General features: G+C 39.4%; 1 pseudogene; it reads right to left on the bottom strand.

Moving 5' to 3' along the window:
• Positions 1–55,225: 55,225 nt before the first annotated feature.
• LOC132530651 (large ribosomal subunit protein eL21-like) lies at positions 55,226–55,767 on the bottom strand (annotated as a pseudogene).
• Between the last annotated feature and the right edge of the window lie 16,322 nt (positions 55,768–72,089).

The raw sequence follows: 72,089 nt of genomic DNA, 5'->3' as shown, positions 1-72,089 counted from the left end.
ATTGCAGAAATTACATTCCTGCCTCATCTGAGCTCCCCAGGCATCCACAAGCAGTGACTTAAACTCCCTAGGCTTCCTCTGACTTAGACCTCACTTTTCCAAGAGTCCCTGGAAACAATGTCGAATTATAAGAATTTGCACTCCTAGTCAGCTCAAAATACCTGCTATGCCTACTTCTCAAAGTGAGTCATCACTGTTATAAAATGAATTGGTCTTATATAAATGTCAATTCTGGGTTATTATATTTGTTAAGAAACTCAACCTGTTTCTAGTAGCTTGTTTGAAATCAGAGGATGGATGAGCTTCTGTCATATGGTATGACGCGGGATAAATTTATCGAGCTTATTTTTTGCCCAACAGTAAAGGTGCCTTAGGAAGTTAATTACCAGCACTTTGTGCTAACTGACAAACAACTTCTTAACTGCACAAATGCTATCCCAAATAGTTAATCATGAAGCTAATACAGATAAGGTAGAAGTGTGCATACATCATCAGGACAAGCAAATTATAAAAAGAAAAAACAGGTCATTATGATTTCTGTAGCTAATGTTTAAGGTTACTCTTTAATGCTATTGCCAACTACCTTTTCAAAAATTTTCCCCAAGATTTTTTAACTGTTAAGGTATATTTTTATTAGCTCAATTCATTTCCTATTAGTCTTGGAATTTAGCAAGGCTTCATGGCAAAGCAGGTCTGGAAGAGATCTTATTAACTTTCCCTCAGAATAATAAGTCCCATATGGAATAAAGAAAGAAATCCAACTCCCAAAAGACACAAGTTGTTAGAGTCAATAGAGGGTTAATGTGATTTTTAATAGGCGGCCCATTACAATTCTCAGGACCCATAACGTTGGTACCACACTGGACATCTATTCAAACATAATCAGAGTGGTTCCTTTATTATCCGCCTCCAAAGAAAAAGTAACATTTTCTCCCTACAGTCTCAGATTTTTTAAAGGAATTATATAAGGCCAGTCATCCCTTTTCTTGTAAATAAACAAGACAATCATGATTGTCTTTCCTGGAAATTTTTCACTAGTTTTTTTTTAAAAAAATTCATTCAGTTGCTCATTAGAAAATGAATTTGAACTTGGAACTAAGACTAGTAGCTCCAGTGTGAAAAGTAGTAACATAAATTGATATTTTATGTGATTTTGTATCAGGGATACATGCCTGTAATATACAAAAATATTTTTCCACCATATGTATTGCTGAATATCCATACTTCATCTATAGCCTCCTCTGAAAAGCATCAAACCTAGGAAGAAAAAAATGACAACACAATTCAAATAATTAATTCAGAACACGAAGAATGATTTCCAATCTCCAACAGTGAAACTGGATGAGAAAATAAAGATTACCATTTGGGAGGGTCTCTGGAGGGTAAAAGTATAAGGAAAGAAAACTTGTATTTGGGACGATAGGACAAATGCTAGTATCAGATTCAGAAGACCTGGGCTTGGACCCCAGCTCTGACATTAACTAGTTGAGTGACTTTGTCCAAATCATTTCACTTCTAAGAACTTTCATTTCCTTGCCTTTAAAATGAAATGCCAGACATGATTAGGGACAACAAATAGATTTCACCTGAAGTCCCATAAATAGTCAACAAGTAGTAGCAGCCTGGAAGACAGATTGAATCCAGGTTCAGCAGGAGTGTTGTGTTCAATTAGTAATGTCTGCCATGGAAGGGGAAGGTGAGGGTATGTGGAGCACAAATTTACCATTACCAGATTAAATGGTTCTTGAAATTCTCTGTCAAGTCTAATATTCTGTGATTTTGTACACCTATAACATAGATTATTTTTCTTGTCCAGGATTTCTACTTGCCACAGATGATTAAATGTCCATTTCAATTCACAGCAGAACGATCCAAGCCACTAACTTTGTAAATATTGAATAGGATGATGCTCAGCTTGACAAGAGAGAGACTCAAAGAAAATGCATAAGGAAAGGTGGGCACAATAGGACTGAAGACTCCCTATGAGTCTGAGAAGTTTCTAGATGGAAAAGAGCCTGTTACCCCTACTTGCTCTCCCTCACAGACTAACAGGCAAACACCTAACTGACTCCACAGAACAGGAAAATTGTTTAAGTTGGTTAAGATTTCCCTGGAAATGATTCATTTTCCCCCAATCCAATGACACAACAATATTCATAGCCTATAATGAAGTACAAAGACTGGATAATGCAGATTAAAGTATCACCAACTTCAAGGTTTACCAATAAGCTGATTTGCAAGACAACAATATTTCATACCAGGTACTATATTATCAATGTTTAATAAGCACTTCATAAGTTTTGGCAAGCAAATGAGAAATGGATTACCAAAGAGAGGTGATGAAATATATATAAGTCACGACAGCTACTATTACACTGTAGCTGTTCAAAAAATCTTAACAGTAAATTGAATGGAAATATAATACTGTAATGGATGTGGAAGTGTTCAATCGGCCATTTGTAATGAAATATGAAAGTGTTTAAAGAGAGTAAATACATTTGTAATGGTTTTTGATTAGCTATAACTATATATGATTCAACCATCCATTATGAACAATGTGCAGATATTATGATGGCTTATAATATTTATGATAACGTGGCATCCTTGGAGAAGTTTTTCGGAATGCTTACATGTATTACTAACTTTCAATAATTAATTCTGTGTCACTACTTTGGAAAAACTTCTTCTTTTACTTATACTCTCCTAAGAATTTTAAATTGTTCACTACTTTGGAAAAACTTCTTCTTTTACTTATCATACTTTCCTAAGAATTTTAAATTGTATTTCTTTAATAAATTTAATAATAAATAAATTTCACCCTTATTTGTGATTAGTGGTACCGTTTTTCATTTTTTATAAATCATTAATTTGATCTGTTTTTGCACATATAAGACTTTCTATTTATAGCAAATGGGCCAAAAACTACAAAAAATTATATCATATATATATATATATTCTACCAGAAAAGAAACTATCCTCTAAAATTAAGACAAGTGTGTAGAATCATCAAAACCTCCAGTCTCCCTGTATTGTTTAGTACAGTTATCATATCTGTAACTCAAACGGCCCTTCATTCCTTCAACAAATACTTCCCACTTCTGCTTACCACCCTGCAGTGGCTTTCTGGTTGCCATGGGAAACAGACAACAGGCTCCACGGGCTCCACTGGGCCCACAGAGGGTGACAAAGCTCCTGCCCACCCCTGCAGCCTCATATCTCACCCCTCCATTCTGGCTCTCTAACCTCTGGCTGCCCCTGCCTTTTTTCAGGGCCTCAAAATAAGTCCGTCTTGCTGTTGCCTCAGGTGCTTCACATATATTCCCTCTGCCTGAAACACCCCTCCTGCCCCCCAGCCCCACTCTTTCTTTAGAGCTTAGCTCACCATCACTTCCGCACAGGGCACTGGTGGGGGGTCAGGCTCTCCCACGATAGGCTCCCACGGCACCCTCCCCCTCTGAGCAGCTGGCACAACGACAACTCAATAATTAAGGCTCTGGTCTATTTTCTGACTCTATTAATAACTAGAATTTCACTCTCTAAAAGTCAGTCCTCCTAGTACAATAGAAATATTCTTGTGCACTTTACCTCTGCTTTATAGCAGGCAAAGTGACAAACAAAAAAGCGGCACAAGGACAACAGAACTGTGTCAGTCAGGGATCCTCAGAGGAACACCACCAATAGATATAGCTACTTCTTTCTCTCTCCAAATATATATATATGCAATATCCAAATATGTATAGGTATACACATACATATTTTTTAATGGTTTTATTTTGTCAGCGGGCTGTGAAACAATCAGGATTCAGACACTGGAGGGTATGATCATTTTACAAACACCCAGCAGACCACTCCCATATCACAGCACCTGCACATGGGCAGACTGGCTCATTCTGGCTTCTCCAAGAAATAGATTGGATTGGTAGGAGGGGTCTGAGATGCAGCTTCTCCCCTCCTTTCCCACAGTGGAGCATCTCCTGCTTCACTTCCCAGGGTATTCCAGGCTGGTGTCCTGAAGTGATCAGATGACCTGCTCTGTGACCTCAGGCTTACCAGAGCCTGACATACACACATACACATACACATACCTAGACAGACTGACAGATTTAAAGGAATTGGCTCATTTGCTTTAAGAGGTCAGTTGGCCCCTGAGTTGTAGGGCCTGGCAAGTCCAGAATTCATAGGGCGGCTGGCAGGCTGGAAGCTTAGGCAGGGTTTCTACGTTATAGTCTTGAGACAAAATTCCCTCTCCTTCAGAAAACCTCAGTTTTTGCTCTAAGGCCTTCAACTGACTGGATGTTTGGATGCAGCCTTCTCATATTATGGAGTGTACTTAAAGTTAACTGAATCACTGTGCTGTACACCTGAAACTAACACAACATTGTAAATCAACTATACTCCAATATAAAATAAAAATTAAATTTTTAAAAATTAATTGTGCATTTAAATCTCACCTACAAGATAACCTTCACAGTAGCATCTAGACCAGCGTTTGACCAAATACCTGTGTAGCATAGCCTAGCCAAGTTGGCACATCAAATTAACCATCACGAAGACTCTGACAGATAGTATTCTTTTTTTTTTTTTTTTGCGGTACGCGGGCCTCTCACTGTCGTGGCCCCTCCCGTTGCGGAGCACAGGCTCCGGACGCGCAGGCTCAGCGGCCATGGCTCACGGGCCCAGCCGTTTCGCAGCATGTGGGATCTTCCCAGACCAGGGCACGAACCCGTGTCCCCTGCATCGGCAGGCAGACTCTCAACCACTGCACCACCAGGGAAGCCCCAGATGGTGTTCTTGGTTACAAAAATTCATTCCTTCCCGCCCCAGCGACAGGAATATATTTTCCTGCCCTATGAGTTGACTACATGACTTGCTTTAGCAAATGGGACATACGCTCTTTCTGCAACAAATACTGCAGTGTGATTTTGTGGTTTGATTTAACTCAGTTTGGCTGTTCCGCACTGTCATGAGAATGGGTTTGTTCCACAGAAAGGTTTCTCTTTTACTTTAGACCCCAGAATTAAGACAGCGTGTGGAGCAGACCAAAATTTAACCCCCAACCTGGATCAGAGATGAAGCATGAAGCAAAGCCACCATCGTTAACCCACAGCCACTGACATGTAAAATGAGGAAAATAAACCCTTATTTCTTTCATAAACTACTGAGATTTGAGGATTGCTTGTTACACAGAAAGATCACTAGCAAAGGCTGACTAATATAAGACATGTTTGTGAAGCCTGCCATATTTTGAAGCCTGCCATATTTTGATAGTCTATGGCACTGTATCCAATCCATTTATGCTACCAATGACAAATACACATTACCTGATTCTCACCTGGACAGATACACAGTCTGGCCTCTGATGTAGAGATTTTATCATTTACAAAACATAAGTAGAGCTACTTAAAATTTATTTAGGACTTAACTATGCTTCAGACAATCTTCTCAGCCCAGCATACACAAATGTGAATGTGACATAATTTCTCCCTTTGGAAGCCAATAGAGTAGTGAGGAAAACTGTACATGTTAATGTGTAGAATAAGGGGAGTTTGACATTAAATTCTATCTCATGAATTACGGCAATGCCTCAAGGCTAACCAAAGCCTTTCTTTCATGCCTCAGCACTTGACTTGTTACAACTTTCTTCTAGTGGCTCCTGAGAAAGAGTCACTCCCTTAAAACCAACATCCATTTTGCCATCTTTTACCTCACCAGAAGAATGGCTTTGTTAAGAGAACACAACTGAAGGACTATAATACAATCATGACTCAGAATCCCATCCTTCCTCCTAGTCTGTAAGTCCCTTATGAAATTCAAATCTGAATGGCTCTTCTCAACATTCAGAGGTGTCCATCACCTGCCCCCGTCAACCCCTACAGTCTTATCTCCTCCCACACCCAACAAGAGCATTCCACCCCAGTCAAGTTCCTCACTGCTGCCCTGCTGTGCTGAGTGAGCTGTTTATGAAGAAGCTTTTGTCCAGTTTTCCCAGCACCATTTACTGAAGAGGCTGTCCATTTTATATTCTTGGCCCCCTTGTCATAGATTAGGTGGCCATAGGTGCGTGGGTTTATCTCTGGGCTTTCTATCCTGTTCCATTGATCTATGTTTCTATTTTTGTGCCAGGACCATACTGTCTTGATTACTGTAGCTCTGAAGTCAGGGAGCCAGATTCCTCCAGCTCCGTTTTTATTTCTCAAGATTGCTTTGGCTATTCGGGGTCTTTTGTGTTTCCATACAAATTATAAAATTTTTTGTTCTAGTTCTGTGAAAAATGCCATTGGTGATTTGATAGGGGTTGCACTGAATGTGTAGATTGCTTTGGGTAGTATAGTCATTTTCATAATATTGATTCTTCCAAACCAAGAACATGGTATATCTCTCCATCTATTTGTGTCGTCTTTGATTTCTTTCATCAGTATCTTAGAGTTTTCTGCACACAGGTCGTTTGCCTCCTTAAGCAGGTTTATTCCTAGGTATTTTATTCTTTTTGTTGCAATGGTAAATAGGATTGTTTTCTTAATTTCTCTTTCTGATCTTTCGTTGTTAGTGTATAGTGGTGTTGGGAAAACTGGACAGCTACATGTAAACGAATTAAATTAGAAATCTCCCTAACACCGTACACAAAAATAAACTCAGAGTGGACTAAAGACCTAAATGTAAGGTCAGACACTATAAAACTCTTAGAGGAAAAAACATAGAAAGAACACACTTTGATATAAATCGCAGCAAGATCTTTTTTGACCCACCTCCTAGAGTAATGAAAATAAAAACACAAACACATGGGACCTAATTAAACTTAAAAGCTTTTGCACAGCAAAAGAAACCATAAACAAGACGAAAAGACAACCCTCAGAATGGGAGAAAATATTTGCAAATGAAGCAACTGACAAAGGCTTAATCTCCAAAATTTACAAGCAGCTCATGCATCTTAATATCAAAAACACAAACAACCCAATCAAAAAGTGGGCAGAAGACCTAAATAGACATTTCCCCAAACAAGACATACAGATGGCCAACAAACACATGAAAAAATGCTCAACATCACTAATTATTAGAGAAATGCAAATCAAAACTACGAGGTATCACCTCACACCGGTCAGAATGATCATCAACAAAAAATCTGAAAACAATAAATGATGGAGAGGATGTGGAGAAAAGGGAACCCTCATGCACTGTTGGTGGGAATGTAAATTGATACAGCCACTATGGACAACAGTATGGAGGTTCCTTAAAAAACTAAAAATGGAACTACCACATGACACAGCAATCCCACTACGGGGCTAATACCCTGAGAAAACCATAATTCAAAAAGACACACGAGGACTTCCCTGGTGCAGTGGTTAAGAATCCACCTGCCAATGCAGGGGACATGGGTTCGAGCCCTGGTCCAGGAAGATCCCACATGCCGCGGAGCAACTAAGCCCATGAACCACAACTGCTGAGCCTCTGCTCTAGAGACCGTGAGCCACAACTACTGAGCCCGTGTGCCACAACTACTGAAGCCCACATGCCTAGAGCCCGTGCTCCACAAGAGAAGCCACCACAATGAGAAGCCCGTGAACCACAACAAAGAGTAGCCCCTGCTCACCGCAACTAGAGAAAACCCACGCACAGCAACGAAGACCCAATGCAGCCAAAATAAATAAATAAATTTATTTTTTTTAAAAAAGACACATGCACCCCCATGTTCACTGCAGCACCATTTACAGTAGCCAGGACATGGAAGCAACTTAAATGTCCATCAACAGAGGAATGGATAAAGAAGATGTGGTACATATACAATGGAATATTACTCAGCCATAAAAAGGAACAAAATTGGGTCAATTGTAGAGGTGGATGAACCTAGAGAGTGTCATACAGAGTGAAGTAAGTCAGAAAGAGAAAAACAAATATTGTATATTAACGCATATATGTGGAATCTAGAAAAATGGTATAGATTATCTTATTTGCAAAGCAGAAACAGAGACACAGACATAGAGAACAAACGTATGGATAACAAGAGGGAAAGGGGGGTGGGAGGAATTGGGAGATTGGGGTTGACATATATACACTATTGATACTATGTATAAAATAGATAACTAATGAGAACATACTGTATAGCACAGGCAACTCTACTTAATGCTCTGTGGTGACCTAAATGGGAAGGAAATCCAAAAAAGAGGAGGTATATGTATAACTATTTCACTTTGCTGTATAGTGGAAACTAACACAACATTGTAAAGCAACTATACTCCAATAAAAATTAATTTTAAAAAATAAAAGGAAAGAAAAAATAAATATCCCCCCCCCCCAAAAAAAAAAGAAGCCTTTGCCTCTGAGCCTCTCACTCACCCTTCTCAACTTGGCCCGGTGGTGCTGGAACTGTGTTCTGCAAATCACATTTCTGTTTTGCCAGCTGGGCTCTGCCAATAAGGGGCATTAGGGGAAAGGACTGGGAGAGGAAAAGAATCTTGCTCTTTCCTATTTCTCCCTGCTTCTGTCAGCATCTGGAGGACTTCTTTACCCTGGAAGGATCAATTAATTGGTTCTAGTTGCAGTTGCAGTTCTAGTTTGCTGCTTTTTTTTTTTTAGACTCTCAGAGCCAACTCTAGCATTCTTCCTCAGAGATATCAGCACCAGTCCCTCTTCTGAGGTTTGAGTCCTACCTTCTGGGGGTCACTCCTCCAAACTTCTAATTTCTAATAATCCCAACTTTTTCTCTTTGTTCCACAACCCTAGAGGTGATGGCTGCTTCCTGCGGTTCCTGCCTCTGGGACACCTGTTCATTCTCTTTTGCCTTTTCAGTTCTCTAATACCTGGTTAGTAACTCTTTATAGCACGTTCTCCCTGCCAAATAGTGGTATGGTTCCTGTTACCTGACTGGACCCCACTGATACACCTTAATACAGCATATTTATTCTTCAGTCTTGATTTGGTTTGGGTTTTGCTTTTCTTCCATGTTTTCCCCTCAAGCCAAATGAGCAGTTACCCCTCCTCTCATCCTCCAGGACTCTACTCATGTGTCCCTGATGAAGACCTCAGCTCCAACCATTCTCTCCCTCTGAACTCCAACAGTATCACTACCACGAGAAACCACAACATAATGCACCTTGGCAAGGGCTCAGAAACCCTGGTTCAAGAATCAGCTCTGCTATTCACTGGGTCTTTCTGAGATTCAGATTTCTTACCTATATAACGACACTCTTTCATAACTCTGCGTCCTATGTTTCTCATTGGTAAATCCTGTCTTTCCAAGGAGATTATAACTCCTTTAGAGCCAAAAGCTTTGCCTGAAACCATCTTTAGTGCACTCCTTTATCTTTACTATGCCTGGCATCATTGTGCAGGCTAAGCACACAGTGAGGGCTCTTGAAATCCTTTCTAACTAAAACCTCAGAATTTGTGTGAACCAGATTTTTCAAATTGGTGGTCTGGGAACCAAATTCTATCCACAAATACGATTTGTTTGGGCTACAGTGAATTTTTGTTAACTAGTTGTCATCATTTGTCAACTGGGAGATTTTATATACAAATCCAAATTGCGTCCTTCAGATTTCACAGATGAGAAAATTTGTGATGAGGAGGTAAAGGAAATTGTGCAATGTCAAGGACTCCATCAAGAGTAAAATGGTCACTCAGGGCTTCCCTGGTGGCGCAGTGGTTGAGAGTCTGCCTGCCGATGCAGGGGACATGGGTTCGTGCCCCGGCCCGGGGAGATCCCACATGCCGCGGAGCGGCTGGGCCCGTGAGCCATGGCCGCTGAGCCTGCGCGTCCGGAGCCTGTGCTCCACAACGGGAGAGGCCACAGCAGTGAGAGGCCCGCGTACCGCAAAAAAAAAAAAAAAAAGTAAAATGGTCACTCAAATATGAATACCTCTTTTGATTTGGGGGTTCCTGAACCTCCTTGCTTCTGTAAAATGATATCATGAAGGGAGGGTGGGGGAAACAATGCCATAACAAACGAAAGTTTAAATCTTAAACTATACTTGTCTTTGTCACTTGCCAAATCCTCTCATTTATTATCGATGTACAGCAGGTTTTAATACTCTATGATAAGACTGCCTTAACACTTTTTCAGTGCAATGTTATTTTCAAGTAATTATAAATGATCACCATTTCATTTCACTTGTATTGGCATTCATAATTAACAGAATTCACTGTGATTGATTTTGAAGAAAACTGATACCAAGGTATTTGTTCTCTGTAATGTAAAATTAATAGCAGATGTATGATTGAGGGAAATTTTTTCCTGCTGTTTTCATAGCTATCAAAACTCTTGTGGACTGTTCAATAAATGGTGTTGAGACAACTGTATTCCTATAGAAAAAAAATTAAGTTTTTCTCTTACACAATACATGCATAGAAATATAACTGCATAAACAGTGAAGGGAAAATGTAATAAAACTTTTAAATATTTAAAAAAAAATTCCTGGACTCTACTCTCTGTGTTCCTATCCCACATGCTATGCTGTCTCCCTTACTATTCTAATTCCCTGCCGCATTTAAAAGTAATGGCTACTCTTTCTTAAAACTCTTTCACTGCTTAAAACTTCTTCATTGTAATAACAGCAGCCACCATTTACTGAGCACTTACTATATGCCACACAGTAGGTCAAGTGCTTGATAAATGTATCTTGATTAATACACAAGAGAAGCTTTGAAAGTACTATTATCCCCATTTTACAGAGAAAAACAGCATAGGCTCCGAGACGATAAACAGATTGCCATCAATGACACTGCCGATGGCTGGTGGTGCCAGTGTTCCTGACATAATACCCTCTCTCTCAGTGTTCTTCCTTCCTCTGTTTCCTCTACCTTTTGCCTCCTTCACAGGCCCCTCTTCTTCTGCTGGACCCCAATATAATGATGTTTTCCAGCCTTCCGTCTTCACCCATGTCACTGTGAGCCTAACATGCCAACTGTACATGTTCATTCCAACCTCTCTCTTCAGCTCCAGTCAGTACCTAGTTGTAGTGAAAAGTGGGATTTGGAGCCCAGTGATACTGGCTCAGCCCCTTCCCAGCTATATGACCTCAGACAAGGTACTGAATCTTTCCAGGCTTCATTTTCTCATCTAGAAATAGGATAATAGAGCTGATTCCCAGGGTTAAATGAGACAGTACAGTTAAAGCAATTGGCACTTAATACATATTCAGTAAATATTGGCTACTATTATTATTATTTCAAACTGTCTGGATCATCCCAACATAAGTATCCCAATACCCCTTCAAACTCAGCGTGTCTCTTTGAAGAACCTAGGGGTAAGACAGGAATAAAGACACAGACCTACTAGAGAATGGACTTGAGGATGTGGGGAGGGGGAAGGGTGAGCTGGGACAAAGTGAGAGAGTGGCATGGACATATATACACTACCAAACGTAAAATAGATGGCTAGTGGGAAGCAGCCGCATAGCACAGGGAGATCAGCTCGGTGCTTTGTGACCACCTAGAAGGGAGGGATAGGGAGGGTGGGAGGGAGGGAGACGCAAGAGGGAAGAGATATGGGAACATATGTATATGTATAACTGATTCACTTTGTTATAAAGCAGAAACTAACACACCATTGTAAAGCAATTATACTCCAATAAAGATGTTAAAAAAAACCTCAACGTGTCTGCAACAGAGGCTTCATTTCCTCTTACGAGCTGCCCCTCCCCTGCCTTCTCTTTTATGGTGAACGGTGCTGCCACTCTTCACCAATTCACTCAAATCAGAAGTCTAGGTAACTCCTGCACTCTCCTAGGAGTTAGAAGAAAAACTGCCCCAATTTTTAAATCTAACTCTAGAATCTATCATCCAAACTTGTATAAGAGGGGTATCTTTCTAAATGTCAAATCTGTTCACTTCCGCCTACCTCATTTAAACTCCCTCAGTGGATCACTACGATCTTTGGAATGAGGTGCAAATGTTTCAGCAGAGCACATACAACCTTTCAATATCCAGTCTCTGCTGATTCTCCAGCCTCACTCCCCACCCCCTCCATAACCCAAAGAGGCAAAACTGTCGCCCTGAACAGACACTTGTTTTTTATGCCTTAATATGCTGGCAAATGCAGTTTCCAGGAGTTAAAAGTGCCCTCCTGGCTGTTTCCTGCCCTTCTAAGTGCCACTCATACATGCTTCTTTCCACATTTTCAGCAGCTCCTGAAGTCTGTTTGGCGTCCTCCTCTGGGTGGCCCTCACAGCCTGCCCTCGCCTCTCCCTTAGCCCTTTCACAGAGGACCCTCACTGCAACCAGCATCAGGACAGTATCTGAGAAGCACTTGACAAGTGTAACTCTGTTAAGAAGCCACCTAAGTTCTGAGATGAAAAGTAGACATGTTGGTGGCACAATTACAAATGTCTGTGCAAACACAAAATTTGAGTGCTGAGGACAACTCTGCAAGTCTAATCAAATCCTTTTAATTGGCATATGAGAACTAGAGAATTTAGGAAGGTTACGTGACTTATTCAAGTTCCTACAGCTGTTCATACAGACCAGGTTCATCCCTGAACACCAGTCTGGGCAAGGTAAGTGATCCAAACCTATGCCTCCAACTAGAACACAATTGCCCTCCAAGCTTACATAAATAATTTATTTACTTCTAATTTGTCATGTTAAAGGAAAGCTCTTGGACAGTTTGGAGAAATACTTAAAAGGAATAAGACTTTCGTTTTCTTACAGCTAATGAAGGAATCCTCCAATGGTAGATGACAGAGATTGTGAGGTTGGGCGGTTGTATGAAAGCCGAGAAGAGACAGGCTAAAACGCCTAGAAAGATTAGTATTTAAAGGTCTGCTATTAGATCTGGTGCATTTTCTGGAAGTGAATTACAAATCTGCCTGCAAGCTACTTGGCAGCCAACACAGAAAGGTGTGTAGGATCTACTCTTCAATCACAATGTATGATAAACACAAACCAGTGGTTCAGGAGAAACATTCCCGATACTGAAATCTAAAAGGAATTTCTCCCATGGGCCTTTGTGAAGGAAAAAATATGTGAAACAGAGTAAACAATGTCTTTAAAATAATTCTGAGTTTCAGACTGTCATCTTGTATTATATTATTCAATGCAGGCCCAAAGCCTAAAAAAGTACAGTTCAGGAAAATTGTTGGGATTGGGTAGAGGGCAAAATGATATGGACAACATATACGTTTTGGCACAAAAGCGTCTGTGCGCTTCATGAGGGCAGGCAGCCCCTGTCTTGTTCATTGTTTTGCTCCTTGGAGCACCATCTACTATAGTGGAGAAGCTCAATGGTTCAAACGTCCAACAAAACACCAAATGAACAAATCTACATAAACAGTTCATACCTCAGTCAGTCAAGCAGGAAAAGTAAGATGTGAGAAGTTACAGCTTTTCAAGGCAGAACCAGGTTATTGACTGGGATCCCAGCAGACATCAGTTTCAGGCCCTACACTGGTATGCAAAGAATTTGAACAACAGTTTCAGAAGAAACATTTCAAGTTTGCAGTTAATACTAAATTGGAAGAGACAGCAAATAATGAGAAACAAAGCAGGCAGATAAAAGGGTTTTAGATATTTCAAGTACCTACCCAGCTAATAAATGCAAATGAAGTTCAGTGCAGATAAGCACAGAATTATGAGTCTGGAAGCAAAGAAGAAAAAGGAGGACTATCTGCTTAATGGAAATGAGCTGCACGGTGCTGACCAGGAATGAGATCTGGGGAATTATTACAGGAGAAATCCCTCAAGCTTTCAACCCACTTTGCCGCAATGGAAAAGAAACACGATGATGAGCTATATTAAACCACAATACACGACTATCAAGTCACGCTCCACATTGGGTGAAAATGAAACCAAAGCAAGGAAAGAATAAGGTTTTTTTTTTTTAATTTAAACTGTCATTCTGTTCAGGGCAGGACCATGATCTTTTTTTTAATCTCAACCTTCAGCTATTGTCCTCTGCACATTCACTGGAAGGTGTTTCTTTGTGGTTTGCTTGCATTCTCTGTCATTTTCTATGCTGTTCCACAGTTATTCAAGGGTCCGCAGAATACGGCCATCATACCTGAGAGCAGGAGGCATCACTGTGAAAACTCAGAAGACATGTGGATTACAAAGGTTGAGTGGCTCCTTCTGCCAAAGCCTTACATTTTCCTTTTTTTTTTAATTGTTTGGTCAAAACATGAATCATAGATTCACAGCTTTTAAAGCTAGAAGGCATTCTAAGTACACCTTTATGAGCCTCCTAATAGCCGCTATTACTAGCACCACGTTACACCTGAACGCCTCAGACTCAGGGGTCTAGTCATGTCAACCGACCACATTTCAGTCCACTCTAGAACTATTTGAGTCAAACAAACTCAACACAAGCTTGAAGGAGACAGGTGTGATGGACGGAATACCTAAAGGCTTCCCTCGGTGAAAACAGTTCTCCCTACTCTTGCTGTGGTTCCTGAAATCCCATATCATTCATTCAACAACTATTTCCTGGATCCTTCCTATGGGCTAAGTACCGTTCTAAGTAGTGATGATATAACAGTAAACAAAAGAGACAATACCCTTGTCTTCATTGAGCTTAAATTCTAGTGAAAGGAGAGAAGCAATAAACAAATAAACATGGAAATGAGGTGGACACTCTCAAGTAATGGGAAGTGCTAGGAAGGTATAAACTGGATGACATGGAAAAAAACCCAGAGAGGGGTAGGGGGACAAGTTAAGGAGGATTGTCAAGAAAGACCATTCCGAGGAGGTGACATCTAAGGACTGGAGGACTTGAAGAATGAGAAGCCCATAGGGAAACTCCATGACAAAATACAATTATGACTCGAAGAGGTTAAGGCATTGAAAAAACTTATTATTTGCTAAAATCTCATTCTGAATTAATTTGGCAGATTTTTTTAATCCAATCACCTTGTAAAACTGTTTAAGAAAAAGAAAAAAATGAGAATAGATTATATTTAATATGGGAGAAGGATACAATGGGTTAGGAACACAGGATTCAGATTAACGGGCAGGTCCTCAACCTTGGTGAAGGAGAAAACAAGGGGCAATGTTTACTGAAAGGGATAGAAAGCTTAAAAGATAGAAAGATTTCAAGCAATTATCAGAGCATGCTCCACTAGATTTAGCCACATTTTCCTCAATAACAATCTTACTTCAGAAATGGCATTTTCTTCATCTAATCAGTGGCTTCTACATAGTTTAACTTATATAAACTAACAGTGGTTCAATTTTCTTTTGAAATAGGAAAAGCTGCAGAACACCATGGGCACAGCCTCTAAGATGACCCTCATTGATCCCAGCCTCCTGATATTCGTGACTTTATGTAATCCTTTCTCCTGAGTATAGGTTGGACCTAGACACTCACTTCTGTAAACAGGAGGCAGAAAAAGGGGTAAGATGTCACTTCCAAGATTAAGTTGCAAAGAGACTGTGGCTCCCATGGTGCATGCCTTCTCTTACTCGCTCTGCCAGAAGTCAGACACCCTGATGTGAGCTGCCTTATGGAGATGTCCGTGGGGCAAGAAACTGAGGGAGGACTGAATCCTGCCAACAACCACATAAGCGAGTTTAGCAGATCCTCTCCCAGTTGAGCCTTCAGGTAACACTGCATTCCCAGACCGCACTTTAACTGCAGCCTTTTTAGAGAAGCTGAGGCAGAGGCTTCCAGCTAAGACATGTATGGATTCCTGCTCACAGAAACTGGGAGATAATAGATGTTTATTGTATTAGGCTGCTAAGTTTGGGGGTAATGTGTTACACAGCAATGGATAACTAACATGTATACCACGAAAACACTTTCAGATTGTGTTCTGTCTCCCTTTGACATTTTCTACTTTCACCCAACCCTACTTACACTGTAAAATTCTATCTTTCCCATGCCCCCTTGAGCATCTGCTGAGGATTGGGACTGGGGTGAGGCTGCATGCAAAGGTAGCAAGTTAAAGGACAATAAAAACAGTGGGCCATTAAATTCCATGTCATTCTTCATATAATCTCATAACATTGCATGGGATATTAACAAACCCTAGCAAAGTATCTGTTGTCTATAATTTAAGTTATTTGTTCAACTAGTCAGAACTTGATGATTTTCTTTCCTGGGGTTAGTTTGGGGCATCCCTAAGCTCAGGTAACCAAGGGATATGATACTCTCTCCACTTAAAGAGAAACACATCTGCAGCCCCCCCCACCGACTGAGGGTATTACAGCCAATCTCTCCTTTAGCAACGCTTTCCTGGTAGCCCCCTGAAGTTCCCAGCTTGACTCTGCCACACACAGAGACAAATAAAATGTGATAAACCCCCAGCTAACACCAGCAAAGAAAATTAAATCAATTAAGATTATTAAGAGTTTGTAATTTGAATCGAATTACTTTTGGATTAAATACCATCATTTCTCTTAATATAAACTCAAGTTTATTTGGGTGAACCAAAGAGAAGCTCTTATTATATCTAAGTGAATAACACCCTCCTTGCGTATCTTTGAAAAACTAAGGAATTTCTCTAGAACACTGTACGAGGTTGCTCCTATAATCCCAAAATAAATACAATACTGATTAAAAGAGACAGCCCCTATACAGTACTGCCACTGGCTATTAGCAACAAGGTGCTACATAGTAGGTCTTCTTGACCACAGCAACCACAGAGATATCAGGCTTTTCAAATTCAGAGAGAGAGTTCTGGATTACAGAGAACTTCCAAATATAAAGACAAAAAAATACACTTAAAAGACTTTGGAAAGCATTTCTCCCTTGCCCCATGGCCTCACCATGGGGGAAACCAGTCCAATAGGGGCAATCCAAAGGAGGAAAGCCTAAGAGAACACTCCTACTTCCACCTCTTTGTTTTAACCTTTCCACAACATTGGCCTACATAAAAATCAATACATGTGCCAACCTTTCAACTTGAACAGTTCTCTTAAATAGGCTTCCATTCTGGGAACAGCTATAGATTTAAGCCCAAACTCTCCGCTGCAGCACCACTGAGTGCCACGCAGGAATACCTAAATTAGAATTTGGCCCTAACAATACTGATCCTCTTCGTCACCACTTAAAATTTACCTTCATAAATGGAACCTAATGGGAAGCAATGGGAAAACGCTTTTCCTGTAAACCTCCCCTTGATATATTTCATTTATGAATGAAGAAATCTAATTTCAATTTTAAGGTTTCCTTTACCAGATTCAAAAGAAGTTCAGGCATATACTTTTTAATCTATGCCCCTTACATTTATATTGATAACCCTCATTCTCACCTTTCTAAGAATTCTTTCCAGCATTTAGATTTTAAATCTCTTTTTTAGTGAAAATCACAATATTATCTCCTGGGTTAAAGTTTGGGAACCACTTAAAAAATATATATATATACACACACACACACACACACACACACACACACACACACACACACACACATACAGTTACATTCCACTTTAACATCAATACTGCTAGACAGTATTTCCTTTGTTGAAAAAAGATGACAGCAAAGCCTCAAATTCTAGCTGAAGCCCCAGAGACTACCTTCTCCAATTCCCTAGTGTATTGAGTCATTAGGAGTTGTTTAAAGTTAGAATTTATCTTTTCTTTTATGTTTGAATGCTGCACATAGTTGCTTTTTGTTCTACTGAGCCTTAGTGCTCAGGTATTTATGAAAACAAAATGTTTGAGAAGTCAGTGATCCAAGGGATCATGCCTATACCAAGCACAAGGAGCACAAAAGGACAAAGTGAGACAGAGACAATGGTCTTCTCAAATGTATTAAAGTTGCTGAGCTATCAAATAAAATGAAAAAATAGGAGGGTTGATGTAATGTCTTTTTCTGAAGACAAAATTAATTATGCTATTTGCCTGTACACCTTTGTAGTACTTATCTTTTTATTCATCAGATTGTTGGTTGTGCCTTTTATGCACTCTAAAAATAAAAATTATTCCAGCTTTCATCAAAACTGGCAGTATTCTCCATAATGTGCAAAATTCTTTATCTTTACAGGGAAAAGCTTGTGAGAGAGTCACTGAATTTAAAGATTACAGGATGAAAGGAGAAATTGTTATAGAAATTTCCTTATATCCAGACTACTGACTTTTAAGAAAAGCAACAGTACATACATTTGAAAGAAATATCCATATAAATAATACTTTATTCATGATACAGAATAATGAACATGTTGGTCAGAATAATCAATTCTGATTTTGGTGTACCAAAATTAATGTTGGTGTACCAAATTAAGATGCTGAATGCTTTAATGTTTTCATCTTATAAAATTATTTACCATTCTTCATTAACCTTTCCTGAGAAGCTCCCAAAAATATATCTACATTAGACTGCCCAATCCCTTAAAGGTATAATTTCATTAAGTTTTCTATAAAATAATTCTAGACTCTATAAATAAAAATGATTTTAAAATCTGTCCTTCACAGGCGAAAGAATTTGTGAGATCCAAAAAATTCTGTAGTTTAATAGTATTCTACCAATGTTAATTTCTTAGTTTGATAAATGTACCATGGTTATATAAGATGTTACCATGGGGGGAAGCAGGGTGAAGGGTGTACAGAAACTCTCTGTACTATCTTTGCAAGTCTTCTGCAAATTTAAAATCCCTTAAAAATAAAAGTTTTTTAAGAAAAGCATCCTTTGAATTTCAATTTAAGATAGGCAATTGGAGAAGAGAAACTTCCAAGATTTTATTTGTAACCTATTCATAAACATGCAATTAACAAAGAACATGTGTTCTCAGTTGACTTCTGACATTAAGTCTATTTTATATAGTTCTAGAGACCACACTAAGGCAAAGGGGTCACCACTCCAACATGAGCACAACATATTTGTATTCTCACTCAGACCACAGCCTTTCAAACTCTCTGTAAATCAAAATCTATTTTCAATCACAGAAAAGTAAGAGAAGCAGTTATTTCCAGAATGAAATTATCCAAACCAGTAAAGTATTTTAAAAAGCACATATTATGAAAACTCTATATTCATGGAACAGAGCAGAATATTGAACTTACCTGTCTATGTTCATTACTTACATGGAAATGTTACATTCAAAACTAATATCTTAACTCATGAGAATTTTGAAGCCTTTGTGACTTGCCGACATGTTATGTGATCCCTTGGTAATAGTGAAATCTCATTAGACCAAAGTGTAATGGTGTCGACACATTGGCCCAATGAAGAAACGCATTGTCAGGTCAAACCCAATGTGGAAATCACTCTTCCTAGCGAAAAAAACGAAGGAACCCATAACCCTCCTCTCCACATTAGCACAGAGGTAAACAAGAAAATGACTCAGATGGAAATGGAAAAATGCATAACTGAGAAAATGGCGTTTTCTGTTATTATTATCTGATAATAACAGATACAAACATTTCACAGTGTATCAAAGAAAGCAAACCACAGAAGCAATACAGATGATGGAGGCACAAGAGATGAAATCTTTACTTTGAGTAACTGCAGATACAATGAAAATTCTCTGTAATTAATAAAAAAAAGTCTGATAACAGGAGGGTTCTGATCCCACCACAAATGAATAATGGGACAAGACAGAATAGCTCAGAGAGAAGAGGGCATGCAGAAACTGAACAACTAACAAACAGGAAAAATGGGAACCAGACCATAAGTGAAACAGTTTCCATGGTAATCAGAGATACAAATTAAGAGTCATCGATTCCTAGCAGGAGGGGCCAGAAATGAATCGCTGAGTGTCCTGGTATATCATTTGATATTTTTGTTTAATATACTTGCACTTAAACCAATACTATATAAGTGTATGCAACTGAGATTCCACAGTATATGTTCTATCATTCTCAGTAACTTTATTGTCTTAAACTTGACCTAAAGAAACTCTCCAGGTCTTTATAATCTTGCCTGGTTGCTGGACAGAGTGACCACACTGACAATGTGTTCACTCTGTGCCTGGAGGGGCCCAGGTGGGCAGGCAGGTAATAGGATGACCTGCCACTCACCCTCCAATATAGAATGCTACTCTAACAAGCCTTGTTTCTGGGTGCTACAAACCAAATGTCACTCATGTGGCTACGTTTTACTTTTAAAATGAAGTAACAGGGCTTCCCTGGTGGCGCAGTGGTTGAGAGTCCGCCTGCCAATGCAGGGGACACGGGTTCGTGCCCCGGTCCGGGAAGATCCCACATGCCGCGGAACAGCCGGGCCCGTGAGCCATGGCCGCTGAGCCTGCGTGTCCAGAGCCTGTGCTCCCCAACGGGAGAGGTCACAACAGTGAGAGGCCCGCGTACCGCAAAAATAAAATAAAATAAAATGAAGTAGCAATTGCCACCGGGCTCACAGGAGCATACTGAAGTGTTCATTTTTAAAGAGAACTTTTTGAGATTTATCCATGTTATGGATTGCTTGTCCATTATTATACTTAATAACATTGGATATATATTACAGATGTTATTTTGTATAAATATTTCAGAATTAAAAAGGACTCTAGTGAAAGTTCTAAAATGTCATTTATATATATATTTACATTTGTATGCATATATATACATATATACACATACAAAACAATATATATTAGCTTTCATATTTGCTCTTCCAAAATCATTTTTCAGAAAATATTTCCTTTAAACTCTGCAGTCCTTCAAAGAGGCAGCTAAAATGTACTGCATGTTATCTTAGTTTTAAGTACTCAATATAAAAATCACAAAGCTCTCTGCAGTTTCACACTGAATCAGTGAAAGAGAGAATAAAGAACAACTTTCGAAATATTGCAGTAATTCCACAGTTTATAAAAGTTGTATACTTTATTAAGATTTCAACATAAATCAATGTTAGTAAAGATAACTATTTTTTAAATCCAATCATAAATGTACTACATTTGTAGATTATAGTCCATTACACAGGTCCCCAGAAGCTCTGAGCACGCATTGAAATAAAATGAACACTCACATCATTTTCTTCTCACTTTCATGACTTGAGGTTAATTGTAAGCTTCTAAAAACAATCTAGGCTTCACTTGAACCAGCTTCAAATGAGAGGCCAGCAATAAAACAAGCAAGCATTTTTAGCTAGAGGTCTGATTTCAATGAACAAGTATAAAAACACTCATTCTTTCATTCCTTGAAGGATTTTTTTAAAACCAAATAATTTAGTAAAGGCATTTGGCCTGCTTTCCTAAAAGAAGTGTAGGTGCTCAGAAAATCAAGTCATAATGGAACTGGGGGATATTTTAGTGAATGTAAAATCATTAGACTAGTCCAGACTACAACTCACACTTGCCCAAAATATCTCCATATCTTCACAGTCCCCAGGAGGGAAGACCCTACCAGAAGGGGGAAGTAGAAGAACAAAAGAGGTCCAAATGGTGGACTCATGAACTTTCTGAGCACTCACCATTGTTCTTCAACAAATACTTGCTGAATGCATATGTGTTTGGCACTAGGCTACAAGGAAACAGTGATGAGCCAAACAATATACTAGTACCTTCCTCCTGGGGTTGACACCTAGTAGGAAAGGCAGAAAACAAACCAAATATTTGATTTACCTTTCTGATAATGGCTAGGAAGAAGAATTTGGGAAGGAATTTTTCGAGCCTGGACAGAAGGTTCAAATACATTTAGGGAGATGGGGCAAGTAAGGAGAGGAACATCCATCTCCTTAAATAGTAACAATGATATGAAACCAAAACAGGTTCTATTTGGAGAGATCATTCTGTGTTAGAAAGTATTTCAATGAGCATGATCCCATTTAATTGTCAGAGCTCTGCAGGGGAAGGGGAAGGTAGGTTTTATTGTCTCAGTTATTCAGACTAGGAAACTGAGGTTCAGAGAGTAAAAGGACTCCCTTAAGGTGTCACCAACTAAACCTCTATGGATGGTCTCCACTGTGCTGAACCCAATGTGGATCATACACCCTCACAACACAATGAGAGGAGTTTTCTGGGCCACTTGGATGACAGGGGTGCAGCTGAGGCCATTTCCAGGAAACTTCCTCAGGACGAGGACATCCCTCCTTCAATAACCTGGAAACTGTGAGAGTAGGCATCTCTTCCTTCTGAGGTCCAGAGAGGAAAATATCTCACTCCAGAGTCCTGGAGACCCAAGAAAAGCAGAAGAATCTCTTACAAATGTACTTTGTCAAAAAGAGACCAGGTAAAATTATTTCAAAATATGATGTAACTTCATGATAACATAAATAACTTAGAGAACAGAGCAGCGAGCACATTCTCCCTCTTTTATTGACTATTTTCTTCAAGGAAAATTAATCTGGCCAAAACAGCTTCCTGTATCTACCATTCCATACTGAAACGAGGACTTTTCCTTCTCCCACCACCATCTCCTCCAAAACTGGAGCACTGGATGAGACTGGCAGGTAAACGAATAACCTTTGGGGTTTTTTTCTTCTTATAAAACCATCCTGCTGCACACATCTCAGCAATGTGTCTGTCTTCTCTCTATCAAAAGCAGCTCTATAGGGACTTCCCTGGTGGCGCAGTGGTTAAGAATCCACCTGCCAATGCAGAGGACATGGGTTCGAGCCCTGCAGGAAGACCCCACATGCCGCAGAGCAACTAAGCCTGTGCGCCCACAACTACAGAGTCTGTGCTCTAGAGCCCACGAGCCACAACTACTGAGCTCGTGTGCCACAACTACTGAAGCCCACGTGCCTAGAGTCCGTGCTCCACAAGAGAAGCCACGGCAATGAGAAGCCTGCGCACCGCCATGAAGAGTAGCCCCCACTCGCCGCAACTAGAGAAAGCCCGTGAGCAGCAACGAAGACCCAATGCAGCCAAAAATAAATAAATAAATAATTTTTTTTAAAAAAAAAAAAGCAGCTCTATACAATCGAAATACACTGTAAAAGATGACCTCAAGCGAGGCTCTGTGGTTTGGCTATAAAAGAGGCGGTAGTGCTGGGCATGTAGTTCCACCCGCAACCCATGGTCCCAGCTCCCTGAGAGCTTTGCAGGACTGCAGTGCGGTAAAGAGTTAACAGTAAATGAAAGGAGATGGGAAAGGGGGAGAGGAAGAGAGTTAGGTTGCAATTTCCTTGTGTGCACTGAGCCTGAGCATTTTCCATTTCAACTGCATATGAAGAATCATGGCCTTGTTTTAAGGATTTAAGAAAAAGAAGACAGTTTAAAACCAAATGCCTGCTCTCTGCTATAGCAGTTCCACTGGCAGGCTGTAATTTGTCAGGGAGAGAAAATGGAAATGCAGTTATGTTTGTGAAATTCATGGGCTGTTTATCAGCTAGGTAAAGCCCAAAGATACAGGTAGCAGCAAATCTTTCTGTCTGGAAAAGTCTCTCAACACTGTGAAAGAAAAAGAGAAATTCCCACTATTTTAATATAAAATATAGTTGCATTTCATTTTTCTATAGGTTATTCTGAAGCAAAGGGAAGAGGTTAATGGAGGAAAAGAAAGAATCTATAGGACAATAGGCATGTTTCATAGCACATACAGAAGGAACATGAATGTGCATTTCTCAAAAAGAGACATTTCCGTTCATGCCCCGACATATGTCTAGCCCATAATTTGGAGGCAAACACCACAAATGACAGTTCTGAGCAAATCACTCCTTTGATACTAGGGTCGCATCAACCAAAAACCTTCTTGGGGGGTAAAAGGCACTGTAATCAACGCAAGCAATAATTTGTTACATTTGGGATTTTTCTTTTTTTCTTGTCATTCTTGGCTTTTCTGGAAGAATCGAGTTCTCAGTAAAACCTCACCCTTATCTGAAAGTATTAAATGAGCATTCACTAGTTTTGTAGCGAGAAATAATGTACGCAGATATAAATGTGATAGGCTCCTTAAAAGCCATGTAAAGCAAATTCTGAAAATTGCTTTTTATTCACAGATACTGGTATTTACTTCTGAGCTTCCAGTTTCTAAGCTGTATGTTTTACTCTGAGATACAGTCTTGCTTCATCTTTTCAATGTCAGTATGTCAGTCTTCAATTAAATCAATAATGATGAATATAGAGCTCATTTAGTAACAAACAGAAGGTACATGCACAGACTACAAAAACACCATGTAAATACATCTCAGAATACAGCAGCGCTAAATTTCCATTTCAGCGTATCTTGAAACCACACTGCATAACACTAAAGAGACTGGAGTGAAATGACATTTTCAGACCAGGGTTTCCCTGCATGGTTTCCAACCTGATCAGTGTCTGCACTGTTTAAATGAAAAGAGGAAAACACATAAATCATACGCTTTTTCCTCCAGCTTAAACATCCCTTATGGGTATTTCATTTTCTGCAACCTCAAGTGAGCTTCAAAAGCGCATCTAGCCATCAGCATCCAGCCACATGAATAACAGACCATGCTAACTTTCTATCTTCTGATTCTCTGGGGAAATGCTTGCTCCCTGGACTCACACAGTACAATTTTACCAAGCTCCTAAAAGGATTGGGGTGTTTCTTCTTCACAGGGTCCTTGTCAGGATTCAAGGCAGCAATTCCCTTAAAGAACATCACACAGCACCGCACACATAACAAGTACTCATTGAATCGTGTTTATTTTTGGTATTATCATAATTAGTGATTTTTCCAGTTATTTCCTCTAGATCAGAATTTCTCATTCAAAATGTTGTAACACACCCAGAGAAGGACTGCCACAAAGGAAACTGCAATGATTTTTAGCGGATTTGCGTTCAGATTTTGGCTTCACCATTTAACAAGCATATAACCTTGGTTAAGTTACTATAACTCACTGAGCTTCATTTTACTTATCTGTGCAACGGAGGTGGTAATACTTATTTCATGGGTTTGGTGCCAGGATTGGACAATAAAACTCCTCACCCCAAGAGGCAGTATAGCAGACAAATATAGAGCATGGAAACTGGGTACAAATGCTAGTGCTGCCAATTACTGTGTAAGCTTGAGCATTCTTTATCTATGACTCAGTTTCCTTACCTGTAAAATGGGCATAGTGGAGTGAATGTGCCTAATATGGCTGTTGTGAGTACTGGATGAGTTATAAATAACGTCCAGAAATGTGTCTGGAAGTTATAATGATAGCTGCCATTTTTTCATTTAGTAATGAGATATTTATGGAACAACTACTGTGTATCTGTCACTGTGCTAGTCACTGAGGACACAAAAAACTGACATGATCCCTGTGTCTATAAAATGTAAAGTCTAATGGGGAGATAAACACTATTCCAATAATCACATAGTTAAATGTTTACTTATGAACTGAGATATGTGTTTGGAAGAAAGCAAACAGTTTTATGAAAGCATAATAAACACGGGAGTCTTCACTGGGGAGAAGGCATTTGAGCCGAGAGCTGAAGGACGAGGAGTTAACTAGGCAAAGAGGACGGGGGACATGGATGCAGGGAAAAGGAGCTGTATGTGCCAAGGTCTTGTGGTGAGGGAGCATGTTGCACCAGAGAAAACGACTGGAGACCAGAGTTGAGGCCGGAAATGTATGCGGGGGCCACACCATGCAGGGCTTGGGGGCCTGGGTGAGGATTTGGGATTTTATCCTAAGAGATAAGGAAACTTTGCAGGAATTTAAGCATTGGAAGGCAAGGGGTTGTGACATGATGGGATTTGCATCTTAGGAAGATCTTGCTGACCGATAAACATTTGGACACAGGCGTAAGTATATTCAGGAGACCAGTTAGGAGGCTGTGGCAGGTGGGTCTAGAGCTGGTGGTAGAGATGGAATAAATGGGACCATTTAGTGAATTTACTCAGGGGTCTGTTAAGAGTGCACAGTGGCACTTAGCTCCCTTTCCTTTGTCTATCATTGCCTAGCACAGTTCTCCTGTACCTAAAACAAGGGCACAGATACAGACAGACATGTATAATTAGCTATGGAGTGGGACGTGACCTAAGGATGGTCTGGGTCTGAAAGAAAGAGTAGAATGACAGGAGCAAGCTACAGCAAGCACTCTCTTTTTTTTTTTTTTAACATCTTTATTGGAGTATAATTGCTTTACAACGGTGTGTTAGTTTCTGCTTTATAACAAAGTGGATCCGCTATACATATATATATATCCCCATATCTCCTCCCTCCTGCATCTCCCTCCCACCCTCCCTATCCCACCCCTCTAGGTGGTCACAAAGCACCGAGCTGATCTCCCTGTGCTTTGCAGCTGTTTCCACTAGCTATTTTACATTTGGTAGTGTATATATGCTCATGTCACTCTCTCACTTCATCCCAGCTTACCCTTCCCCCTCCCTGTGTCCTCAAGTCCATTCTCTATGTCTGCATCTTTATTCCTGTCCTGCCCCTAGGTTCTTTAGAACTTTTTTTTAGATTCCATAAATATGTGTTAGCATACAGTATTTGTTTTTCTCTTTCTGACTTACTTCACTCTGTATGACAGACTCTAGGTCCATCCACCTGACTACAAATAACTCAATTTCGTTTCATTTTATGGCTGAGTAATATTCCACTGTATATATGTGCCACATCTTCTTTATCCACTGATCTGTCGATGGACACTTAGGTTACTTCCATGTCCTGGCTATTGTAAATAGAGCTGCAATTAACATTGTGGTACATAACTCTTTTTAAATTATGGTTTCTCAGGGTATATGCGCAGTACTGGGATTGCTGGGTCATATGGTAGTTCTATTTTTACATTTTTTAAAGAAACTCCATACTGTTCTCCTTAGTGGCTGCATCAATTTACCCACCAACTGTGCATGAGGGTTCCCTTTTTCTCCACACCCTCTCCAGCATTTATTGTTTGTAAATTTTTTGAAGATAGCCGTTCTGACTGGTGTGAGGTGATACCTCATTATAGTTTTGATTTGCATTTCTCTAATGATTAGTGATGTTGAGCATTCTTTCATGTGCTTGTTGGCAATCTGTATATCTTCTTTGGAGAAATGTCTATTTAGGTCTTCTGCCCATTTCTGGATTGGGTTGTTTGTTTTTCTGATATTGAGTTGCATGAGCTGCTTGTAAATTTTGGAGATTAATGCTTTGCCAGTTGCTTCATTTGCAAATATTTTCTCCCATTCTGAGGGCTGTCTTTTTGTCTTTTTTTTTTTTTTTTTTTTTTGCGGTACACAGGCATCTCACTGTTGTGGCCCCTCCCATTGCGGAGCACAGGATCCGGACACGCAGGCTCAGCGGCCTTGGCTCACGGGCCTAGCCACTCCACGGCATGTGGGATCTTCACGGACCGGGGCATGAACCCGTGTCCCCTGCATCAGCAGGCGGACTCTCAACGACTGCACCCCCAGGGAAGCCCTCTTTTTGTCTTTTTTATGGTTTCCTTTGCTATGCAAAAGCTTTTAAGTTTCATTAGGTCCCATTTGTTTATTTTTGTTTTTATTTCCATTTCTCTAGGAGGTGGGTCAAAAAGGATCTTGCTGTGATTTATGTCAAAGAGTGTTCTTCCTACACCAGCCCAGCCAGAGCAGAGAGCCACCCTGTCACTCAGAAGTTCTGAGGACCCAGGGGACTCTAGAAATGGGACAAGGCCAAAGCTGTTCTTTTCCCACTGCTGCCTCTTTGCCACCTGCAAAAAAAATCAGCCCTGATCTACTTAAGATCCACTCCTAGGTCTATGTCAGAGATCAACTGAAAAGGCATCTATCAATCTTTTATGTTAATTATACCTACTTTTCACCAAAAATGCTGCATATCATAACTTGTAAATATTATCTGGTAGATCTTCTCGGTCATAGAGAATAGATCAAGTGTCTGTTTTAGTCTCTATAGATGCTGACATGTCCCGGCAGAATAATGTTTCTAAGCCTGACTCTGTAATGAGGTTTGTTTTCTTTTAAGCTGCTGCTGATGGGGGCAGTTGTCTATTGCTTAGCCTTGACTTTTATAAACACAGATTGTCACTCAACAAGAATCAAGCATTTATTGAGCATGTACTACCTACCATGCCTACATCAGCTGCTGGAGAATAAGTGGACCATCCCCAATGTCAACGATCAGCAGTCTAGTGGGGATGACAGATATAAACCGATTAATTACAACAGGATATGGAAGTGCTAAAATGAGGGCATGAATAAACTGTGGAAAGCAGAGCTGGGTAAAATTAATTGGTGTCCAGGGTAGTACCTAAAATCTCCACAGAATTTGTTGCAAAACGCAATAAAAGTTAGCCTTTCAATTAACAAATTCCTTCTGGCATTTTGTTCTTATCCATTAACCTCACTGAAATTGCCTCATAGTTCCTGCACTATATTATTAATGGAAATGTTTCCCCTCATTATCCAGCAACTTTGTTACATAGACAATTGTGTTCTGGAAGATGCATGAGAACTTCTTTAACTGATAAAAGAATTAACCTTTTAGACTAAGGCAGCCACTTACTGCTAGACACAGCACTCAGGAATTTTGATTACTTAGGAAATACAGAGCACCGATTTTGTATGAGTATGTACATAGCCTAGCAAATAACAATTCATAAGAATAAAATTTTATTATAGTTAAGGGATTAAAGAACAATAATCCTCATAATCATACTTCTAAACCAGTTGAATCTCAAGTTTTCTAGCTCCCAAAGGATAAAAATGTCACACAAAATCTTTGGGGCCCAGGGCCAGCTCTACAGGAACAGAAGAGGCAGTCATGTGCATGTGATGACTTGAGGATTGCGGGAAAACTATCTACCCTAAAAAATATCTTCCTCAGTGATTAAGCTACTTGGTTATTGGTGGGAATGTAAAAACGATGCCCTCTGACATCCTCTAACTAAGAAATGAATTAAATAAGAACACAGGAATTGGGGGATTTGTGGCATAAACAGATTGGTGACTCATACTGTGGCTTCTTTGGAAAGATGTCCTTCTTTCAACCTATCATGCCCTATAACCTACAGAAGAGAATCCAAGCATTCAAGGCCCTCTGTAATCTAAATGCCAACCTACATTCACCAACTTGTATCCCACCTTCCCCATAACAAAGCCTTCACTCCAACAAGATGAGCAGTCACTATCCTCGGTTGGTGCTTTCCTCTTTCCCTCCCAGCAGAGGTTGGAGCAGGCAGAAATTCTGATGGAGGTAGTGGCAGAATCAGTTCTGTTACTTGAGGGATTTTTCCAGCACCATACAGTGAGTTCCAAAGTCCCAAATTATATTATCAATAATCAAATTAGCAACTGAACAAAACAGTAATCTCAGAAATAAACATCTAGAAATAGACTCCTGAGTCGATGTAATGAGCTAAAACAACAGGTAGCCTTCCTGAGGGATCTAGATTCTATGCCCTCAAAGGCATTACAGAAGGGATCAGGCTTTACTGTGAAAATGGCATGTTAACCAAAGATCTGGTTAACAAAATCTTTGTTACCAAATGAGAGATGAGGGCATAATAACAACAATAATAATAGGTGACATTTATTCAGCACTTGCAGTGCACCAGGCACTATTCTAAATGCCTTACGTGTATTGATCCACTTAATCCTCACAAGGAGCCCTCTGAGGTAGGTAATGTTTATTATGCCCACATTATAGGTGAGAAAAATGAGGTCAAAGGTTGAATAATTTGCTCCAAACTGCACAATGCCTAAGTACTAGAATCAGAATTCGACTTCAGGATATATAATTTAAGAATCTACGCTCTTAACTCAGTAGCCAGGTAAGGAAACGTCACACTATAGGTAGGACTATGTATATGAAGTGGATCTTAATGCTTCAGGTTTTCTGGGATAAAATTATTTACTGATTAAAAGTGAAGAAAAGGGGGCTTCCCTGGTGGCGCAGTGGTTGAGAATCTGCCTGCCAATGCAGGGGACACGGGTTCAAGCCCTGGTCTGGGAGGATCCCACGTGCTGCGGAGCGACTAAGCCCGTGAGCCACAACTACTGAGCCTGCTTGTCTGGAGCTTGTGCTCCGCAACAAGAGAGGCCGCGACAGTGAGAGGCCCGCGCACCGCGACGAAGAGTGGCCCCCGCTCGCCGCAACTAGAGAAAGCCCACGCACAGAAATGAAGACCCAACACAGCCAAATAAATAAATAAATAAATAAAAATTTTTTTTAAAAAGTGAAGAAAAGGAATGTGCTTATTTTCTATAATTGCTGAATTATTTGCTTTATCCAACCAAAACGCAAAGAATAAAAAGCCTTCTTACCAAATACATCTTCAGACACAGGAAATATGAGGAAATGCTTTTTCCCAAATTACAGTAAAGTTTAAGGAATTGGATCAAAATTTTCTCCAAAAGTCTAGATAAAAGATACACAACCTGACCTACAAGGTTTACTGTGAATTTATCCCACTTGGCAAATGTCTTAACCTGAAGCAAGTTAATTGCTTTTTAGAAGAGTTTTCAAAGAAAATATTAAATCTTATTGCACCTTATATTTCCCTCAATAGTTCTAAACATGAGTCATAATAACTGATTTGCAACATGAATATTTCACTTGCTTGCTTCTAAGTTACACAATGGAATAATATGCATCTATTAAAATCAGCTTTATGAATAGTTTTTGGTTAAGAGATTAAAAGTCTTATACTATAGTTTTAATGAAAAATGACACAAAATTTTATATTTAGTATGAATACATGGCTGGGAATACGAATTCATAGGAAATAGGCTAGCAGAAAACGGTAATGTTAATAAAATAGTTGTCTTTGGTGGCATGTTGGGATTTTTTTTCTTTATGCTCTTATGTATTTCCATCTTTCTAGAATAAACATCTCTACATTTGTAAGAAAAGAAAGTAAAACTTTAAAGTATATATGAACAAGAAAGTCATTAGCAATCCAAGTTCTATTTCTACACTCAGCCCTTTCAAAGAACATTTTACCATCTAGCTAAGAAAATTCTCTTTGACCCATACACAACCTATAAGTTTACCTTTATGAGATCTTTCAGCATTTTATAGATAACCACCAATCCAGAATAATAAAGAAAATCAGGCATTTTTCTCTAGGGGGGAAGAAAACATTTTTTCTTTAATTGAGAAGAAATAAAATGGGCTTTGGACTGCATTTGAATCCTGGTTCAAATACTTCAGCAAATTAGTTAGGCTCTCCGAGCCATAGCTTTCCCATGTGTAAAAAAAAAAGTTGCTCTTAGAATTAAATTCAGTAGCACCAGTCAAGTGACTAGCTCAGATGACTGCTACCCCAGCTGACCTCTGCCTGCAACTGCAGTGCTAGTTTCCTTTTCTCTCTCTTAGTCCTTAAACCTAGTACAGTATCCAATATTGAAAGGAAACACTACTGAATTTCACGTAAGATCTGCATTTTAGATTCACCTAAAATACCAGGGGCTCCAAAGTGAGGGACAGAGAAAATTCAATACCATTTTCCAGTCAACAGGTTTATCTACCGTTCTTGTCAATATAGAATGATTCCAGTTCTTAAATGAGTATTTAACTTTCTGAAGGAGAACGAAAAATTAAGTTACTTAATTTTAAACATATTTTTCATAAAATAATGTGTGTTAAATTTACCCATTGAGCTTATTTTCTGTCTGATTTATCTTCTTTCTTTCTTTCCCTATATTATTTTCAACAAATGGAGAATGCAGTAGTTACTTTATTAAATACCCAAAATGCTTAGTATTTTCTTATAGCTAGATAATAAATCAGGCACAATTTTATCTAGTACGCTAAAATATGTTATAATTCACATATGTCAAGAAATATAAAGAGAAGTTTTCTTCCGCTTAGTGTAAATGATTAGTAGGACGGGCTAGAACCCTCATGAGATGCTTCAAACAGGCATTTTCTCCTGGAGAACCTTTACAATCTTTCTCAACTCCTGACCTTCAAAGTTTCCTTAATAGCATTCTATTCCTTCATAATATAGTTATTTTAACTGGTTTTACAGATCATACAGTCCTTCTTACCTAGTATCAGTGCTAGGACAAGTATGAAATAGGATTAGATGTGTATAACTGAGATTTTATCATAAGAATGTCATTTCTATAAGCATCCATTATTCTTATATTTGTGGAGTTAGTAACTCTTATCTCTGCCTTGCTAATTCCCACTTTTTTTTTTTAGATCTTTTATTAAATAATACCCACTGGGGAAGGCTTTTCTGAACATCTCCCTCTCCCACTCCTCTCCCCCAACTCACCACCTCAGATGAGGTTGGGGGCTGTAATTACATCTTTTCACTATACACTAGGTTTCTACTTTATACCACTGTCACAACAGTAACTAAATCATTACTATTTAATCTTCCACTTAATGTCCGTCCATCTGAATAAACTACGATTTCCATGGAACAAGGATGTACTTGTCTTACTGATCTTTGTACCCCAGGTCCCCCTGTGGTATCTGACCTATAAAAGATGCTCAATAAATAATTACTGAATAAATGAATGAATGAAGCCTTTGCTTGCTGCCAGTAGAAACATCCAGGTTTCTGCTTTCAGCTCAGGGTAAAACAGCCTGAATCTCAAGGGCCCATTTAGAATCAACTGTATTCACTGTGTAGTTTAGTAAAAATACATCAAGAAACCATTTTTCAGCTTCCAGTATAAATACCTACACCAAAATAAGCAAAGTTTGCCTGCCGTTCACACAAAGTATTTGTGTTACCAAAGATTATTTACAACTGCAGAGCTGACAGCAAAAGATGCTTTCTAAATCCAGATGTGTAAAGGCTACTGCTTTATCAATTGTTGTTGTTTTTTTCTTGAAGATTTACTATGAGAATTGATGGAAGGTCTACTTCCAGACATAACAAGGGCTATTTCTGATAGCTATCAGAAAGATAATATGCAACGAAGATGAAGTATATTATGAAGCATGAACAGAAGTAAAATCAGAAAGATTGAAGTTAGTGCGCTTAGAAAGAATGTAACATAGAAATTTCTCTGGTGAACTAGGGTCAGAGTTGCCCTAAACCCCACAACAATAAACAAGCCCAGAGAGCCAACAAGATCACTTTCATGGAGCAGAGAGAGTTTCTGAGCCGACAGAATGTTCACCGTGGAGTAGCCTCTAGGTTTACACATTACTTTAATAACAGGGTAATTCAGGTTACTCTACTTGCCTTCTGAAGTCATGGTAAACAGCTTCATTCTGGGACAGGAACCAGGCATGGTGTCAAGTGGGCTGCTTAAACTCCCGCCGTGTGCCAAAAAGGAAATAATGAGAACACAGGAGTGAACAGCAAAGCTTCAAACCCTCATTACAGCAGGCACCACACAGTTAACAAAAAGCTACACCAAAGGATTTGAGACAATAATATAGGCTTTTTCCTAACTTTGTTCAACGAATAATTATAGACTTCTTCATGCCAGGCACTGAGCATGGTTTTAGTGATAAAGACAGGCTCACGCCTTCACTGAATTTATTATACAAAATGCCTTCTGAAGTACAAAGTAGCAGCACTAGTTTCTAAAGAGCGTTGGTGAATGTTCTTCACTTGTTTATCATTAATGAATACTATAAATGACATACCAGGTGTCCCAGTCACTTAGAAACCTTTCCAAGAGTTGACAAATGAGTGACCCAAACGATAAATCTAAGAGAGTCTAAAACGGAGGCCACTGAGGTCGGCAGAGTGGGGACATTGCCATGTCAGACGTGGGACTTGAGCCGGGCTTTGAAAGAATGGACACCTGGAGAAGAGGGAATTGGACCTTGAGGCTGTGAGGAAAGGCACAGAGAAGAAGTGGAAGCAGGAGTGCTGATGGCATCAAGGAGAAAGTAGATGGGTTTGACTGACTCCTCAATTACCTTATACTTTACACTGTGAAGTCCTGAGTGTTCAGAAGAAAAGGTTGAAGAAGTCCCCGCATTAGAAAGACTAATCTGGTAGCAGTTTCTGAAATCTGGTTTGAAAAATGATGCCAGCTGGCTTAATTAGTATCTCCTGGGGCACTTTAGGAATAATACAGATCCCAGGTCCCAGACACCCTCATTCCTAGAAATAGAAACTGTACCTAAGAGAATGGATTTTTTTTTCAACTCGGACCTTAAGTGATTTTCTATGTGATTCTGAGGCACAGCCAGATGTGGAAGTTATAGAAGATGAAATGAAAGTCTCTGACTTCACTGGCTTAGGAAACGTGACCAGGGCCAGGCCTAGGGAGAGTTTAGCCTCCCTGAAAGACAGGCAGACTGCTCAGTCTAAGTCAAAACTATAAGGTCTACCTGACATCTGGAAATATTTGTAGGAACTTCTGACCCCCCAAAATACATTACTCTCACATTGCTGGGCTCCATGTTTAGAATAAAAGGATTATTATGCAAGGACTCTACATGAATCAAACAACTACATCTGCACATCTTGACTCCATCTGTTTTCTCCTACCCCCCATCCCATGAGGAGAAGGCAAGTTCCCTGAAGGCAGAGAACTCACTCCCTGCTTCATCTCAGCCCCTACAATGGTGTTAGCACAGACTACGCAAGCAATCATTTCTTTAAATAAATGCATAAATGAAGAAAAACCAGTCTTTTCGATCACTGGAAAAAGCAGCCGACATTCACAGATATTTGGGAACCATGTCTAAAATACCCATTTCCCAGGTAAAGACCGAAAAAATTAAATTATGTCCACCATGGATACTGAATGCTTTTGTATACTCTGGAGGGTTCCAAGATAGGGAGGTGACCTGGAAGAAACTTTAAAGAAAACAATGAGGCAAGGCAACGAGGCAGGAGGAGTATCAAAATCCTCATAGTGGGGTAATTTCAGTCTGATTATAAAGCATCTGTCATCTGCACACATTATGCCTTTCTGGATTATTTTTTCACCTCCTATTGTCTGCAACAGAATTTCTGGGTCTTAAAGGAATTTCTTCCCTTCCCATTTTAAGAGTTCTAGAAGTTTGAGAGAATATCTTTAAATGCCCAGAGTTTAGTATTTGAGAGTTGGTAAACCTTACATATTCATTTTTCTAAAAATGAGCAAGGCTGTGATGGCTATATAATCAATTATTAATCCTTTAATCCAGATTTTTAAAAACCATTTTAATTTGGCATACTTAGTTGAAATGACCATGTTGTTGAGTTATCTTCCTAGTTTCTTCATTCATGACTTTTAGGAGCATCAACCTGACTTTAAAAGAGGGAAACTGTGGCCTGGAGAGTTGACTCTGTGTCAGTTTCAGAGCCACCACTACAAGCAAGGGCTCTACATCAAGAGTAAAGTCTACAATATGATGCTTCCTCTCTTAAAACAAATAAAACCTAGGATTTAATGTACTTTAAGCCTAGCGCTTTTTCTTACATAGGCATTTTTTCTTTCAGTAATCAAGAAGAAGCAACTTAATGAGAAACTGGTTTTAAATGTTTGTGGATAAGATTCCTGATTTTAAATAATTCCATTTTACCAACTAAGAGGGATTAAATTGTCCTTAAGACAGATTAGGAGGGGAAAGCATAACATGTAAAACTAAAGTATGCTTAGTTTTTCCAACACAAGTTTTTAATATAGAGCATTAGTTAGGGGTGGCACCTGCCTCTGCAGATAGGAGTATTTTTATTACACTGTATTGTTTAAAATCACTGGAGCATGATAACAATGGAAAGCAGACCTATCTGGTTTTATTATTGTTTTTAAATTCTCTGCCGATAACTCTCCCCTGACTCACTGCATCTGAGGCGCACTTCGTAGGCCACTGCAGAGGGTCGAAGAGGAGGTGCACTAAGAGATAACCCAACGACACAAGTCACTGCCACAAGTATCGTCACCAGGGGTAGAAATAATATTGGAGGAACATCATAAAACATTTAAGATCTTAGTAAAGGGTATAAAAATAGGTAGCAGGGGCTTCCCTGGTGGCGCAGTGGTTAAGAATCTGCCTGCCAATGCAGTGGACACGGGTTCAAGCCCTGGTCTACAAAGATCCCACATGCTGCGGAGCAATTAAGCTCGCGTGCCACAACTACTGAAGCCCACGTGCCTAGAGCCCAAGCTCCACAACAAGAGAAGCCACTGCAATGAGAAGCTCGCGCACCGCAACGAAGAGTAGCCCCCCTGGAGCTTCCCTGGTGGCGCAGTGGTTGAGAATCTGCCTGCTAATGCAGGGGACACGGGTTCGAGCCCTGGTCTGGGAGGATCCCACATGCTGCGGAGCAACTAGGCCCGTGAGCCACAACTACTGAGCCTGCGCGTCTGGAGCCTGTGCTCCGCAACAAGAGAGGCCGCGATAGTGAGAGGCCCGCGCACCGCGATGAAGAGTGGCCCCTGCTTGCCACAACTAGAGAAAGCCCTCACACAGAAACAAAGACCCAACACAGCAAAAATAAATAAATTTTTTAAAGAAAAAGAGTAGCCCCCGCTCGCCACAACTAGAGAAAGCCTGCACGCAGCAATGAAGACCCAACGCAGCCAAAAATAAATAAATAAATTATTTTATTTTTTTTTAAAAAATGGGTAGCAGTGAACTAAAGGCAGTTCAAAGTGTATCTGGGTGACGCATTGGATGAGAAAGCTCTGAGTATAGGGCACATGAAAGTTCCACAAACTGAATGAAAGACTGTTCTAGGGGCAGCTCTTAAGCCTCCTCAGACCAAAGGAACTGGCCTTCAGTTTCTCCATTAGGATCAGGCCCTGCTTTGCCTCACCATCCATTTACTAATGTGTTAATTATTAATTGATAGGTTAATGTAAAAAAAGCAAAATAGTGAACACAGATATACAGAATGAATTCTATGAAGCTGAAGAACAGCTCAAAATGTGACATGGAGGAAGGGTCCCCATGTTTCTCACCCAGCGACTTGCATGCCTGACTTTGTGCTGCTCAAGATACCTGTCTTGGTCACCCATTCTTTCCAAAACCCATTCTGTGTGGTAGGGAAAACAATTTGGACTCCTGGGTAGGGGTCCCAGGACTTACATACTAGTCAGGTGTCACTTTCTTCACTCACAGTTCAGGGTGTAACCCTCCCTGAGGTATACAATGACAGTTACAAACAGGGAAACTGACTTTGGGCAACACATTTCTCCATCCTATGGTCAAGGTTTCTGCTGTCCAGGGTTTCATGGTCAAAAAATTAAGGTCAATGCTAAATACTATATCCTTCTCGCAGAGAGTCACGATACAGTTTAGTCATATCACAGGCTCTAAGAATGCTGAAGAAACATGTTTAACCAGGTGTTTCTGAAAAATCAGTAGAGCACAGAACCGTCTTTTTTTAATTGGGGTACAGTTGTTTTACAATGTTGTGTTAGTTTCTACTGTACAGTGAAGTGAATCAGTCATATGTATACATATATCCCCTCTTTTTTGGATTTTTCTTCCCATTTGGGTCACCACAGAGCACTAAGTAGAGTGCCCTGTGCTATACAGCAGGTTCTCGTTAGTTATCTATTTTATACATATTAGTGTACATATGTCAATCCCAATCTCCCAATTCATCCCACCCGCCCCCTTTCCCCCTTGGTGTCCATACATTTGTTCTCTACGTCTGTGGCTCTATTTCTGCCTTGCAAACAGGTTCATCTGTACCATTTTTCTAGATTCCACATATATGCGTTAATATACGATATTTGTTTTTCTCTTTCTGACTTACTTCACTCTGTACAACACTCTCTAGGTCCATCCACGTCTCTACAAACAACCAAATTTCGTTTTTATTGCTGAGTAGTATTCCACTGTGTATATGTACCACTTCTTCTTTATCCATTCCTCCATCAGTGGACATTTAGGTTGCTTCCGTGACCTGGCTATTGTAAATAGTGCTGCAATGAATATTGGGGTGCATGTGTCTTTTTTTTCTAACATCTTTATTGGAGTATAACTGATAATTACTTTAAAATGTTGTGTTAGTTTCTGCTGTATAACAAAGTGAATCAGCTATATGTATACATATATTACCATATCCCCTCCCTCTTGCGTCTCCCTCCCACCCTCCCTATCCCACCCCTCTAGGTGGTCACAATGCACCGAGCTGTGATATTATAGACCAATATCACTGATGAATATAGATGCAAAATTCCTCAACAACCAATATCACTGATGAATATAGATGCAAAATTCCTCAACAAAACACTAGCAAACAGAATCCAACAACACATTAAAAGGATCATACACCATGATCAAAAGGGATTTATCACAGGGGTGCAAGGATTCTTCAACATATGCAAATCAATCAATGTGATACACCACATTAACAAATTGAAGAATAAAAACCATATGATCATACCTATAGATGCAGAAAAAGCGTTTGACAAAATTCAACACCAATTTATGATAAGCACTCTCCAGTAAGTGGGCACAGAACGAACCTGCCTCAACATAATAAAGGCCATATATGACAAATCTACAGCAAATATCATTCTCAATGGTGAAAAACTGAAAGCATTTCCTCTAAGATCAGAAACAAGACAAGAATGTCCACTCTCACCACTATTATTCAACATAGTCTTGGAAGTCCTAGCCACAGCAATCAGAGAAGAAAAAGAAATAAAAGGAATACAAATTGGAAAAGAAGTAAAACTGTCACTCTTTGCAGGTGACATGATACTATACATAGAGAATCCTAAAGATGCCACCAGAAAACTACTAGAGCTAATCTATGAATGTGGTAAAGTTGCAGGATACAAAATTAATGCACAGAAATCTTGCATTCCTATACACTAATGATGAAAAAATCTGAAAGAGAAATTAAGGAAATACTCCCATTTCCCATTGCAACAAAAAGAATAAAATAACTAGGAATCAACCTACCTAGGGAGACAAAAGACCTGTATGCAGAAAACTATAAGATACTGATGAAAGAACTTAAAGATGATACCAACAGATGGAGAGATATACCATGTTCTTGGATTAGAAGAATCAATATCATGAAAATGACTGTACTACCCAAAGCAATCTACAGATTCAATGCAATCTGTATCAAATAACCAATGGCATTTTTTTACAGAACTAGAACAAACAATCTTAAAATTTTCATGGAGACACAAAAGACCCCAAATAACCAAAGCAGTCTTGAGGGAAGAAAATGGAGCTGGAGGAAGAGACTCCCTGACTTCAGACTATATTACAAAGCTACAGTAATCAAGACAATATGGTACTGGCACAAAAACAGAAATATAGATCAATGGAACAGGAGAGAAAGCCCAGAGATAAACCCACATGCCTATGGTCAACTAATCTATGACAAAGGAGGTAAGGATATACAATGGAGAAAAGACAGTCTCTTCAATAAGTGGTGCTGGGAAAACTGGACAGCTAGCTACATGTAAAAGAAAGAAATTAGAACACTCCCTAACACCATACACAAAAATAAACTCAAAATGGATTAGAGACCTAAATGTAAGACCGGACACTATAAAACTCTTAGAGGAAAACATAGGCAGAACACTCTTTGACATAAATCACGGCAAGCTCTTTGATCCACCTCCTAGAGTAATGGAAATAAAAACAAAAATAAACAAATGGGACCTAATGTAACTTAAAAGCTTTTGTACAGCAAAGGAAACCATAAACAAGACGAAAAGACACCCCTCAGAATGGGAGAAAATATTTGCAAACAAATCAACGGACAAAGGATTAATTTCCAAAATATATAAACAGCTCATGCAGCTCAATAGTAAAAAAAGAAACAACCCAATCCAAAAATGGACATAAGACCTAAACAGACATTTCTCCAAAGAAGACATAGAGGTGGCCAAGAAGCACATGAAAAGCTGCTCAACATCACTAATTATTAGAGAAATGATAATCAAATTTACAATGAGGTATCACCTTACACCAGTTAGAATGGGCATCATCAGAAAATCTCAAAACAACAAATGCTGGAGAGGGTGTGGAGAAAAGGGAACCCTCTTGCACTGTTGGTGGGAATGTAAATTGATATAGCCGCTATGGAGAACAGTATGGAGGTTCCTTAAAAAACTAAAAATAGAATTACCATACGACCCAGCAATCCCATTACTGGGCATATACCCAGAGAAAACCATAATTCAAAAAGACACATGCATCCCAATGTTCATTGCAGCACTATTTACAATAGCCAGGTCATGGAAGCAACCTAAATGCCCATTGACAGATGAATGGATAAAGAAGATGTGGTACATATATTCAATGGAATATTACTCAGCCATAAAAAGGAACGAAATTGGGTCACTTGTAGAGATGTGGATGAATTTAGAGACTGTCATATAGAGTGAAGTAAGCCAGAAAGAGAAAAACAAATATCGTATATTAACGCACATATGTGGAACCTAGAAAAATGGTACAGATGAACTGGTTTGCAGGGCAGAAATTGAGACACAGATGTAGAGAACAAATGTAGGGACACCAAGGGGGGAAAGGGGTGGGGGAGGGTGGTGGTGTGATGAATTGGGAGACTGGGATTGACATATATACACTAATATGTATAAAATGGATAACTAATAAGAACCTGCTGTATAAAAAAATAAAATTAAAAAAAAACAGCCACACGTTTCTTCAAATGTATGTGATCATTTAATAGGAAGTTTTAAAATTTTGAAAATGCATGGGTATCAATTCAATTAATGTGCTTTTTAACACATTTCTAGCCACCTGTTATTCTGACACTACATTTAGCAGATGTTGTCTCCAAGGCCAATTAGGTTTTTTCATCCAAGAAGGGTGTGGGAGGTGATAGATTCTTGCTGCCATGCAAGAGCAAAACTTCACATTAATTACTTTACATTCATTACTCTCGATTTACAGCCTATTTTTTCTGGCATGTCTAATTTTCTGTGTCATATTGTTTCCTTTACCCTTTATAACAACCTCTGTTAGTGGACTTTCTCTCTCTTTGGGGGCTGTTAGTTACAAGACGTCCTGAATCAGATGTCATTAGCTCATACGACATTCATCTTCTTTCAGGATTAGAAAAATCATGAAATAATGATTAGAGACAGGGTGTTTTGAAATATCCTAACCATATTTCTCAATTCAATATTGATTTAAGTGATTAATTTTTCTATGATGATACAGCATCCTGACCAATCAAATATAACGTTTACAAGGTGCATTAATCATAGTTTACAGTTTTCTTATAGGTATGATAGATAGTGAACATTTTATGAATCAATAAACTGACAAAAAGTATTCAGGACTAGAAATATGAAAGCATAGGACTTGCACAATTTTTATATGTTTTTAAAATTCCAGCAATCTCTCAAGTATAAACTCCATTTCAGTCTATATTTAAGGGTTTCTTTTATCAGCTTGTTTTCAACATTATGGAGCAACAGAAAACAAGTTCAAAACTTTAATAAAATGGAAAATGGAAAATAACAGCTAGTAGGGTGATTTATCCAGAGAAAACAATATTTTAAGTAGAACTGCATAAAATGATTTGTATATGTTTCAATTCCTTGGATAACAGTCAAGATTGAAAGATTAAACCTAAAGTATAGTGGACAGAAATGGATCAAGATTTTGCTAAGAGAACAGAGATATTGTGACAATGAAGGTTTCCTCTCAGAATTCTAATCATAATGTTTCTTTTTATTATTTTTTACTCTTTAGACTAATTCACACATTCATACCATTATCTTATGAATAATTGATTTTTTTTTTTTTAATTTTTGGCTGTTGGGTCTTCATTGCTGCACGAGGGCTTTCTCTGGTTGTGGCGAGCAGGGGCTACTCTTCATTGCGGTGCACGGGCTTCTCATTGCAGTGGCTTCTCTTGTTGTGGAGCATGGACTCTAGGCACACGGGCTTCAGTAGCTGTGGCATGCAGGCTCAGTAGTTGTGGCACACGGGCTCAGTAGTTGTGGCTCGCCGGCTGTAGAGCACAGGCTCAGTAGTTGTGGTGCACGGGCTTAGTTGCTCCGTGGCATGTGGGATCTTCCTGGACCAGGGCTCGAACCCATGTCCCCTGCATTGGCAGGCAGATTCCTAACCACTGTGCCACCAGGGAAGCCCCTTGATTGATTTTTTAATTTATTTTGATGTAATTTTGATTGTTGCCAATTTCATCTTGTATATTTTAGTTCCATATTTTATCCTTCTTATTGGAACCCAAGAATTACATACATTAAGCCCCAGAGGGCTTTCCACACTCTCAGCTTACCCTTGTTTCTAACATGAGGAAATTGCCTACATTGTTCCAATGGCTGCTCCTTCCCCGGAGCAAATTTTTCAAAGGCAGAATTTTGAGCAGCAGCTCTTTCATCTTGACATGTGCTGGAATGGAGCTTCTAAATATGTGGAGCTGAAAAGGGGATCTCTAGGTGAGAACAGGGTCATATCATTTGGTTTCCTGCACCTGTAGCCAGCTCTGCTACAGTAGAGCCTAATTATGTGAGAACGAATATCATGATAAAAGGGGATACATGACCAGTCTCATATTCACGACATGTGTAGCTCTTGAGTTCCCAGAGCCCAGGTTGATCTGCCCAGTGGGCAAGGAGGAAAACGGTGTCCACTGCCTGTGTGATGACAGTAGTCAAGGACTGACTCTCAGACAGCACGCTTGATCTTAGGAAATCGACCCTTGGAAATTCAACTGAATCCAAAATGTTACTTCTCTGAGTTTGGCATTTCATTGGTCTCTTCTGAGAGTTTTAACCAAGAGATGCTTCCATTTACTCATAAAACAGCCCAGTGCTTGAGAAAAAAGAAACTGAAAATTCTCTTATGCCCCCAATGATATCGCAAACACAGAATTCATTTATGAAAGCATCCTTTGGGGGTACAAGTTTAATATTAGAGAAGGCAGCTTGAAAACACTATTTTATGACACCAGCTTTTCACTGTGTCTTATTCATCCGACACTTATCCAAGACCTACTATGTAACAGGCATTTGCTTTACACCGAGAACTGAAAAAAAGGATAAGACAGTCCCTGCTCACAAGGGGAAGTAGGCAAGAAAACAAACACTTTGGAACAGAAGCAATAGTGCTGTGGCTCAAAAACAAATAAAAGAACTGTAAATGTTTAAGGTGTGAGCAACTATTCTGCCTAAGGAAGTCAGAGCAGACCATACAGAGAGTGAATTTGAACTGAGTGTTAAGGAATTAGTAAAAGTTTTCCAGGAGAAGAGGAAATATGTTCTTTTCTTTAAATATATACATCTTTATTGGAGTATAATTGCTTCGCAATGCTGTGTTAGTTTCTGTTACACAACAAAGTGAATCAGCCATATGCATACACATGTCCCCATATCCCCTCCCACCCTCCCTATCCCACCCCTCTAGGTCGTCGCAGAGCACCAAACTGATCTCCCTGTGCTATGCAGCTGCTTCCCTATTCTACATTTGGTGGTGTACATATGTCAATGCTACTCTTACACTGCCCCAGCTTCCCCTTCCCCACCCCCCGTGTCCTCAAGTACATTGTCTGTGTCTGCATCTTTATTCCTGCCCTGTCACTAGGTTCATCAGTACCATTTTTTTTTAGATTCCATATATATGTGTTAGCATACAGTATTTTTTTTTCTTTCTGAGTTACTTCACTCTGTATGACAGACTCTAGGTCCATCCACCTCACTACAAATAACTCAATTTCGTTTCTTTTTATGGCTGAGTAATATTCCATTGTATATAGGTACCACATCTTCTTTATCCATTCATCTGTCGATGGACACTTAGGTTGCTTCCATGTCCTGGCTATTGTAAACAGTGCTGCAATGAACACTGTGGCACATGTCTCTTTTGGACTTATGGTTTTCTCAGGGTAGGAAATATGTTCTCAGAAGAAGGAATAGCGTATACAAAAGCACAGTCACACTAGAACCTGGGATATCTTAGGAAAGACAAAAAGGTTTCTTAGACAACAGTGTGGGGTGTTTGAGGATTAAAACACAGGCAGGAGATGAAAGTGAAGCAGACAGATGTAAAGCCCCACACTGTAAACATCTGTTGTCTGCCTACTGTTGGTCTTTTGAGGAAGAGCTTCCCTACTACTCCTAGCCAGGGAGGCTGACAACACCTTGCTTTTGGCCCCAGCTGTGGACAAGTGAGCCAGGCTTGGCAAATCGGAGTGCTCCGTACACTAGACCAAGGGATAGGCTCAGGGATCCATACCTAACCCAGTTTGGGCCAATCAGAATCCTCGTCAGGGCTGTCAGCAGATCCAGCTTCAGGTGTGTGACCTGTCAGTCACAACAGCCCTGTGCCCAGCACAGGCCTGCACTTGGTTTAATGTTCTGTTGTTGCCATTTTGAAATTCTTAATAATTTTATCTTTGAACTTGTGTTTTGTAAGAGAAGTCCAATGGCACAATGGACGTGCACATGAGCAGAAGAAATACTCGCTCCATTTTCAGTATAGCATTTATGAAGCCTGTCAGCACAGCACTCCAGTGGACTTACTATGTGTGGCAATTCTGTGAGATTCAAAGTGAGTACAAGGTAAGTATATTTAAAACAGAATAAATGACAACCCCAAGGGACCATGCTTTCCATATGAACCAGAGCTTACTTCCAGTACAGAAGGAAATTAACAGCATTTTACGAAACAAGACCAAAGAACTTCATCATATCCTTTCTTACATGCGTTACTTCCCTCTATGAGACAAACTCACTGAAAATGATGATATAGAAGGAGAGGAACCTGTGGTTCTTTTTCCTTTCAGTTCTTCCTTACTCATCAGTAAGCTGAAGAGATTGGTAGAATGTAACCGTATCAAGAAGTGAAATGAAAACAGTTGAGTTCATTTTGTACAACATTTCCACTGATCTAGTAAAAACAAAACACATATGCATGTACGAAATAAAATTATGCACTTTTGGAGCTTCCATTTTGAGTTAAATGCATTGAAAACTGGCATTGCATAATATGAATGGTAAGAATTATATACATAATTTTTAGTTTTTCTTTACTTGGAAATACATTAAATAAGAAATCTTTTTAAAAACACCATGACAAAAAAAAAAAAAAAAACCACCATGACAAGTTGAGAGAGAATGTAGAAGAAAGGGAACACTTCTATATTTTAGTAACTTTAATGATACTTTTTCCTGGTTTTCGAACAAGAGGCCCCACAAATTACATAGCCACCCCTGGCTACCAGGAAAGATGCTTATTTCTTCCAAGATTCCAAGTTAGAAGAACAGTGTGAGCTTCATCTTCCCTGGCCAGGTGGATGAAGCCATCTGTACTAAGACAAACTGAAGCCAGAATGCAGACAAACAGAGCTGAGAGAGAAAGAGAAAAGAGAGAACCCACTATTGTTTGGATGTGGCCAGACCCAAAGTTAAGGGCACATTGTGACCGCCTGGAGGGGTGGGATAGGGAGGGTGGGAGGGAGGGAGAGGCAAGAGGGAAGAGATATGGGAACATATGTATATGTATAACTGATTCACTTTGTTATAAAGCAGAAACTAACACACCATTGTAAAGCAATTATACCCCAATAAAGATGTTAAAACAAACAAACAAAAAAAAAAACAACAAAGTTAAGGGCACAAATATCCTTCTTTGTTATGTAAGTCAACAAATTCTTTTTCTTTTGGATGGGGGTGGGGGGAGCTTAAATAATTTGAATTGGATTTCTGTCATAGTATTGACTAACACAGCCTTGTGTGCTAAGCATATATGAAGTTCCTAAATTCATACTCCTACAAGCTGATGAACAGAGGCCTCAGAGAGCCAAGAAGAAAAGTGATCTGGATTCTTTCTTAAATTAGTTTTATAATTTCAAATGATGAAATATTTATAAAAGGTATAAATGATATTGGTGAAAAGTAGAAAAATACCAATAAAAATGCATATGCTTGTACTTAACACGCAATTTTAAAATTTCTGCCAGTGCTTTTGATGGTATCGTAAGAACCCTCCCAACTCCACCCCTGACCACTCCAACTTACTCACCCCAAAGTATACACTATGAACTTTGTAATTAGCCTTCTCTTGCTTTTCCATATAATGTGGTAGCTTTTCCTGGTGAACTGTGGAAGAGGAATCGGTGGAGGCTAATCTGGAAGCCAAGAGACCAGGTAGGAGACAACATAAGTCTGAGCTCAGCTGAGCGTCATTTGTGAGTACTTGGTGTAGCCACCAGATCATGTTTTGTCAACTAAAATTTGGGCAAAATTTATAAAGTGACATTTTTTTTCACAAGTGAAAAAAGCATCTTTGCCTTTTTTTTTTTTATGGGCAACTATTTAATCAGGCAAGAGTAAAAGCCTCACTATGCCATGGCCCAGTTACTCAAGCACAGAAATGAGCTTTGGGCTTGGGCAAAAGGCACAGAGGGTGGTGGATTTGCTACCTGCCTTATCAGTGGCAGCCAGAAAAGGAAGTAGAGAAGAACAGGAGGAAGGAAGAGGGAAAAAGCATAAACAATTCCTTGTCTCATGCTACGTCACCCTCTCCCAACATGTTAAAAGCTACCTGACACAGAGTATGGTTCTTCTCATGACTTAAAATATGACTGTCCTTCTCTATCAAATTCATTTTAAATAAATCACAGGAATAAAAGAAGAAATAGCCCAGAGAAATAATCCCTAACTGTAAAACTCTGTGCAGTGTGGCACTTAGTTGGAGGTATTTTGAACGGAGTTTCCGAGTATGAGTAGAACCTTCCTTTCATGTCCTCACATTCTTGCTGACTCACAAAATAAGAACTTCTGCTCTAGCTATAGAAACTGTAGCTCTACCTGTAGAAACTGTAGCTATCTGGACCCTACTCACTGGCTTCTAGTAGAAGGAGCAATTTTTCTGTGCTTCATGCTGAGAGTCTGATGGCCTTTGTCCACCCTTCACCATTGGGTGGATCAGTGGGCTCAAGGCTGCTATACGTGAGTGGCCTCTCACTCAGTGTTAGTTGGGCCATAGTCTTTCAAGAAGATGGCAGAGAACTATCGCACTGTAGGCCCAACCCATCCACCACAAAGGTCTCAGTGGCTGTACTTGGAAGGGAGGGGAATAGCAAGCCCATTCTGGCCCCACATCTAAGCTACATTCTCCAGTTTTATTCATAATAAAATTCCTACGTCTACTTCTGTGTTCTAGTCTCGGAGTCCATTTCCCGGGTCTGTTTCCCAGTTGGTTCAAAACTCAGATGGGAGATGGAATGAACTGACTGGCCCCTTCAAATCCCGACACCCAACATCTCTCAAGTTACATAATTTAGTTAACTACTTAAGAGACTGCCTTGTAAAACACAGAAATTTTTCCCTCCTTGTGAAGAAAATTAAATGGTGCAAAAAGTTATGTAACACAATTCTGAGTACAAAAAAGATAGATATGTAAACTCTTAATATGAAAATTGATTTTCTGCCTAACTTATAAAGTCTTCAGTAAAACACTATGAATTTTTACCCTCCTGTTTTTCTATAAGCCATGACCTCCTCAAATACAAGCTCAGGATTTGTAATGCTCTCCAGACTCCATGCAACAATCTCCAAATACTTAAATCAGCAAAACAAATTTACCCATGAGTAACCTAGGAGCTGCCAGCATCAATTAAAAATAAGTGCTGGGCTTCCCTGGTGGCGCAGTGGTTGAGAGTCCACCTGCCGATGCAGGGGACGCGGGTTCGTGCCCCAGTCCGGGAGGATCCCACATGCCGCGGAGCGGCTGGGCCCGTGAGCCATGGCCGCTGAGCTTGCGCGTCCGGAGCCTGTGCTCCGCAACGGGAGAGGCCCGCGTACCGCAAAAAAAATAAAATAAAATAAGTGCTGTAAAACAAATTGATGAAGGATAATTTTGATGCAACACTATTTCGGCTTATATAATCCCTTCCATCTCTAAAAATAAGCAGACCTAAATAACAAAAAAAAAAATTTCCCTAAGAAACAAACATTTGTTCCATTCAATAAAAACAAATTGCTTTTATGTTATCTGAAAGGGTTCAGTCAAACAGAAATATTGTCGTTGAACCACACATTTGAATATTTTGGCAGAAGTGCTTTTAAACCATTCCTTTACATGATTTAATAAAAATGACGCTACCACTGGAAAAGTAACAGAATGGAAAACTTTGCAACGTACAATCGAGTTACCATAAAATGTAAATAAGCTTTATTATGCTAATGGTTCTATGGAACTTATCCCTTACTGCCCTTGAAATTATAAATTACAAAAAGATGAGTTTTAAAATAACATGACTCCAAAAGCTACAAAATATAATTTTCTATTTTAAAACGGTTGTCTCCAGATCAATAAGGAAAAGCTGTTTCTAAGTCAGTCATCAGAAATCCTTACGTACTGAGAGTACTTTTCGGGGCCAGTTTCCCACTCCCCACCCTGAGTTTAAGTTTCTTCTCATTATTCCTATTATGATTCCTCCAAATCTTCTCCATATTGCTTCGAGCCAATGCTGTGTCCTCCACCTAACTCACGGTGATGAGCTTATGATACTGAGACTAACAGGCTCTCCTCTTCTCTCCTCTCCTCCCCAAATTCTCTATCTTCACACATCCTCTTCTTCCCCCCCATTTCTGTGTTCTTACTATTCCAGACTAACACCAAGAAGCTCTTCCCTTATTCCACCTTCCCCTCTACCTGTTCCGATTCCCTGCTGCCCGCCCCGATGACAGCCTCAACACAGACTTCTCCCCCTCACCTAAACAGTCAACAAAGTAAATTTGAAGATCTAATTGGCTTTATTCAACCATTCATAAATTGGGAAGCATTCCATCTTGTAAACAGAAGAGCACTCTGAAAGGCTGTACGAAGGCAGGTTTTTATAGGCAGGGTGGTTGGGCAAGGAGGCTATTAGCGAAAGAAAAGAAAGGATTGTTTCAGGCCAGGTCACCTTCTTTTTGGGGAAAAGTGAAGGTCTATCATGTAGATGATCTCTTCTTCCTCTGGGGGGCAGGTGTGGGAAATGGAGAGGGCCCATGTGACAGATTACCTCGTTGGTGCTGACCAGAATATTCCAGACTGGCTGATTGATTTCTTTCCTGTGGAAGTTGAAACTGCCGGTAGGTCAGGTGCTAAATCTAGGTTTGGTATGGGCTTTAGCACAAGGGATACCATTTGGGGCTTTTGGTTTTCTCTTTAACACCTACAATGGTGCTCTGGGCTCCTCCTCTCCCTTTCAAACCACCTAACAGACACCTGCATTCCTACAAGTCTCAAATTCACTTCCCTACAGAGGCCAGGGAGGTCATGCAAATGAGAGAAATGAGCTGGGTGGAAAGGATAAGCATCGGGGACAGGACCATGTGGTGAACGGGAGAGCGTGGTATTTCTAAGGTGGACAAGCGATTGTTGCCAAGACGAAGTGAACCCGCAGGGTCAGGTCTCCCAGTTTTTCAACAGAAATCAAAAATTATGTTTCATATGAAACCTTCCAATTTATAAATGTTGAAAACTATTTTTTTAAGTCTCTGAATGCTATGGAGGACAACAGCATGAAGGCCAACCAAAGTACACTTGTGAGGCACGTGCACCACCACTTTGTTGCCTCTGTCTACACTCCTCCATGTCCGCAGGGGCCTACTCCTTACTTGTTTCACAGTCTGGTTTCCAAACACCATATGCTGAAACTCAGTGCAACACTCTGGCTTCTTCTAGGTCTCCACCATCCCTAAACTGCCATGGCATTTGACGCCAGTGACAGATACTGATGACCAACTCACACTTCTGAAGTTCCCTCTCTTGGTGACTTTGCCGTGGTGTTTTCCTGGCTCCTTTTCCCTCTCTGACTTCTTCCCCAGTCCCTCTTCTTACGCCTCACCTCCCACATCCTTCTATACTGCCTTGTAGTATAGCGTGGGGAGGTTCACTTGGACAGAATGCCTGAACCACAAACTCCACAAGGGCAGTTTTCTCTTTTTTTTTAATGTAAACTTATTTATTTATTATTTTTATTTTTGGCTGCGTTGGGTCTTCTTTGCTGCACACGGGCTTTCTCTAGTTGCAGCGAGCGGGGGGCTACTCTTTGTTGCGGTGCGCGCGCTTCTCATTGTGGTGGCTTCTCTTGTTGCAGAGCACGGGCTCTAGGCACACAGGCTTCAGTAGTTGTGGCATGCAGGCTCAGTAGTTGCGGCTCATAGTCTTTAGCGCGCAGACTCAGTAGTTGTGGCACACGGGCTTAGTTGCTCCGCAGCATGTGGGATCTTCCTGGACCAGGGCTTGAACCCGTGTCCCCTGCATAGGCAGGCAGATTCTTAACCACTGCGCCACCAGGGAAGTCCCACAGGGCAGTTTTCAACAGGACGACATTGTTTGAGGAGCAACAGTGCTTCCCACTCAGAGGGCATATTTATTTGGCTGTGTTTCTGATCCTTGAATGCGTATTAAAATCCCCTGGAGCAGAGGAATGTACTTCATCTGGGTTGTAGCCTGGCCTCAGGATATTTTAAAAGCTCAACAGGTGAGTCTTATGCACAGCAAAGTTGAGCACCACTGGTATACATGGTGACTAAGTAAGTGGGTCATTACTCAAAGTTGGTGGGTCTCACCTTGTGCATACTGCTGCTTCCGGGGTCTGACAGACATTGTGGCCCCACATAGGCATTCAACCATGATTTCTGACTGCCAAGGTGTGCCCTGCACCACGGGCCTAAAGGAAGGCTGAGCCAGCATGGGTGCCGAACATCCTCTCTCAGATCAGACCTTGTATGATCTGAGTAAACTCTTCTGTGAAAGTAAACTGTTTGTTTCACGGGAATATAATTTGTAGAACCTTCTAATACAGCAAGGCTTTTCCTTTGGCTTATAAATGGACACCTTCCAAATTTGTTCTCTATCGCTCTAATTCTGAATACCCTCCTAAATTCTGCATTTCCAACCGCCTGGTGGACATTGCCACTTCTCTTCTCCCCACTACCCGCATCTTCTCCTCCTGCCCATTTCCCATTATGATGTTTCCACGCTCCCACCCGCTGGAGTGTGAAATCTTGACATAGTCCTGGACTCCTCCCTCTAGCTTCTCCCTTCTAATATTCATTCTTCTAGGTCATCTAATATTGATTCTTCTCTCACACTGTTTCTGCCATCCGGCTATGCCTCTCCATTCCCACTACACCTTCCAACTTAAGACATGGCTACTCCATGCCTGGCCTATGGCAACGGTCCTCAGTGCTCTCCCTGCTCCCAGCCTCTTCCTTAACCAATCCATTGTACTCTACGATTGTGTTTCCTCCTTCTTACAAACCCTTGTTGCACTCTGCAGGAATAAACTAAGCCAGGCCTACAGCCTGGGTCTGCTGAGCTGTGTCACTCCACCACCCAGTCTCTTGAGTGAAGACTCAGAGATGTGCTGAGCTTGATTTGGAACAGTTTTGTGCCTGGTGAGTAGGCAGACCCAAGCCAGAGTCTACAGCACAGTCAGGCAGGTGGCCAGGAGGCTACAAGTCCTGCCAAGAACGCAAAGGTGAACCTCTCACTCCTGGCCAAATGGTCATCCACAGAAGTAGAGTCAGCAGCACAGTGCCCTCTACAGGAACTTTGGGAGACCTATGCCTCCACCTGGGACCATGCCAAACAGTCTCCTGCCTTATGTAGTTACTTCCAAGCAGGGATGTTTCTGGATCTTTTGCCACTGAAGAACTTTTCATCCTCTAATTGTCTACTGGTATCTTTCTATATTCCACGTCACCCTCCCAAAGTGACAGCCCCACAGATTTCCAATACTCAACAACTAAGATCCATTCTCCTTGGGGCCGGCATTCCATGCCCTTCCCAGTCCATCATCACCAGTCCTTCTGGCCTTGTCTCCCACTACACCTGGGCTCTGGTCCTATTAGGCTGCTGGCAACATTCATTAAAGCCTAGAAGTATGTGAATCATGAGATGCCCCACCCAAAAACCTATGGCCTTCCATATTTTCCATTAAACTAAGAAAACAACGTATCTGAAGCTAACACTCTAGCATAATGTGCAATGTTGGAAATTATAATGAAAACTAATCTTGTTGATTTTAATAAGTTCTGTCCATGTCTCGCTTTAACATTACGATTATAATTTTACATAACACGTGATAGCACTTGAAAAAGCACTTTGCTTACATTATCTCTTTAATCCTCACAACAATCCTGTGAATATTTACAGATGAGAAAACGGAGACACAGATATATTACTTTGATTTTTCCCAAGGTCACACAATTTCTGGGAGGCAGAGATGGTTTCCGATCCCACATCTCCTGATTTTAAAATCTCATTAACATTCTACTACCCAGTCTTGCTTTATTTACCAATGTAAATCTCCACAATGTTCACCTAAACTCACAGACAATGAAAATTAATAAAACAAACTACTTACCTTTGAGAATTTCAGAGCAAAAGCTATGTTTTCTTGACACTGTTCTGATTCTTTTAGTGCTATAATAAGGGGTATATGCCTCTCTGCAGATCAGTGTCATTAGAAACCCCAACCAAGACTGGCCACAGACAGAGAAATGAAAGCTTGTAAAAAGCACTGGAATTGAACAAAAATGATAGTAATGAAAAGGTAGGAAGACAAACAGCATTTCAGCAATTACACTGTTCTGCACAGAAAGCTGCCCAGCATCAAATACTGGCCTCTTTATGTTGTCATGCAAACATCTAGTTGCACCACTTACCATCTACAGTGCTGAAGAGAGACCAAACGAGCCAAATGCTATTTCTTTATTGTCATTTGCCATGGATTCTAACACTCAAAGAAAGGAGCAGAGATTATATAAAACTGCAAGAATCTACTCTGTTCTAATACTGGTGAAGATAAATATGCATCCCTGGAAAAACCCTTGGCACCCAGATGGAATGTGGGGTTGGGAATAGCAGAAGTGAGTGAAGGAGGCATGGGATGAACTCCCAGGGCCTGACTCATGGAAAATGCGGGGAAGACTCAAATGGCTCCATTTAAAAGTAATCAAATATGAATATTTTTCACAGTAAAAAATTTTACTCACTTTTAAAAAGAAATGCCTCCCATATCTTTGACTCAGCTATCCCACTTCTAGGAATTTACCTAAGAAGGAAACACACACACATACACACAAACACATACCCATATGTGATAATCTCAACACACATACGCACACACACGCACACACACCTATATGTGATAAAAGTCTTGGTTGAGATTGAGGAGGGTGTCAGAGGAAGACAAGGAAGGGTTGAAAGAGATTTAATTTTTACTATATCCTTTTGTACCTTTGGATTTTTGTCCAGTTGAACACCTATAACCTATATAAGAAATTAAATAATTAAACAAAAAAATTTTTAATCCATGCTTCAAATACACATACTCTGTAACCCAGAAATAACTCCTTTAAAAATATTTACAGAGCTTCCCTGGTGGCGCAGTGGTTGAGAGTCCACTTGCCGATGCAGGGGACACGGGTTCGTGCCCCGGTCCAGGAAGATCCCACATGCCGCAGAGCGGCTGGGCCCGTGAGCCATGGCCGCTGAGCCTGCGCGTCCGGAGCCTGTGCTCCACAACGGGAGAGGCCACAGCAGTGAGAGGCCCGTGTACCGCAAAAAAAATACAAAAAATATTTACAAATAAGCCCCAACAAGTCTATACAAGGATATTTGGTGCAGTAACATTTGTAATACAAAAGATTAGATGGAATCTAACTTCCTTTCCATCAATAGGAGAATGGTTCAATAAATTCCAGCACTTCTATTCAATGTAAAACTCTGCAGCCATGAAAAGTAATATATCCACATGCAAAATACTCTGCAAAATAAATTGTTTTTTTAAAGCAAAGTGAAGGACAACAGGTATAGCTTACTACCATTTTTTGTGAAAATAGAGAATATGTAAATATAAACATTCCTGTATATACTTTCTATATAGAAGGAGACTAAGGAAACTAGTAACAGTGGTTAACAGTTGGGAGGGTTTCTGAAAGGTTGATGATTTTCGGTGTATACCTTCTTTTTTGTTTTTAATTTTTAGTCTTGGTATGCATTAATTTTTCAATCAAAAAAGATCTTTTAAAAATCAGTGCCTCACCACAATGACACAAAGAAAACCCACAGCAGCTACCTTTATCAATGAACTTTGTTCTTTATTGACGAATCTGAGTAGACAAGCAAGCATTAACAGTATCTGAGGAACAGCAAGAATCCAAAAGAGAAGGACCAAGACGAGCAAAGAAAACAAAGAAAACAACTGACCTGATACAAAAGAAAGCTACTTAGTACTCCCAGAGATATTTGAGATGATATTATAACCTTCTCCCTGCAAAAAAGAAAGGAAATAGAAACCAAATTGTTCTTGGAAACTAAAAATATGACTGAGAAATATAAAAAGATCACACACATCATACAATCAAAAGAGAAGAGAAAATATGAAAGAAAAGTTGATACATAGAGGATAAACCCTCAAGAACACATATTTATCTCATAAAAGTTCCAGAAAGAAAAAAGAAATAGAGATAAAATAATGAAATATATGATTGAAAAAAATCTCCCAGAGCTGAAGACAGACATGAGTCTTCATATGGGCAGAAAGCCAGGCAGAAAACATGAACAAATCCTTGAGAAATTCAATAATCCCAAGGATAAAGAGAAGGTTCCAAAAGCCCTTCCTGAGGATGAAACAAACCAACTAAAGTTTCATACACAGGAATGAGAAACAGAATGGCATCAGATTTATCATCAGTCACACTAAATGTTAGAAGACAGCCGAACAATGGCCTCAAATTCAGAGGAAGTAATGTTGAATCTGAAATTCAATACCCAAGAATCCTATCAAATATGAGGGTAAGATAGATATAGTTTGAGACGTAAAAAAATGAGAAAGTTTATTTCCCTTGTAACCTAATATGGTATCCTTGCACCTAATATGGTTAATCTATATTAAAGAAAAATTACGGTCAAGCAGCTGGACAATCTTAAGATATGATGCTTTCTTGCATAAAAAAGAAAAATAAAGTGTCAGGAGAAACAAATATGGAAAAGAATGAGGTCTAAATAAACAGTGGCATGATCTTGAAAAATTGACAGTGTTAAAAAAAAAAAGTCCATCTGAGCTCTGTGCTTAGAACATTCTTTATGAACAACACTAGTTTTGTGACATTAAGATTATATCTTCTCCACAAGTCCAATCACACTATTTGGTTTTGCAAAGAAAATATTTATATAATCATAATATTATAAAAACTCTTTATTTATTTTCCATTTTCAGAATCGACCTACAGACCAACATGTAAGATATAAATATATATTACCAAACAGAATATAAATATATCTTGACAATGTAAAAGTAATATATGTGATGACAGTTGGGAGTTGGTTATATGGGAAGGGGAATTGGAAAGGACAGGAGTGCTACTTTCCTCATGTCAATCACAGGGAGCATGATTTTGTCTAAATCAGATCAAGAAATAGGGCTTAGGTGTATAATCTAAACTTATAAAAGTAATCAATAGAAAAACTAAAATGTAATTAACCCAAATGAAGTTAGTGTGGCGGAGGTAGAAAGAAAATGTGAAAACAGACCTACATTCACCAATTTTTATGGCATGGGGTCAACTGACACTGTTCAAAGTTGATACACCACCTTAATGAGTGTTTGGGAGACATTTTACATAAAAATTAATTTTTTTAATTTTTTTATTTTGTGTGTGTGTGTGCTTTAAATATGTGTTTGGGGGAGGGGAACACACACTTCTACTCAATTAAGAGAAACATTTATACCGTCCAGGTCTTTTATTTTCTTTACACCCATCATGCCATAAATTCATAGGGAATGGGCTCCAACAGTTCAGGCTCCTTTCCATTGGTTCTCATGAAGTGTGCTTCTCTGGGTGGAGCAGGCTGGTGCTTCAGCCGAACCCAAGTACCTTTCTCTTTGGCTTCCTTCTTTTTCTGATAATTTTCCTTCACCCGTTTCAGGAAGCTATCTCGGCTCTTAGAGTGCTTAATATGATCGATACGCACATTAATTCTCTTGGCAAGAATCTTCCCTTAACTTGTTTGTTTACAAGGATGCCAACAGCATGCTGGGTAACACTGCAGACTCTCTCAGTTTTGCCATGGTAACATTTGTGGGGCATTCCTTTTTGAACAGTGCCCATTCCCTCGATATCTACAGTATCACCTTTCTTGTAGATTCTCATGTATGTGGCCAAAGGACCAACTCCATGTTTTCTAAAAGGCCTAGAGAACGTGTAGCAGGTGCCCCTCCTCTTTCCCTTTGTGTTGGTCATTTTGGCGAATTACTGGAAGATGGCGGTTCCGGACGAAAGGAAAAATTAATTTTTAAACATTTCTCAGTGGCTTCCTCTGGGAAGTAAAGTTAGGCTGTAGGGCAAGTAAGTCTATTCATTTTTGTTTTGTCCACATTTATGCTATTTGAATTTTCACTTCAATGTTCTTACGCTTTTTTATAATTTTTTTAAATGTGCTTCTTGTACAAATAGGCTGCCCCATAAACTCTCATCAAGACATTTATATAAGTTATTATTATGACTGATTCTAACAATAATAATGAAAAATATATTTTACTGAGGGCATTTTATGTGCTAAAGGTTTTCTGAGCACTCCGATTGAATCATCACAACAATCATGTTATACACACTATTATCTCCTTTATTTTATGCACAAGGAAACTAAGACTTAAGAGGTTAAGTAATTTTCCACAGTAACGCATCAAATAAGAAGGAAGGGGAGCTATGGCTTAAACTCAGGACTGTCTGGCTTCAAAGTTCATGCTTAAAACCACTAAACCCCACTGCCTGTACTCATCCTATGATTTTGAACTAGCAACTTGCAGACTCCATTTTCTCTGTTGACTATATCAACTCTGAGAGATCTTTATTTGAATTCCAGGGTAGTTCCTTTGACTGAAGACAATTTCCAAGACCAACACTTTATATACCAGTTGCAGTAAATGCTAGGAGGTAGCAAAGCAATGACCACAAATTCTGAGAGCAGAGAATACTGACTAAAATTCAACACTCAAGGATCCTGTCAAATGTAAGGTGAGATAGAGAGATCTTCAGACATAAAAAGGACTGAGAAAAAAGGATGCATTTTGTGCTATCTTAATAATATGTTTTATCCTGAGGCTTGTTTGAAGTTGGTAAATAGAAACATGTAGTTCCAAAAGAGATTTTGGTGTATATACCTAATAAATTTTATTTCCTTTGTACCCTTTCACAAAAAAATCACATGAAGATTTATTTCAGAAAGGGGGAATACACATCTCTACACAACTGGACCATTAGAGTTAAAAAAAAAAAAATTCTACCATTCCACTTCCTGCAAGCTTTACAATTAGGAAAACAAAGAAAAAGTCAACACCCATTACTTCATGTGACAAGTAACTTAGTTTCTGCTTTTGGCAAATGGGACTAGATTCTGCTTATTCGGTCATTCAACTAGTGTTTGGAATCACATTGTTTTGTGCTAGGGAGATGACAGTGAACTACAGACATAGTCTGAGTTGCTCACCATAAACCAAGGAGTGGCTGGAGGGGTGCCTGAGGCCCCACCATGTCAACCAGCACCCCCATGCTCACCCTCACTACCATTCTTCTGATTGTTCATGATGATTTTAGTCCTGGGAAAACAAAACTTCAAGCTCTCTATACGTTCTTCCCCTTCAAAGAGATTGCAGTCCCAAAGCCACATCCTATATAAAAATTCAGAAACCATCAGGAGAGCTTAGAGTCCTGTGGGGATAGACAAGCAATTAACCAGAATTACATAATCCGTTACACATACATGGGTCATGAAGTAAAGGGTTCTGAGGGGTTTTTTTAATTATTATTTATAAGGTTTTATTGCTATATGAAGTGGAAGGGCAGGAAGTTATGGACCAAGCCATGCAACATAGTTTCAAAGTAAAGGATTAGAATAATCAGTCACATTTCTTATCTACCATATACTTTGATAAGCTATAAATTGTATTTTTACATTTCAAAAGTGTTTAAAGTTTCCACGTGTCTCGTATAGGTGTATAAACCAAAATCTCTTTTGGAACTACATGTTTCTATTTACCAACTTCAAACAAGCCTCAGGATAAGACATATTGTTAAGATAACACAAAATGCATCCTTTTTTCAGAATCCTTTTCATAAACTCCACAGCCAGATATTTTGCAGAAGTCTCTTCAGCTTAAAATAGAAATTCTCTTCTATAGATAGCTAAAACAGATTTGAGATGAAGAAGGTTAACTGCTCTTTTGTGGGTCACAGCACTGATGTGCTTCAGCCCTCAGAGCACAGCTGAACTTGTACTCATTGACTGAGTTACCACTTTCTTTCCCTCAATGTCTTTAAGCTGAGTCTGTTTGGGCACATTGGTGTATTAACACATGGACCCATATATGGTAAATTCATTTGATAGCTCCTCCCAATCCCTTGATACTAAATATTGAAGTTTGATTAGAGATGGAAAAATGATGCTACTCATAGTAGAAGAGACCAAAATCCAGTCCTCTCTTCCCCTTTTGCTAAAAAGATGCTTACGTTGTTTGGGTGTCTCCTCTCCTCTGTACATCCTGGTGCTCAGAAGAGGGGGGGGGGGCCCACTCCACACTGCCTGGTTTCCTGTTCTTATTATCAAGGATCAGTTTGGGCATGGGCATGAGGTACAATTCTGGATACAATGATGTGTGGGAAATCTGGGAAAGGCTCTCTCTCCTTACTAACAAAAAAGATAGTTGGGGATAAACATCCCCTGTGCCCAATCTCATTGTGTTCATGACCATTCCTGGAGCTGTGGCAGCCATCTTGCAACCATGTGGGGAACTAAGTCAACAGGTCCAAGAGGGTAGAACAGAAAGATGCAGAGAACTTATATTTCTGCTGTGTTGAGCAACTGAATTGACCATTGAATCAATCAACAATCTGGAGCATTCACATTTGGACTTCGTGTTATGTGAGATAATAAATATTCCTCATGTGTAAGCCATTTTGAGTCAGGGTTTTCTGTTACTTAGCAGATAAACACATCCAAACTGGTCCATGTAGATTAGTTCTCTCTGTTATCCCTTTCTTCCTCCACCCAGCCACCATTCTTAACATAATTTAATTTGTATTAACATTTTTACACAGGTAGATTTAGCTTTCTTCGGTGATAAATTTAAATTTCTCCTCATGTTTTAAACTTTACCTTGGCAATCTAGTTTAAGAAACTGATCTTATCAAAGATATCTGGTTACCATACCCATGGGGCACTAATAATATTCTTAAGGTCATGGAAGTAGCAGTATGAGGCTACAATGTTTTTTGATAGTCTAACATATCCGTTTTGACCAAAGACTCTTCCCTATTAAAAAAAAAAGAAAAAAAAGAAACGAAAAAACTGAGTTATATGTGGAAGATTTCTAATTCTTATCCCAATTTTTTTTTTTTGATAGACTTTCATTACAGCAACTCCTTAAAGCCTGGCTCTTTGGCTTTCACAGTTTAATTTCTTGGCTTTGAGTTAATATTATTCCCTTAATCTCACTAATCCTCTAAGAAAGATGAACATAATGGTGAACTTCATGTAAGAAATATCCTATTAAATTTTTAAATGATTAAATTGTACACATAAAAATAAAATATGAATTTACATTGAATTTACATAACTTCCTGCCCAAATTCCTGAATTTTAAGCCATCTTTTCACCAATACCACTTCCAAATGTCTCTCTACGTGAGCTTTATCAAGACAAGTGTCAGAATTCATAAAATCAACCAAAGCAACTGAAAGGCCTATGCTAATAATAAGTCATAACACAAGTCAAGGTTAATTACAATTAGATTTTAAATATTTTGCTTGAGGACGCTAAGCTTAGTCTGGAACATAGTTTTAAAATGAAATGCTTATATATTGATATAAAAGATATAACAGTATAGTACAGCTGCGGGGTAGAGGGAGGAAACACCACGTAGCACTATTTAAACATTACATATTAATCTCAAAAATAACAAAAATAAGCAGTTTGACCGTAAATTATTCTCAGGACTTTAGCTTTTAAAAAAAAAAAAAAAGTAAAGGACTTAATCTCTTAAGCACTTCAGGGCAATGACAATTTTTTAAAATTGTAACTAGGAGGAAGCTAAAATGCCAACATTCATTTCTGAATTTTGCAGCCAACTTTGTCATACAAGTGCTTTACTAATATTTTTTTTCATACTTGTTCTAAAAGGCGTTCTCCGGAATAAAGCCTTAAGTTTAAATCAAAGACAAGTTATTCAGAACCCACCCTACCATATTTGTAGTGGCTCTCTAGCTCCTTATAAGGAAAAATACTGGATATGAGGTTAGAAATTTTAAAAGTAAATGTGAGGATGTGGTAAAGAATGATCTTATCCAGTCTGTAAAATGGGTACGGGATTTTTAAAGTCCAAGAATAGTGGATAGTCTAATATGAAAGTGAATGAAGATACTCCTCAAGCAAAAAAAGAAACCCTTTTTTTTAAGGAAAGCTTGAAGGAATTTTGAGAATTGTACTTTAGCTAAGGAAGATAGCTAAAGTACAATTTAGCTATTGTACTTTAGCTAAAGGGGGGGATCTGAGTGGAGGATATGCAGAGTTCTTATTTTTAGTAATTTTTCAAAAAGTCTAAAATTATTACAAAATGATAGGTTTTAAAATATTTTTAAATTATTACTATTTGGCATGAGAAATTAATTCAGTTGTCTAAAATGTTTATTTTCTGAGCAGGGTCATAATAGTTAAGAAGATTATTGTGCTGGAAAAAGCTTCAATAAGTGGTCCATGGCCTCAATTCCTACCCTGGTTCTCAGTGGTATTTAAAGACATCAATCTCCATAGATAGACTTTTCCTTTCACACAGCTGAGTTCTACATAGAAGAAATCATTTAAAAGCTCCATGTAACATATGTCAATTATTTTTCAATAAAACTGGAAAAAAAAACTCCATGGACATTGACCCAAGTTTTGTTGGTATTTCAAAGCTGACTTAAATACACTGCTCTTCTATTTGGTGGCTTACCAGTTCCTGTCAAATTCCTTCATAACATTTCTATTTTTTTGGTTCCTTAAAAATAAAATGCAAAACTATCGACCTAAAATGGCCTATAATGGTAGACTCATAGACTCTCAGAGCTCAAAACAATATTATAGATAATCCTACACTACACAGGGATGTAAAAGAACTTACCCAAAGCCACACAGTACAACCTAACATATCACATCACAAAACACAACACACCAGCCAACTGCAACATGGGAACCTAGACTGGCTTATAAAAAGACATTCTTGTAACAACTAGAGAAATTTAAATATGGAATGGCTGCTAAATAATGTTTATGATTACTATTAACTTCCTTAAGTATAATAAAGTATTTCCATGGTCTTTATTCTTAGATGATACATGTTAAAGTATTTATAACTTTTGAACTTACTACAAATTTTCAAATGGTACAGGATATGTGTTTGTATTTGTTAATATATGTGTGTGTTACTACACTGAATGGGTGAGAGAAAGAAATTATGGCAAAATGTTAACAATTATTTAGGTGGAGAGCACATGGGAATTCAAATTTTCTATATGTTTAAATATACACAGTAGTCAGGAATTCCCTGGTGGTCCAGCGGTTAGAGCTCTGCACTTTCACTGCCGAGGGTTCGATCCCTGGTCGTGGAACTAAGATCCCGTAAGCTGTGCGGAGGAGCCAAAAAAAAGAAAAAAACAACAACAACACAGTAGCCTGTACTTCACCAAAAGCCACAATAGCTCCCACAAAAATTGTACTAAGGACTTTGTTGAGAGCTTTATCTACTCTTTTTAAGCAGGCAGTTCTTAACGAAGTTGATTTTTCTGTTTTTCTTTAATACAACAGACTAGAAGCAAAAGTTAAAAGAGAGAGAAATGGATATTAGAGACAATCACGATCCACTTGACAAACATTTATAAACAGTCCACAGATTTGGGAGACAGCAATGGCCACAATATGATCCTGGCCCTGAAGAAGCCCACAATCCAGCTGGTGACAAAGATATGCAAACAATTAGCCATAATGATAACTAAGATACCTGATACAGAGAAAGAATAAGAAGCAGTAGAAACAACTGTGTTAGTAACCAGTGCACAGACTCAAAACGATCACCCCAAGCCATAAGGAAAATGTCAAATTTTATTTCATATACATTTAGAAAGTTAGAGAAATTAACATTACACTTCATAAATATTATTGTGAAATATTTTATTATGTAAAGTTTTAAAGCTTACAGAGAAATGTTTATGTATCAAAAAATTTATTTCCCTGGTTAGGAAGAGTCAATATTCTTAAGATATCAATTCTTCCTAACTTGACCTATAGATTCAATACAATCCCAGTCAAAATCCTAGCAAGTTATTTTGTGTGGACAAAAATATAAACTAAAGCGTCTATGAAAAGACAAAAGACCCAGCATAACCAACACAATACTGAAGACGAATAAAGTCTGAGGATTGACATTACCTGACTTCAAGACATACGTTAAACTACAATAATTACCAAGACAGTGTGGTATTGGTGAAAGACCTGACAAACAGTTCAATGGAACAGAATAGAGACCCCAAAAATAGACCCACACAAATACAGTCAACTAATCTTTGACAAAGAAACAAGGGCAATTCAGTGGAGAAATGACAGTCTTTGCAACAAACGGTATAACAATGGACATCCACATGCAAAAAAAAAAAAAAAGAATCTAGACACTGGCCTTACACATGTTGCAAAAACACTCAAATGGATAACAGGCCTAAATGTAAAATGCAAAACTATAAAACTTCTAGAAGGTAACACTGGAGAAAATCTAGGTGACTTCAGGTTTGGCAGTGAGTTTTTATATAGAACACCTAAAGCACAATCTATGAAGGAAAAAATTGGTAAGCTGGATTGCAAGAAAATCAAAACCTTCTGTTATGCAAAAGAGACTGTTAAGAAAATAAAAAGACAAGCCAAAGACTGAGATAAAATATTTAAAAAACATATCTGATGAAGGACTTGTATCCAAAGTATACAAAGAACTCTTAAAATGCAACAATAAGAAAACAACGCAGGGGCTTCCCTGGTGGCACAGTGGTTAAGAATCTGCCTGTCAATGCAGGGGACACAGGTTCAAGCCCTGGTCCAGGAAAATCCCACATGCCGCGGAGCAACTAAGCCCGTGTGCCACAACTACTCAGCCCACGTGCCACAACTACTGAAGCCCGCAAGCCTAGAGCCCGTGTTCCACAAGAGAAGCCACCCCAATAAGACCGTGCACTGCAACGAAGAGTAGTTCCCGCTCGCCACAACTAGAGCAAGCCCGCACGCAGCAACGAAGACCCAATGCAGCCAAAAATAAATAAATAAATAATTTTTAAATTTTTTAAAATAAATTTAAAAAAATATCCCAATCACAAAACAGGCAAAAGATCCAACCAGATACCTCACTAAAGAAGATATACAGATGGCAAATTAGCATATAAAAAGATGTTCAACATCATATGTCATCAGATAACTGCAAATTATTATAAAACATCAATTGGATACCACTACATACCTATTAAAGTGGCAAAAATCAAAAAAATGAACAATATCAAATGCTGGCATGGATGTGGAACAATAGGAATTCTCATTCATTGCTGATGGGAATGCAAAATGATAACAGCCACTTTATAAAAACGGTTCGGCAGGGTTTCCCTGGTGGCGCAGTGGTTGAGAGTCCAAAAAAAAAAAAACAGTTTGGCAGATCCTTACAAAATTAACTATAGTTTTACCATACAATCCAGCAATCACACTCCTAAGTATTTAGTCAAATGAGCTGAAAGTCACATCCAGACAAAAACCTGGGCACAAATGTTTAGAGCAGCTTTATTCATAATTGCCCTAAACTGGAAGCAAACAAGATAGCCTCCAAAAAGTGAATGGATAAACAAACTGTGGGACATCCATACAATGGAATATTATTCAGCAGTAAAAAGGAATAAGCTATCAAGCCACTAAAAGGCATAAAGGAATCTTAAATGCATATTGCTTAGTGAAAAGAACCAGTCTGAAAAGTCTACACACTGTATGATTACAACTATATGACACTCTGGAAAAGCCAAAACTATAGTGACAATGAAAAGATCAGTGGTTGCCAAGAGTTCAGGGAGGCGGGTGGGAAAGGGATGAATAGGTGGAACACAGAGGATTTGTTTACAGCAGTGAAACTATTCTGTAGGATACTATAATAATGGACACAAGACATGATGCATTTGTAAAAACCCATAGAACTGTATGACACAAAGAATGAACCCTAAGGTAAACTATAGACTTTAGTTAATAATAATGTACCAATATTGTTTCAGTTGTAACAAATGTACCACTCTAATGCAAGATGTTAACAAGAGGGGAAACTCTGAGCAGGGCAGAGAGGGAACTCTGTACTACCTGCTCAATTTTCTGCAAACCTAAACTGCTTTAAAAAATAAACCCTGTTAATTTTTTTAAAAAATTTTGTGTGTAATACTCATTTGCCCCAAATGCCAAACAACGAAGCTCTATTACAGTAAGCATGTGTTGCTCACCGTTAAGTCTTTACCTACACTAAACTGACTTTTTGTGAATTGTCAGTCACTTTCAGAAATGCTCAAATAATGAGCACATAAATTATGGGTAGACCCTGGGCAGGGTTTCGAAAAGTGTGGTCTTCAAACCACCTGCACCAAAATCATTTGGATGCTTGTTAAAAATCTTATCCCTACTAAATCATAACCTCGAGGGGTGGGCAATCTGCATTTTTAACAAGTTCCCTGGGGATTGTGATGCAGGAGAAGTGTGGGAAGCACTGCATTAACAGTGTATAAGCATACTTAAGGACTACTTTTATTTTACTGCTTATAAAAAGCAAACAATTAAAACATACCAGCTGCCCAGTAATTGAGAACAGGTTTCCCTTCATCTCCCTGGCACAAGATGACAACCAGTGACTTATTTTTGCAGTTTCAGGAATTCCAGCCATAAGGACTAAATTCTCCAGAAACACTTTATTATATAACACCATGTTTTTTAAAACGCTGGTTTTTCAAGAAAGAAATAACGAGACAGTGAAAACTAGGATGATGCTTATGGCCCTTCTGTGTTTTTCTTAACTGAAGACTTTTGAATCATACTTTATAAAGGATTAAAGAAGAAGCTTTCTGAGGCTTTTATCATTTATTATTCCCCAAATTGAATAAATATTTTTAAATAAAATTCTCAGAGGACACTGTCAATTCCTTTTATCTGCGAAAATTAATTTCTTTGAAATAATTTTGGTCTTGCCCTTTTCAGGAAGGTATCATTTTACTGCATCTATATCAAAGAAGGTCAGTCACAGAGTCAGAACACAGGGCAACACTTCACGTCCAAGTCCCAGAACAATCATAGAGTGTGCCTGATCAATCCTGGCTGTCATCATTTCTTTGACTCTCCACCTTGCCCTTTTGTGACCTTGGCAACCCAGCTTTAAGCTGTATGATATTGTTATTGCCCCAATTTATCCAGTGGTCAAACTTCAAGCAATCTTAGCCATTCTGAACACAGCAGAGACATGTGTCTTTTAAATCTTTGCCTTGTCTTTCTGCATCCTTTCCCCCTTCAGCCAACAAATCATTTCTAGTCCTTCCTTAGTGGAAACGATCTGATGTTAGTCATTTATACTTATAATCTAAGGCAGTGCTGCTCAAACCTGAGCATGCATCACAACCATCTGGAGGGCTTGTTCAAAGACAGATTGCTGGGCCCTACCCCCAGTGTCTGATTCAGGGGGTCTGGGATGGGCCCCAAGAATTTGCATTTCTAATGAATTTCCATCAGGTGATGCTGATGCGGCTAGTCCAGAGACCACACTTTGAGAACCACCATATAAGATAATGTGCCACCTTACTTCTGGTATTTGTACCAGAAAATGTGGTGACAGGTATGGTAATTATATAAATTGTTCTAAGACTCATCAGAGTGAGAATCCTAATTAACAACCCATAGATAGTATGTTACAGACGATGCAAATTGACAATTCCTTTTGACAGTGCTCAAGGCTACCATATATAATTGCTTTTCTACTGTCCTAGAGAAGATCATGCAACAAAAATCTCAAGTTAGCATGTGAGAACTCTTGCCTCTTATCTATTAATCGACTCTTAACTAGCTAAGCTGCTCATCTGTCCCTGCCACCCTAAGCACTTTCACTCAATTTTCAATTGCCTGCCTTGTAGGCTTGGCTAATCGATTGGACTTGGACCCACTCCATGAAGACCTACTTCTTCCCATCAGAGACCCACGCCCCCACTGCCACCCTGCATGCAGAACCCAACCTGCCTTTCTGACCTCTAGTCATAGATCCTCTCCATCCTGAGGAGTTTCGGCCCAGTTCCTTCCTGCTCTCCTAGGCTTCCAGATGTGTGATATGCCTCTGGCATCAGTCCTCTTGGCTGCCTCCCTCGGCATGACTTGGAGAAGAGAGTTTATTCTCTTTTAAAGGGAATTAGGAGAATGCCAGAGCCAAGGTGAGGCCAGGGCCACTCTGGGAATTGGGTGATGAAAGTGTCCCTCAGTAGATGGCAGGAGAAAAGGGAGCCTTCACACACAGGAGTATATGGTTGAAGAAATATCAAATCCTACGTTCTCTGATTTTCTCTGCTATTCTCCTTAGTGCAGTGCCAACCAGAATGGTTTCTCACCTTCAGATAAGAGTTGCACGCTCTGCTGAAAGATGTTGCGCTAGGAAGATCAAGATTAAACCCAGAAGAAACCAAGCAACGAGAAAAATGGGCTACTTGGCCAGCAGAGGGCGGCAGACCACATCACAAGAGGGACTCCATCCCCAAGCAGTTCTTCCCATAGGAAGTCCAGGTCTGTAACTGCCGGGGTAACTACTGGAGATTCTAAAGGGAGTACATTGGAATATTATTAATTACTTCTATGTTATTACCCCTCATAACAAGATGCTAACAAGAAAATGTCAACATTGTATAAGAAAAGAGCATCGGACCTGGAGTCTGAAAAGCTATTCTAGTATTTTCTGACTTGGCCAACAACTCAGAGCTTCCATCTTCTTACCAGTGAAATGGAGGGAAAAAGTAATAAAAGCAATCAATACCAATCACCTGTGGCCCATCAACCTCACAGGTTCGTTGTGGGAGCGGATAAGTAAAAGGAAAAAGTCTATATGCACAAACATTAGTCATTTCCCAGGTTGTGAACTCAAAAGAAGTATGTTACCTCCAAAAGGTCACCTCAGCTCTTCCTTCCACAGGTCCCGATGCCGAGGAATACTTTAACCTTATCATCACAATTGTGGAGAGATATTTTAGGCACTGGTCTGCAGGGTTAGAGGGGATTTCTGGAGTAGCAGCCCATGCAGGGAGGTACTAAACCCCACTCCGTGATGAATGGCACAGCCCACTCCACCCCAGTCCCAGGTACTTAAGTGAGGCTGGCAAAAGAGAAGCCAGGAGCCACGGTGCAGAGAATTGAGGAAGGAAAGATTAAAGAGAAAGACTAAATCTAGGGCTGTCTTTCCCAAACAATTACTGGAAAATTGCAGAACCAGTCTGCCCCAGGGAACCTCAGGGAAAATATTACTTTGATTGTGTGATGGCATCTTTCACAGAGCACACAAGAGCCCTGGCCGGCATGGCAAGGCAGAAGCTAAGAGCTCTGGTAGGTATATTATGCCTTTACGGAGCTGCTATGCTACATGTTGAAAGGAGCACAAAATTTAACTGTCAACGTTAAAATCACAAATTCTGGACTAAACTACAAGACAGAATTCCAGATGATCTCATTCTATTTCTGTGTGACAGGCTAGTAATTGCCATCAGTGCACAGAATTTTTATTTTAGGACAGCTAAGATTTCTCTTGCCTCAAGTCCCAACCAACACTGTCCTCTCTGCTGCAGAAATTTCTCTAACCAATCTTCCTGTCATGTGCTTCACGGGCTTGTTCAAATTGACACTTGAGGGTTAATTTACACCTTCCTATTTTACAAAAACAATCCCAGAGGAAGGTACTACATGATCTATCCCACTTGAATTAAAATTCTGATTTTCAGTCTCAGCCATGGATTACATACATGGGAATCCTTGAGGGGGACCCTCACAGGAACTAGGAAATGTTTTCTGTCCTTTAAATTATTTTCTCAACATATTCATGCTGGTTACTTTTAAATCTATCTATTCCTTAAAATCTAGCTAACAAACAAATCATTATAAATACTGCCATTTTAGGGAAACAAATCATAAAACCATTGAATCCTTCTACAAGGAAGTCATTAATTCAGATAACTGAATTCGATCAAGTTTTGGAGTGGTCATATCTTTTCTGAACCTTAGAACAGATCTAGGGCCTTTTTTAAGTTGTAGCTAATATGTATTGGAATTTTTTAAAGCTAACATATACAAAGACCAACATAGGTTTCTTTTGAATACACATGGTATTAAGCTATCCACCGACACGGCCTGTTGCCTGCCTGCCTGACACATGGTAATAACACATTTCCCTGCCCAAGTGAAATGAGACAGGGCCAAGTGAATTGCTTTGGCCAATGAAATGAGAGAAGACATGCGCTCATCACTTTCAGGGAGAAGGCCATAAGAGCCCATGCCTGATTGGCCTGTTCGCTCTCCCAGTCACCCTGTCCAGTTATCTAGCCTGGTTTCTGAGTGAATAAACCATGAATCAGAGACCCCTTAGAGGCAAAATGGACATGTGATGCCAAGGGTCAGAAACAATAAATCTTTGCTGTCTTAAACCACCGAGATTTTGGCATAATCCAGCCTAATCCAGCCTATCCTGACAGACCAGATTCAAAATCTGGCTCTGACACTTATTATCCTTGACTACACAGGTAAGTTCTTAAAACTCTCTGAGCCTCAGTTTCCTCCACCATAAAAATGAGGATAATAATACCTTTCTTAAATGAGAAGCTATGTGCAAAATACCTTTTACATAGTAAATTTTCAATATAGATTAATAATAGCTGCTATTATTATCACTTGTTCTTATAGAAGAGAATCTGAAAATGGTCAGTGCAAGAGCAGAATAAACATTTCCACTTGTTCTTCTTTGAAAAATGTTAGGTTAAGGACTGCCACTTACATTTTCTAGTTAAACAAGCCCTGTACAGGAAATACAAATTTTATTAATAGCAGTACTGGCATCTTATGAATGCAGAAAATAATGAATATATAGATGTTAAGTACACAGCAAGTCGATGATAGAGAGAGGGATTTATTTATTTACTCAATTTATGACATTGTGACCTTGAAACTCTTATGCAAAAAATCCATTAATTCCAATTTGTAAAGTACATGAAACTAGCAACAGGGTGGTAATATGGATAAAGGACAACACATGAAGAATTAGAATGGCTTTTAAAGCAACATTTGTCTGCTCCCTTCTCATTAAACCTGTTTTAAAAGGTGAGGTATGTCCCTGACCCTAAAAATTAAAATTCTTCACCCCAATCAGTCTGGGTTTGTACATTGAGATATATTGCCTTCCTCCACAAGCACTAAAAGATTTAATAAACCCCAGAGTAGCCAGAGATACATTTCTTAATAGAAATTCAATTTGCAGGGTTTAAATATTATTTACTTCCTGATTGGAGAACAATTTGTGAACCTTACCCAACATGGCTGCATAACTTCTTCCTCTGGCAATGGGAGTAAAATTGATTGGATCTTTTCATGGAATAATATATGGACTGATATAAACTCTTTGCTCTCGCATCTCAATATCACCTTGCTATTTACTTTTTGTCAGAATAATCCTAGCATGCCAGGCACCAGGCAAAACATAGATTTTTATGTAAAAATGTTCATCTTTGTTTAGTAAATGATTCTGTCTGTAACAGATTCTTTCTGCTCACCACATTCACAGAGAAGAAAAAAAGATAACTGAGGCTTGTCCATTTATTCCACCTTTGTCAAAAATCTGCTGACACAAGTCCTTGCTTCTCATTTGTACGAAGAACTCCATGCCTCATTTTGCACTTTCAGAGCTATTAGTTCTCTTCAGTAATCACTCAGGACTTAATTATACCCTTAGAGACAGAAAAGATGCATCTACTAGCCATGACCACGTGCCTGCCTGTCAGTTACACAGGCCAGTTGGAGGCCTTGGCTCTTTGGACCTGGCTGTGTTTCATGCAGCACTGTCGAGACAAGATAGTCCATGTGGGCACTGCAACACAGGACTTCCGGAGCCTAAAGGAAAATAAATCCTATTATGTTCTCTCTGAATGTACCAGTTCAGGTCATAAATACTTGGACACAGCCTCTCTTTCCCATGAGGGAGTCGCTGCTGGGAATGGGAAGCATGAACACATGTGGCTCTGCAGTGCCATTCCCAGTAAGCTGTGCCCCCTGAATGACCTCTCTGACCAACTGTTAATCATTCAGCTACACTTCAATTGAGAGGGAAAATAACAATGATAAAACTAAAACACTCAACTTTCATAGCACATTATAGGATAATTTCATGCAGGAACCAGGAGCCCGATAACATGGAGAGGGTATTTCAAAGTTGAAAACTGCCTTTGATTCTCTCTGGGGAAAGGACAGAGGACACAGTAAAGGAGACACCTAATTGAAACTGCCCAGAAGCCTCCAAGGGCTTCAGGCTGAAAGTCACCAAGCGCGATGTGGAAAATGGCTGGGTAGCCTGCATTTCCTTTGGACCACAAACCCTGAATCTGGTTGTAATCATGGTCGTTACTGATCAGAACCGGACTTTAGTTGATGGCATATGAAGTGGTACAAGGACATGGGCACCTGTGTGCAAATGTACACAGTTCACAGACTTCACTCTCAAATTCCCAAACTGTGCTCATCAAAACAGTATAGGAGCTGATCCAAAGAGGAATATTCATCCAAAACAGTCAGTTACAAGAGTGGCCAAGGAAACTGCAGCCAGAGGAAGGAATTCTAACATTACAGATGTTTGACTGTTGTAAGTGCAGAAAAGCAAAGAAAATGAGAAACAGAAGCATGAAGCTGAGGTTGGAAAGTTTTCTCTCCTGAAGGCCTTGCCCACAACAGGAGCTATTCAGAAAGCACAAAATGCCACAAAGGCACCTCTGAGAAGATAATCAACAAGAAGGGTTCACCCCCACTGCTAAAGATCAGGAAGCTGCAGACATCCCGGTCCCAGCCTAGAACATCACAGACCAGAGGGACCTGCCTTAGAAGCCTTAGGGAAGAAATAATGAGTTTATTTTGAAAACATACACCCCAAATAAAGAGGTGCCTCCTCCTGCTTTAGGACCAGCATCGTTAGAGACCTATTTTTAAAGCAATCAAACAGAAGCCTAACTCTGAAGATTTTCATGAAGGGGAGCTGGTTGGGGAGCCACAGAGGTATAAATTACAATATACAACACACAGTAACACTCTAAAAATCCTCCTGGCTCATCTCTGTCCCCTAAGTCCTACTTCTTGGAACAGCTGCCCCTGTTCTAATTCTCTCTCTTAAAATATTCCAGCATCAGTAAGCTCTACTTCTCACGAACCTGTCCGCATCTTTCCTTTATTACTCAGATAATTTCAGGCTCTTTCTTACATTCAGTCCACCAGTCTTCTGCAGCTTCTTCAGGTTTTATCTCCAAACATTTCCCCAACTAGATCCAGTAGTTCTACAAGGAAGAATCTTGCTTCTTGACAAGACAGAAGAAGGAAAAGTTTTACATAAATCGCATTTTGAATATTCATTTTTCGGTGTAGAGATACACAGAGACTCTCACACACCACAGTTATAGGCTATATGCAGAAGCTAAAGTCACTAAAATATTTACTAATGAACTGACTCTGTTTATCCCACACTTCTCACAACTTCATCTATCACTCCCGCCCTCTCTGAGGTCAGGATTTGGGGTATCCGGCTGTATTCGTTTCTTATTACTACACTAAGTCCCTTAAAACAACACACATATATTCTTTTACAGATCTGGAGGTCAGAAGTCTGAAATGAGTCTTGAGGGGCTAATAACAAAGTGTTAGCAGGGCTTCTTCCTTCTGGAGGTTCCCGGGGAGAATCCGTTCCTTGCCTCTTCTAACTTCTAAAAGGAGGCAGGCTTTCCTTGGCTGGTGGCTGCATCGTGCCAATCTCTTTTTTTTTTTTTTTAACATCTTTATTGGAGTATAATTGCTTTACTACTGGGCATATACCCTGAGAAAACCATAATTCACAAACAGTCATGTACCACAATGTTCACTGCAGCTCTATTTACAATAGTCAGGACATGGAAGCAACCTAAGTGTCCATCCTCAGATGAATGGATAAAGAAGATGTGACACAGATATACAACGGAATATTACTCAGCCATAAAAAGAAACGAAATTGAGTTATTTGTACTGAGGTGGATGGACCTAGAGGCTGTCATACAGAGTGAAGTAAGTCAGAAAGAGAAAGACAAATACCGTATGCTAACACATATATATGGAATCTAAAAAAATATGGTTCTGATGAACCTAGGGCCAGGACAAGAATAAAGATGCAGACATAGAGAATGAACTTGAGGACACGTGGGGTGGAGGGGAAGGGGAAGCTCTTGCTTCCATCATAGCAGTTACT

The sequence above is a fragment of the Lagenorhynchus albirostris genome, chromosome 12 (assembly GCF_949774975.1).
Source record: "Lagenorhynchus albirostris chromosome 12, mLagAlb1.1, whole genome shotgun sequence".
NCBI lineage: Eukaryota > Metazoa > Chordata > Mammalia > Artiodactyla > Delphinidae > Lagenorhynchus > Lagenorhynchus albirostris.
Note: the sequence above shows the minus strand (reverse complement) of the source record. Positions and strands in the feature narration are given on the sequence as shown.